Genomic DNA, 71,096 nt, shown 5'->3' with positions numbered 1-71,096 from the left:
TCTAGGCTCCTCCCCAGCCCAGGGACCATGGGGCCCTCCGGGAGACTGGCAGGCCTACCCGCCTCCCTTAGGATGGTGGCCCAGGAGGAACGAGGAGGAAGCCGCGGGATCAGCCAAGTTCAGGCTGACAGGAAGCACGTCCCCCCATCCCCGGGGGCCAATTGACCCATCGGGCCCCGCCCCGCCCCGCCCCGCCCCGGCCCCGCCCCGCCGCCACCTGCAACGCGAAGCTGGTCCATGAACTAGCAGCAGCTGCACGTGGGCTCGGGCTCCGCGGGCGGCCGCTGGTAGTGCCGACCAATCGCGAGGCCGCTTGCCCACGTGGGCCACGGTCACCGTCGGTGATTGGTCGGCTCTCCCCAGCCTCTGGCCGGGCTGTCAATCAGCGCGCGGGGCGCCGCCGCTTAACCCTTGCGGTCCCGCTGCGGGGAAGGGCAGCGTGCAGAGTCGCAGGCAGGTTGGGATCCAGGCAGGGATGAGGATATTTAGAAGGGCAAGGGGCTTGGAGTCAGCGGGTGCAACTTGAGGAGGGACTGGGCGGTGTGTATTTGCCTTGTTTGGTGAGAAGCCCTGTCAATTTTTCGTCTTGCCCAGGAGTGGCTCGGGGCTGGGGGTGGGGATGGGGAGAGTCTTCTGCACTCTCACTCCAATCCTTAGATCTGGACTAAGAACCTTTTCCTCAATATTAAATAACGTGCAATGCAAACGAAGCTTCAGTCCCCTTTCTTGGGGAAAACTCAATGGCTCCCTTTTATCCAGGCTTCCTAGGAGCCAAGCCCGGGGCTGTGCATCTTATCAGCGAATTTTCCCAGCTGCCCTTTAAGCCCGGGGACCGAGACTCTGAGAAATCTGAGAATAAAAAGCTGGAACTGCAAAGGCCTTGAGGCTGGTACAATTTTTCCAGGTTCAAGGCCAAGGAGGGAAGCGTAGTGCCTACTCTAGGCTTAGGGTACCTCAGAGATAAGTGGTGGGGTGTATGTGGAGGGATTCAGGAGTCCTGTTTTCGTGTGAAATGCCTGCTTGAGATGGCAAGTGGTCAGATCAGAGTCTGGGGGTGAGAGGTCAACCCCAGAACATTGGCACTGGCTGTTCCTTCCTGGGCCAGGGAGAGCCTGTCCCCTGACTGCCACTGGCTGGATCCCTCACCTTCGGCTCTGGTACAGAGGTTAGCACCTCAGGGAGGCCTCCACCCCCCCTTTCTTATTTTTCTCCAAATCTAGCTTCTGTTGGAGCTAATCTCGTAATCTCCATGGCCCTATACCCTGCTGTGTTCAAAATTCACCGAATGCTGACGGGATTCTCCCACTTGCTCGCACCTGGTCACAGGCACTTGGGTGGGTATGCTGGCTCGGGATCCACACAACCAGAGCACTCTCTCTTTCCCCCCACCCAAGTCTGTGCTTTGCCATGGGGGGAGGATGGAAGGAAACGGGTGACTGAGGGTTCAGATCTTCGGATGCGTAGCCCCCAGAGGTTATGATGTAAACACACAAATTGGGTTTTGTGGCTTGTCTATGGAGGACAAAGTGAGGGCTGCCATGTACGAGCCACAAATAAAGGTTTTCACCCACAATCCCTCCACTGGCCTTTAATGGAAGTGTATTTTATTTATGGTCCAGACTGCTAATTGCCCCTCTCCCTTTTTGTAGACAGTCAGCTGGACATACCAGTTTATCCGAGGCTATCTTGTCTTCTACTGTATCCACTGGGTACCTGTGGTTATTTAAATTAAAATGAATTACAATTAAATAAAATTTAAACCTCAGTTCCTGGGGGCCACTGACCAAATGAATTTCAATTGCTTAGTATCCACACCTGACTGTCCGCACTGCAGATCTAGAACATTCCCATCATCTTAGAAAGTTCTGCTGGTCAGTGCAGATCTGAGAGTCTCTTTTTTTTCTTTTAATTTTTATTTTATATTGGAGTATAATTGATATACAATGTTGTATTAGTTTCATAGATCTGAGGTTCTTAAAAAAGAGAAATTCCTAGGTCCTTGTAGAAATGGGAGCCGTTTTATAGCAGCCATTTCATCCTCACTCTTGGAAAGCCCCCCGCACCTGGGGCTGGGGTGATAGCTGGCCCTTCGGCTGGTGTGGGCTCACCCCTGCTTCTTCCTTTAACTGTCCCCCGCTTGCTCCAGCCTGGCGGGCAGAGAAGCATCCTCCCTGAGCCCTCAGGAAGGGGATGGATGACACAGCAGCTAGGAGAGAAGGAAGCAAAGATTTCCTTCTTGGCTCTCAAGTCGCTGTGGTTTACTTTGGAAATCCAAGGTCTGGATGAAAGTTTGAGAGGAAAACAGTTTGCATTTCCAAAGCTTTGGAATTCCCTGGGCTCACCCCCAGAGACCTCAGACCTGGATGCCCAGAGGCCACAGGGTCACCTGGGTTGGGTGTAGACCAGCCAGAGGGCTCAAGAGAGAGCCCAGGGTGGAGAGGGGCCTGTGGAGTGACCTCAGGGAGGTGACAGCTGGGAGGTAGTGACAGGTTTCAACCCCCCAAATTCTCTCCCCCATCCCCAGAACCTCCCAGTGGGCCTCGTGGGCCACAGACCATAGCCAAGTGACAGGAATGAGGGGGAAGCTGCAGAAGCCTGTAGGTAAACAGCCCTCCTGTCCAGGCAACAGATGAATGACCAAGAAGCAGCAGGACAGGGACCCTCCAGAGACACTGGCCGGGCTGGGAGCTGCTCAAGGGCCCAGTGCCCCCAGCTGTCCCCACTCAGCCACCACGTGAATCTCCTTGAACTTAACCTGGCCCCAGGAAAAGCGAATTTATCAAATTACTCAGAATTGATTGAGGTTTGCTTTCTGCCACCTGGTGGAAAGAGGTTTGTGTTCCTTTCCTGGCACCGCTGTCACAAATAACCACAAACTGGGTGGCTTAAAACAACAGAAATTTCTTCTCTCACATTCTGGAGACGGAGACGGGAAGTCCAAAATCAAGGCTTTGGCAGGCAGGGCCCTGCTCCCTCTGAAGGCTCCAGGCGAGGATCCTTCCCGCCTCTTCCAGCTTCTGGAGTTGCTGCCCATCCTTGGCATCCTTGGTTGGCAGAAGCGTCACCCTAAGCTCTGCCTGTGTCTTCACATGGTGTCTGTGTGCGTGTGTATGCCTGTATCCCAATGTCCCTTTTCTTACAAGGACACCAGTCGCTGGGTTTGGGGCCACCCCACTCCAGTATGACCTCATCTTAACTAATTACATCTGCAAAGACCCTCTTTCCAAACAAGGTCCCGTTCCCAGCTAACGCGGGTTAGGATTTAAATGTATGTTGTTAGGGGATACAATTCTACGCTCTACAAGGTTCAAAAGAAAAATTAAGTAACTATGGCAACCCACTCTATCCTCCATGAATCCTGACATCCCCCTTTTACAGAGGAGGAAAATGAAGCTCAGAGAGGTTAACTGACCTGCCCCGGGTCGAGCCGTTACTAAGTGGCTAAGCTGGGATTTGAACCCATGACGTACATGCATAACCCTTATGCCCTAATGCCCAGATCTAAATTAAGCTCCCGCATTTTTTTTTTTTTACGAAATGAAATTAATTTTCCTTTATTTCAGGACTTGCTGAAATGGTTCATTTTCAAAAAAAATTTTATTGGAGTATAGTTGGGACTGCCCTGGAAGTCCAGTGGTTAGGGGTCCACGCTCTCACTGCTGAGGGCTTGGGTTTGATCCCTGGTTGGGGAATAAGATTCCACAAGCCACGTGGTGTAGCCAAAAACAAAAAAATTTTTTTTATTGGAGTAGAGTTGATTTACAATACTGTGTTAGTTTCAGGTGTACAGCAAAGTGATTCAGTTATACATATACATATATTCATTTTTTCAGATTCTTATATAGGTTATCACAAAATATTGAGTAGAGTTCCCTGTGCTATACAGTAGGTCCTTGTTGGTTATCTATCTCATATATAGTAGTGTGTATATGTTATTCCCAAGCTCCTGATTTATCCCTCACCCTCACCACGTTTCCCCTTTGGTAGCCATTAAGTTTTTTTCCGATATCCGTAAGACTGTTTCTGTTTTGTAAATAAGTTCATTTGTATCATTTTTTAAAATTAGATTCCAAATATGAGTGATATCATATGATATTTGTCTTTCTCTGTCTGACTTACTTCACTTAGTATGACAATCTCTTGGCCCACCCATGTTGCTGCAAATGGCACTATTTCATTCTTTTTTATGGCTGAGTAATATTCCACTGAATATATGTACCACAACTTCTTTATCCTTTCCTCTGTTGACAGACGTTTAGGTTGCTTCCATGTTTTGGCTATTGTAAATAGTGCTGCAATGAACATTGGGGCGCATGTATTTTTTCTAATTATGGTTTTCTCAGGATATATGCCCAGGAGTGGGATTGCTGGAAGCCCCACTTTTTTTTTTTTTTTTGAGGTACACGGGCCTCTCACTGTTGTGGCCTCTCCCGTTATGGAGCACAGGCTCCGGACGTGCAGGCTCAGCGGCCATGGCCCACGGGACCAGCTGCTCCACGGCATGTGGGATCTTCCCAGACCAGGGCACGAACCCGTGTCCCCTGCATCGGCAGGCAGACTCTCAACTACTGCGCCACCAGGGAAGCCCATGGAAGCCCCACATTTGAACTGTCCATGTAGCGATAGGTTGAGCCATCCCACGGACCTAAGCTTAGAGGAAGGTGTGTCCATCCCAGAAGTGGATTTTTGGTCTCTGGCACCTGGAACTTCTGAAGAAATCCAGATGTATTAGTTAGCTACTGCTGCATAACAAAGTGACCCCTAGCTGAGTGCCTTGAAATAAGAAACATCACCTCACTTGTGTTCTAGTGGTCAGGAATCTGGAGGTGGCTTCACTGGTTCAATGCTGGGTCACTGGTGAACATTTATCCATGTTTCAGCCTTTCTTGTTTCCCTTTTTACAGGGATCATCTTCTGCCATCCAGAACTCAATTTAAAATCTCTTCTCAGTAAGGCTCCATCACTTTCTCTCTCTTGCTCCCCTAATCCTACTCATCACCCCGTGATTTTTTTGGTTTTATTTAATTCTTATTTTGCAATTTATTTTATTTTTGGCTGTGTCGGGTCTTAGTTGTGGCACTTGGGATCTTTTGTTGCCGTTCGCAGGCTCTTTGTCGTGGCACACAGGCTTCTCTTTAGCTGTGGTGCGTAGGCTCAGTAGTCGCAGCGTGCGGGCTTAGTTGCCTCACGGCATGTGGGATCTTAGTTCCCTGACCAGGGATCGAACCCGCGTCCCCTGCATTGGAAGGAGGATTCTTAACCACTGGACCACCAGGGAAGTCCCTATTTAATTCTTTCTTGTCCGTGCTGTCCATGCGTGGCTGAAAGGGTGGCTGGGTGGATGACTCTTGTGTTCCTCCAAGTGCATTTTTGGGGGGCTTATTTCTCCCAGATGGCTGGGTCGCAGGTGGGGGTCCAAGATGGCCCCCCACAGGAAGCTCTGCGTCCTCTGACTTTTCCCCACCAGGGCTGGGCAGGGTGGTGGTACTGAGGTTGTCTTTTTTGTCTTTCTTTCTTTTTTATTTGGCTGCACTGGGTCTTATTTGCGGCATGAGGGATCTAGTTCCCTGATCAGGGATCGAACCCAGGCCCCCTGCACTGGGAGCGCAGAGTCTTAACCACTGGACCACCAGGGAAGTCCCCTGAGGTGGTCTTTTGATGGCCAAGCCCTGGCCTCCTTGTTACATCCCATATTGTCAATTCATCCCAATTCATACTTTGCCCTGTAAAGACCCCTCCGCTGTGACTTGGTGAAGGGATGTGACCCAGGTGATGTCCCAAATCACCCCTCCGTGTCACGTGCTTAACTGACTTGTCCATCCAGCCCCCTGGTGTACATTTAAGGCTCAGCGGGACTAAGGTTGGTTAAACCAGGCATTTTAGGCTGCTGAGGGCTTACGGGCAAACTCCCAGTTGGCCAGTTGTTCACTCCAATGGCATCATCTAAAGGAAGGTGGTGGCTTTAGCCCAGCGAGACCCCCACGGTGTGGAGAGGCTGCAGAACACCTTCCTGGGGGTCCAGCTCACTCCCTTTATGAGGTGGAAAGAGAGGAAGGTGGCCGTAGATCTCATACCCAAGGCATGTTCTGAGTTGAATTTGTGGTCTCTGGCGCCCTCTTCTGGGGAAACTTTTTATTACAGCTTCATTGACGTGTACAAAATGTGAGTTGACCTGTGTTTAAGCACAGGGTTCCTTGATTTTTAGTAAATTTGTCCAATTGTACAACCATCACCACAATCCAATTTGAGCAACTTTCCATCACCTCAGAAATGTCCCTTTTGTCCGTTTTGAGTGGTTCCCTCCTTCCCAGCAGTGCCTGAGGGCCCAGTTGCTTCACACCCTCCCAGTGGGAAACCTTTCACATTAGGGGATTCACGGTGGTAGGAACTTCTTCCTTCTCAGAAGGGATCTCCTGGTAGCCAGATGCCAGCTTTCCCTCATCAGCCTCTAGGCTGTCCACCTCCAGTCCTGATTTAGAGGCTCATTTCTGCCCATCCTCTGAGATGGGACGCCAGAATCACAGAGTCAGATGGATCTGGGTCGTTGTGGTGGGTGGAGCCCTGACCCTTCAGTTCCTCTGTTTATCCATCTTTCTATTATCTAGCATCTAGGATACTTTAAAATAATGTTCCACCAAAGAAGTACACTGACACGTTGCTTCTAAACATGAAATAAATCCATTCTTTGGTAATAACTTTTTTTTTTTTTTTTTTTTTTTTTTTTTTTTTGCGGCACACGGGCCTCTCACTGCTGTGGCCTCTCCCGCTGCGGAGCACAGGCTCCGGACGCGCAGGCTCAGCGGCCATGGCCCACGGGACCAGCCGCTCCGCGGCATGTGGGATCCGCCCGGACCGGGGCACGAACCCGCGTCCCCTGCATCGGCAGGCGGACTCCCAACCACTGCGCCACCAGGGAAGCCCCGGTAATAACTTTTAAGAGTGTAATCTGTAATAATACTGAATCACAATGCTGTACACCTGACGCTAATATATTGTAAAGCAACTAGATTTCAATTTAAAAAATATAAACACAAAATAAAGTGAAGCAAATGGAACCCAAAGATCTCAAATGACAAATGAGCATCCCCTGCCGTGTCCTCGGTGGGGTTCCTTGGAGTCTGCTGTTTGTTACTTTTCTTAGGTTATTTACCTTCATATTTTTGAGTCAATGGTTCTTAAACTTGTGTGTGAATAAGAACCCCTACTGGTGGGCGGGGGGAGCTTGAGAATTTGCATTTCTAGCCAGGCCGGGGGTGGGGGGAGTGGGTAGCTGATGCCGTTGGTCTGGCCATCCCAGTGTGAGAACCTGTGCTCTCCCTGGATTTGCAGTGCTGGACATGATGATTCCACGTGATGATGGAGAATTTCTCCTGTTACTGTCCCAATCTGTGTGTCTAGTTTATTATTTAAGGAAATACATGTGAGAATAAAATTCGGCATGAAAAACCAAAAAGAAAAAGCTTCCACGTGACTGAGGGAAGTAGCTTCATTTGGGACCCACTGTTTTCAACCACAAATAAGCTATTATAAAATTCCTTAAAGGGATGATCTTACCAGTTATATTCTTGGAAAACACAGCAATAAAACCAGGAAAAAGAATGAAAGCAAATGGTCGCGGACAATTAAAATAGATTACTCATGTTCTTTTATCACTGGTTGGCTATCTATATGCTTTCTAGTACAAACTAGGACATTACTTGGGGATAACGTTTTATTTTGATATAATTTCAAGCTTACAGAAAAGTTGCAAGATCAGACCAAGAACTCCTGAACATACCATTCATCCCCTTTCCCCAATGTTAATATCTTGTCCCTTTTTCTTTTTCATCTTCTCTCTGTGTATATATACATACGTATATGTAAATTATTCATATTTCCCCCCTTAACTCTGTAAATTGCATTCTGTGCCCCTGTAACCAAGCAGGACCCTATGGGGCCTTTGCAGGACAAACCCACCCACCATGTCCTCCACCTTCCTCTTGTCTGTAAAAAAACCTTTAGCCTCCTAGGCCTTCCTCGAGTTCCGAAGAATAAATTCAATCAGAGAAGGGAGAAAATGCAGAAAGAAAGTAAAACAGCCAAGCAAGACGAAATAGCAATGATTTAGCCATTAAAGTCAAGGACCTTCCGTATCTCCTCAAGGGCTATAGATCATATTCTGAGCCGTGTCCTTTGAGCTGTTTTGGAGATACTGAAAAAACCACTAGGTGGATGAAGTAAACTGCATGATGTCCACAAGCACGTAGACCCCAGACCAATTGGAACCAGGTTTATGATGTTGACGCCTGATTACCTCACCACCAACCAATCAGAAGAACGTCCACCAGCTGATCACGCACACACACCACCCCCTCCCTCACCCCGTCTTCAAAACCCTTTCCCTGAAAACTATTGGGGAGTGAGTCTGGGGCTTTTGAGCACTAGCTTCCTGGACTTCTGGCTTGGCGCCTGCGATAAACACTGCCCTTTCCTTCACCACAACCCGGGTCAGTAAACTGGCTTTACTGCCCGCAGGTGAGCAGACCCAGTTTGGTTCAGTAACATCTCCTTTATCCTGAAATACTTCAGTGGCTGTTTAGAAGCAGCCAACTAGGAGGTTTTGCTAGTGAAAAGGCGCCCTCTTGTGGTCACTTTTTCTCCACCGAACGTTTTCTTTGTATATTGTGGTTACAATTACTTTGTCTGTGTCTATTTCACAAATATCTTCTCCTTGTTGTGGCTTGCCTGCTTGCTTTCTTCATAGTGACTTTCAATGAGCAAATGTTTAAAAGTTTAATGACCAACTTGATCTTTTCATTGTGTGTATTTGCCACATTTTGTATCCTAGCTGAGAATTCTTTGCCTAACCCAAGGTCACAAAGATTTTTTTTTTAATATTTATTTATTTATTTGGTTGCGCTGGGTCTTTGTTGCGGATGGGCTCCTTAGTTGCTGCAGGTGGGCTCCTTAGTTGTGGCATGTGAACTCTTAGTTGTGGCATGCATGTGGGATCTAGTTCCCTGGCTAGGGATGGAACCTGGGCCCTGCATTGGGAGCGTGGAGTCCCAACCACTGCGCCACCACGGAAGTCCCAAGATTTTTCTCCTGTGTTTCTTCCGGATGTTTTAGTGTTTTATCTCTTACATTCAGTTCCATAATTCACTCTGAACTGACTTGTGTACACTATATTATGATGAAGTTATCGTTTCTGAATCGACAGACATGCCCTTAAAAAAGGATACCTATACGAATTTTCAATTCTCCCCAAATTGAGCCTGTTAATTTAATGCAAATAAACCAGCTGCAGCCCATCCTGGACACCATCCACTGCACATCTGAACTTCTCCAAACGCCTGAGATGACAGTTCACAGCCAGGAACTGCTCGCAGAGTCCCCAGGCCTGTCCCAGCCTCACCTCAGTCACCCTGGCAGCCCTCCCTGTACGAGAAGCATCCTGCCTAGAACCTGGAAAAAGGCTGGGGATGGGTCCCTAAAAGGGGAGAGGGGGCGGTTAGGGCAGAGTAGAGGCTTCTCTGTGTGCGATTGGAACAAACATCTGTGCAGGGCCCTGGGGAGGCAGCAGAAGCAGCAGGTGCTCAGAGCCACTCTCCTGTCCACATTGGGATACATTATATTATATATGCTCTTTATATGGTTAATTTTTGTCCCTCCCCACTGGAATCTAAGAAGGAGGAGGGCAACGATTTTTGTGTTCGTTTACTGCTGTCTTCCCCCGTGCAGACAATAGAGTCTGGAATACAGAGATGCTTAAAAAGCATTTTTTTTTAGGAGTCCCCATGCATTTTTCTATCACCCAATACAAATACATATATAGGTACAAAAGTGAAAACACGAGCTAGGTCGCCATCCAGTGGCCACTATAGGATATCACAAGGCATATATTAGTAACAAAAGCAACACGTAGAGAAATGAATAAAATATGACCCCATTTCCCCAAGAAATAAAAGACTTTCAGGGGAGAACCATTCCAACAATGGGAATGTCTTTTTATACGGGTGTGTTAGCATGAGGAACATGTTCGGAGAAATAAGCATTTATTGCTTATGCGAGCGACCATTGCTTATCAGAGTAACCTGGGCGCTCAGAGATTAGTGGGAGGCCACGCCCCCAGCAGTATCCCCGGGCCTCGTTAGGCGATAACCACGCCCACTAGGCGGATCCCTCCTTAACCGCGCCCACAACTTAATTTTGGTTTCAGGAATGACCTAGCGGGGAGAGGCCGGACATTGGGCCCAACCGCGTCCCGCGGGGGGGCGGGGGAAATCGCCTTTCTCTGCTCGGCGATTGGAGGATGCCGTTGGCCCTCCCATCCTCGGGGCTCCACCAGTCCCAAGCCGAAGACTTGCCCCCTTTTCCGCTCCCAGCAGCCCTGGAGCCGGAAGCGGGAGCGGCGGTCGGAGAGTGGGCGCCGGGCGCTGCGGTTGCCTTCACGGCCCAGCTTGCTTCTCCAGAGGGAGGTTTTTCCTGTGTCCACCGCAGGTCCTGGCCCCGCGTCTGCTCGTCGGCCGAGGCTGGAGGAGTGGCGGGCGGCGGTGGGAATGAGTCAGAGGGCGGGGCGCAGTTCCAAGAGTAGGGGGCGGGGTCATTAAAAGCGCGAATTCCCGGGTCCCGCCCGGGTGGAGGTCGGTGGGACTGGACTGAGTCCCGGAGGTTTTGGTTAGCGTGGGACCTTCTGACCCCCTGGGCCTTAGGACCCGGGTCGGACTCACTGTAGGATTTTGGGGAAGGGTGGGTGTAGGTGAGATGTAAATGCATCCTGGTTTCCATTGGCTCAGAGCAAAACTGAGCTCCGTGCAGAGGGGTCAGCGTTGGGTCTGGACGGCGAGTGGACCCAGGCCCTGTGTCCTTGGGAACCAAGAAGATAAGATGCCTGTGGATTGTATGTCCGGAAACCTCTTATCTGAGCCCTGCACCTGGGTGGAGATGGAGACGGATTCTTGGTATCTAAGAGAATCAGGCCTGACAGGCAGGAGAGGGACGTTGTCTTCCTTCTGATAGGACTTCGGTCAGAAGCTGTGCTTTTAATGGACAGAGTATTCAGCGAGGTAGACGGGAATGGCTCAAAAGGGAGTTGTTTTGTCACTTTACAGCTGTAGCGTGTTCTTGGAGGATACGTTTCCCGATAATTTTGCATCTGGCTTTATCCGTCCTCCCAGCATGATGAATGACAGGGCAGGTACTTTCTCAGCTGATTTTTACTATCTCGTGTCCCGTCAGACCTTCTGCTCAGCTGGGCGCCAGTCGTGGCCCCAAGCCTTAATCAACTCTCCGGTGGTAGTAGACAAGTTGCTAAGCCTCAGAGCCTATTTCCAGCCTGTAAATCGAACGTACATAACGGTACGTGCATTTAGCAAGTAATGTGTGGGATGTAAAGTGTGGACTATTATTTGAATTCCCTGGCGGTCCAGTGGTTAGGACTCTGAGCTTTCACCGACGAGGACCCGAGTTCAGTACCTGGTCGGGGAACTAAGATCCCGCATGCTAAGCGGTTTGGCCTTAAAAAAAAAAAAAAAAAGGTGTTGATTATTTTTAGTGTCAGCTCTTCATTTTGGTCGTCCTCCTCATATTAAAGTCTTAGACCCCTGAAATGCAGGCGGCAGAATGACAGCACTTAACGACCTTGGACTTGGGAGAAAAGACTCTAGTATCAAATGAACGGTCTAGAGCAGTGATTTTTCAACCCTGGGATAATTTTACCCCCAGGGACACTTGACAATATCTGGAGACATTTTTGTACCACCTGGCGGGTGGAGGTGGGGTACTACTGGCATCTAGTGGGTGGAAGCCAGGGATACTTCTCAACACCCTGCCCTGAATGGGGCTGCACTTACAACTAAGAATTATCCCCCAATGCTTAATAATGCAGATACGGAGATACCCTGTCTAGAGTGAGTGATGCATGATGTGGAGTAGACATTCATTAACTACCATGATATCGTTATTATTCTATTATTGGTGAGTTTTCACAGAGAAATGATTTTCTTCCAGATCCAAAGTAATTCCTTAATCTCAACGAAACACCAGTTCCATATTTGCTTTTTAATGAAATAATTCAAAGAAATGTACAGAAGTAATATACCAATTTTAACATTTAGCCATATTTGCTGCACACACTGGTAAAACAGTACAGATATTTGTCCCCCTCCCTCCCCAGAGGTAGCCATCTGTAATTTGACATATCACTTTCTAGTCTGTGTATGTAGGCTTTTTGTTTGTTTGTTTTTTAGAAGATGTTGGGGGTAGCAGTTTATTTATTTTTCCTGTGTTGGTTCTTCGTTTCTGTGCGAGGGCTTTCTTTAGTTGTGGCAAGCGGGGGCCACTCTTCATCGCGGTGCGCGGGCCTCTCACTATCGCGGCCTCTCTTGTTGCGGAGCACAGGCTCCAGACGCACAAGCTCAGTAGTTTTGTGGCTCACGGGCTTAGTTGCTCCGCGGCATGTGGTATCCTCCCAGACCAGGGCTCGAACCCGTGTCCCCTGCATTAGCAGGCAGATTCTCAACCACTGCGCCACCAGGAAAGCCCTGTTTGTTTGTTTGATTGGTTGGGTGTGTGTGTGTGTGTGTGTGTGTGTGTGTGTGTGTGTGTGTGTGTGTGTGTGTGTGTGTGTGTGTGTAGGGGTGTGTGTGTGTGTGTAGGTGTGTGTGTGTGTAGGTGTGTGTGTGTGTGTGTAGGGGTGTGTGTGTGTGTGTGTGTGTGTGTGTGTGTGTGTGTTTAAAAACTGCCCTAACGGAATACTACTGTGTGTAGTCATCGCCTGCGTTTTTTTTTTTTTTTTGCCCCCCTCCAACATTATTTTTGGGATTTAGTTTTTATACCCCAGGGTTTCTCAGACTTAGCACTGTTGACATTCAGTACCAGATAGTTCTTTTTTGGGGGGCCGTTCTGTGCACTGTAGGGTGTTGAGCAGCATCCCTGGCCTCCACTCACCAGATGCCAGTGACAGCCCCTCCCCAATCAGTCGTGACGTTCAAAACTGTCTCCAGACACTGCCAAGGTCCCACCAGGGGGCAAAATTGCCCCTGGTAGAGAACCAGTATATATGTTAAGATGTAATTAGTTCCAGACATCTCCTTTGTATGTGGTATTTTTTTTCTCAGTGTTTTACTTTTGTTACCCACTTGGCTCCTTGGACTCTTTAATCCATAGAAATTGATAGGAAACCAGATGAGGAATTCAGGCAGGGCTTTACTGGGACTCGTGCTGTGAAGGAGAGAAAACAAGGATCGGGGGCCCTTGCTCGCTCCCTGAGGTGGGGGAGCTGGTCCTTGAAATGGGATGGGGGGGCAGGTCCATGGGTCCCCCCAGAGGGGTGGCGTAGGTGGCCTCACGCCCTTGGTGGTGCTGTGTGCAGGTATCATGCACAGTACACTGCTTTTCCCCCAGCACCTCAGAAGTAGCAACTGGGTTTTTGGTCATTTTATATCTTGTTCAGAATTCGCCACAACTATGCTTGGATGCAGTTATTTTTAGTCCCTTATAGTTTCTCTGTATTCTGTTGCGGAGATTCTGGTGCTCCAGGAGATGTTTGTCCAGGTGCAAGCACTGCAGCAAAGGGTCCCAGGTCCCAGCCTACCTCAATTTGTGTAGTTAAGTGAACAAATTCTCCTTGTTAAAAACTGGGCAACGTATGGCACCAAATGGTATACTGTGAAAAAGAAGTCTCCCATGCCAGTCCTCATGTCATTTGGTTGAGCTCCTTGAAAGCCATCAAAATTTCCAGTTGCTTTTGTGAGTTTTTAGATCTCTGCATGTACCAACGCGTGTTCTTTAAGCCCAAGAAGACAACTGATGGATACATTTTCGATTGTAATAGAAAATGCCACATTGTCCTCAGAGTGGCTCCCCGGGGTGTGAAACGAGCTTCCCGCCCGAATTCTGGCCAGTACTTGAAAGCACACAGCTCTCAAGTTCATGGTGAGGTGGAAGGGTTGAGTCAGCTCTCACTTGTGTGGCTGGGTTCACCTTACTCACCTAAGCTAGCTTTGCATCTTTTTGAAGTTTCCTTCTATGGCAAGATTCCCTGGCCAGGTTTTGCAGAGCTCACTTTTCCTAAGAAGATTTGATTCTTCTGTCAATTTTAGTCCACAGTTTTTTTTTTTTCTACCATGTCTGATTTCTCAGAGTGAATACTTGCAGTTTTCAGTGTCCTGCAAGCTCTGATTTTTCTGGTGTTTTTCTTTCACGGAGGCATGTGCTGACCAGTATGATAGCCAGTAGCCACAAATCTTGTTTTTATTTAAACAGCTTAGTGTGTATTTTTTTTTCAAAAAGCTTCATTGAAATATAACTCACGTACCATACCATTCACCATTTGAAGTGTACCCTTTAATGGCTTTTCCTATTCACAGAGTTGTACAACCATCATCACAGTCATTTTTTAAAATAAATTTATGTATTTATATTTATTTTTAGCTGCATTGGGTCTTCGTTGCTGGGTGTGGGCCTTCTCTAGTTGTGGCGAGCTCGGGCTTCTCATTATGGTGGCTTCTCGTTGCAGAACACGAGCTCTAGGTGCGCGGGCTCAGTAGTTGTGGCATGTGGACTCAGTAGTTGTGGCTCGCAGGCTCAGTAGTTGTGGCGCACTGGCTTAGTTGCTCCGTGGCATGTGGGATCTTCCCGGACCAGGGATCGAACCCGTGTCCCCTGCATTGGTAGGCGGATTCTTAACCACTGCACCACCAGGGAACTCCTGTCGCAGTCATGTTAAGAATATCTTCACTACCTCAAAAAGAAACCCTGTACCCTTTACCTGTCGCCCCCTATCTCCCCAACCCCTACCCCAGCCCTAAGCAACCACCAATCTACTTCTGTCTTATGAGATTTCCCTCTTTGGGATGTTTCATATAAATAGAATCATACAATATGTGGTCTTTTGTGATTGGCTTCATTTATAATGTTTTCATGGTTCATCCATGTTGTAGCATATGTCAGAATTTCCTTTTTAAGGCTGAATAATATTCCTGTGTAAGGATGGACCCCATGTTTATCCATTCATCTGCTGATGGACACTTGGGTGGCTAACACCTTTTGGCTGTTGTGAACATTTGTGTACAAGTATGTGTTTGAAGCTGTTCTCAACTCTTTTGCTAGATCCCTGGGAGTGGAATTGCTGGGTCATGTGGTAACTGTATGTTTACTCATTTGAGGAACTGCCAGACCTTTTTCCACAGCAGCTACACCATTTTACATTCCCACTAGCAGTGAATGAGGATTCTGATTTCTCCACGTGTCACCAAGACTCGTTGTTATTTGACTTTTTGATTCCAACTGCCCTAGTGGGTGTGATACCTCGTCGTGGTTTGGGTTTGCACTTCCTGGTGGCTCATGGTGTTGAGCATCTTTTCATGTGTTTATTGGCTCCCTGCGTACCTTTCTTGGAGAAATGTCTCTTTAGCTCCTTTGCCCACTTTTATTGGATAACATCTTTTTATTCTTGAGTTGTAGGAGTGTTTAAAAATCCATTCTAGATACAATTCCCTTATCACATATATGATTTCCAATTATTTCCTCCTATCCTGTGGATTGGCTTTTCACTTTCTAGATCACGTAAACACATCCCCAGTCTTGCCCCAACCCCTGTTCAGTCACCCTGGGTGAGCCCTCCAGCACCAGAAGCATTCCTTCTAGAACCTGGAAAAGGTTGGGGCTGGCTCTCTGGGGAGGTGGGGTGTGGGTGAGGTGGGGGTCGGCAGAGCAGAGGCTTCCCTGTGTGTGATGGGAATCAAACAGCTGTGCTGGGCCTGGGAGAGGCAGCAGAGGACAGGTGCTCACAGACACTCCCCTATTCCTTACCTGTGTACTATGCCCTTAACATGTGCCCCCATACTGGGATATATTATATTTATTATATATGCTCTTAATATGGTTAATTCTTTCTTTTTTTTTTTTTTTTTTTTTTGCGGTACGCGGGCCTCTCGCTGTTGTGGCCTCTCCCGTTGTGGAGCACAGGCTCCGAACGCGCAGGCTCAGCAGCCATGGCTCACGGGCCTAGCAGCTCTGCGGCATGTGGGATCTTCCCGGACCGGGGCACGAACCTGTGTCCCCTGCATCGGCAGGTGGACTCTCAACAACTGCGCCACCAGGGAAGCACGGTTATTTCTTTATTTTAAATTGAAGTATAGTTGATTTACAATATTGTGCCAGTCTCTGCTGTATAGCAGAGTGACTCAGTTATACAAATATGTACACATATATGTACATTATTTTTTTATAATTCTTTTCCATTATGGTTTATCAGGATATTGAATATAGTTCCCTGTGCTATACATTAGGACCTTGTTGCTTATCCATTCTAAATGTAATAGTTTGCATCTATCAACCCCAAAATCCCAGTCCATCTCTCCCCCCAGCCCCCTCCCCCTTGGTAACCACAAGTCTGATCTCTGTGTCTGTGAGTCTGTTTCTGTTTTGTAGATGGGTTCACTTATGCCATATTTTAGATTCCACATATAAGTGATATTATTTGGTATTTGTCTTTCTCTTTCTAACTTACTTCACTTAGTATGATAATCTCTAGTTGCATCCATTGTTTATTTTTTTGGCCTTGCCCAGAGGCTTGTGCGATCTTAGTTCCCCCACCAAAGATTGAACCCGCTCCCCTGGCAGTGGAAGCATGGAGTCCTAACCACTGGACAGCCAGGGAATTCCCAATATGGTTATTTCTTGTCCCTCCTCACTGGAATCTAAGAAGGGTAAGGGATTTTTGCGGTCATTTACCACCATATTGTCCAGTGCAGAGACCGGTCCGGGACATAGGAGTTGTTTAATGAGTATTTATTAGAGGAATCAGCCGCATTTTTGTTTGTGCACACACAGAAAGTCTTTGGGGAGAGCGCTGGGGGACAGGGTGTTGGGACTGAGAGGATCTTTTGATTGATAATGGATTGCCACAAAAAATCCTTATCCTTCAAAGAGACCCTATGCTTTGGTTTGGGCAGATTATCATTGTATTATTTAGTTGTTTTTTTTTTAAACTAGTTGCATAGAAATGTGTATGAAACGATCCCATTTTTCTAAAAAAATTAAGAGAAAATCCTGAATATGGGCATATTGTCCTCGAGCATGGGGTGGGTGTGGGGGACGGGGTGGGTGAGGGGGACAAAAACTACGACGCAGAGGTGGAGACAAATAGAAACCACACCCCCGAGGAAGCGGCATCTGTTAGGTACGCCCCCAGAAGGGCGGGGACAGATACAGCTACGCCCATGGGGCGGTCTCAGCCTCAAAACACGCCCTAGATGCACGGATTCTGTCTTAGAACCCAATCGCGTTGCAGTGGGCGGGAACTCCAGTGCTTCCGCCCATGATCAGCGGATGCTGCTCGCCCCTCCCACCTCAGAGGTTCCGCGAATTCCGGAACGTCCCATCTCTTCCGGCCTCGGAGTGGTGGTGGTAGCTTCCGCCACCGCAGGCTGCGGCCCCAGTTCTCCGAGGCCAGCGGGGCTCAGCGAGGGGTGGGGTGGTCACAGGCCAGGGCGGAGCTCTACGGGCAGCGGGTAGGGTCGTTTTGACACGTCTCCTGCCCCATGGAGGTAGCTCCGAAGGCCGGTGGACCTCGGGGACCTAGGTAGGGGCTCCCGACGTTTTCACCCCGGGAGTCCGGGACCCCCGACGGCCCCGCCGCCAGACTCCTCTGCCGGCGCCGGTCTGGGGTCCCACTGCCATGGTAGGCGAGTTGCGCCCCCTCCCACTGCCTCAGATTCTCCATTTATTTATTTGAGTTTTGGCTGCGTTGGGTTTTCATTGTTGCACGCGGGCTTTCTCTAGTTGCGGTGAGCGTGGGCTACTCTTCATTGTGGCGCGCGGGCTGCTCATTGCCGTGGCTTCTCTTTGTTGCTGGACACGGGCTCTAGGCGCGTGGGCTTCAGTAATTGTGGCATGCAGGCTCAGTAGTTGTGGCTCGCGGGCTCTAGAACGCAGGCTCAGTAGTTGTGGCGCACGGGCTTAGTTGCTCCATGGTATGTGGGATCTTCTCGGACCAGGGCTCGAACTCGTGTGCCCTGCATTGGCAGGCGGATTCTTAACTACCGTGCCACCAGGGAAGCCCAAGCCTGGCTCTCTTTAAGCCTTCCTCAATATCACCAAACCTAGTTTCCTTCTTTCTTTTTTTTTTTTTTTTGTCCCCACCTCCGCTTGCGGGATCTTAGTTCCCCAACCAGGGATGGAACCTGTGCCCCCAGCAGTGAAAGCACCAAGTCCTAACCACTGGCCGCCAGGGAATTCCCTCAGTATCATCGCACCTAAGCCAAATCACTGTAAGTCTTTTCTAGCACCCTCTTAGAGCAACCCCATGATTCCTTATGCTATGTGTTCTTCCTGGCTGCAGGGAGTGATAAACCCACTCTGTTCAACCACAGGCATGTGCCTGGTGGTCTTTGCCTGGGGAGGCCCTGATGGGCTAACACAGAAGCATTTCCAGCAGTGTCGGCACCTGGCAAGTATTGTATTAGTGCAGCTGAGATTTTTATCATCATCCATCGCACGTGCAAAAGGGTGCAGACCAATTTCTGACAAACGGGACATCCTCATTACTATTCAATTTCATCGCAAATTACTTTCAAAAGCCAATTCTTGAATCTTGTGTTCAGGCATTTAAACCATTTCCTTCCATCTGCATTTTATTTCTTGTTGAGTGTGAAATAGTTCAAACAAAGGAAAGTTCAGAGACCAATAAAACAAATCCCTCGCATATTTGCCACCCAGGTTTAATAAAATTGAACAGTGTGGCATTTTGGCTGCATAAAAATATAAAACATGTATTTGAAGCTCCCTTTGAAGCCCCTTCCACTCTCCCCAGAGGTAAGCAGGGTTTAGCGTCTGTGAGTCTTTGTGTTTATGTTGTTACACTTTTACTACCTGAGTGAGCATCCTTGAGCAGTGTGTGGAATTCTTCTCTGGCTTTGGAAAGTTTACATAAATGTAAATGGTATTTATTGTATTTCACATAGCTATCTTTTTTTTTTTTTTTTTGCGGTACGCGGGCCTCTCACTGTTGTGGCCTCTCCCGTTGCGGAGCAACAGGCTCCGGACGCACAGGCTCAGCGTCCATGGCTCATGGGCCTAGCCTCTTCGCAGCATGTGGGATCTTTCCAGACCGGGACACGAACCTGTGTCCCCTGCATCGGCAGGCGGACTCTCAACCACTGCGCCACCAGGGAAGCCCCACATAGCTATCTTTGAAAGACTATGAAGCAGTCATTAAAATTGTATTTAAATTATCTGATGACAGAGGAAAGTGTTCAATATATATTATTAAATGAAAATGTTACAAAGCAGTATGTATAATATAATTTTTTAAAATTTTTGTTGAAATATAGTTGATTTACAATGTGTAGTTTGAGGTATACGGCAAAGTGACTCAGTTATACGTATACATATATATCTATTCTTTTAAAGATTATTTTCCATTATAGATTATTACAAGATATTGAGTATAGTTCCCTGTGCTCTACAGTAGGACCTTATTGGTTATCTATTTTATATACAGTAGTATATATATTTTAATCACAAACTCCTAATTTATCCCTCCCCACTTTCCCCTTTGGTAACCATAAGTTTGTTTTCTATGTCTGTGAGTCTGTTTCTGTTTTGTAAGTAAGTTCATTTGTATCTCTTTTTTTTTTTTTAGATTCCACATATAAGCAATATCATATATTTGTCTTTCTCTGTCTGACTTCCTTCAGTTAGCATGATAATCTCTAGGTCCATCCATGTTGCTGCAAATGCCAATATTTCATTCATTTTTATGGCTGAGTAGTATTCCATTGCATATATGTACTGCATCTTCTTTATCCATTCATGTGTAGAGGGACACTTAGGTTGCTTCCATGTCTTGGCTATTGTAAATAGTGCTGCTATGAACATTGGGGTATGTGTATCTTTTCAAATTATGGTTTTGTCTGGATATATACCCAGGAGCAGGATTACTGGATCATATGGTAACTCTATTTTTACTTTTTAAAGGACGCTCCATACTGTTTTACATAGTGGCTGCACCAATTTATATTCCTACCAACAACATAGGAGGGTTCCCTTTTCTCCACACCCTCTCTAGCACTTATTATTGGTAGACTTTTTGATGATGGCCATTCTGACTGGTGTGAAGTGATATCTCATTGTAGTTTTGATTTGCATTTCTCTAACAATTAGTGATGTTGAGCATATTTTCATGCGCTTTTTGGCCATCTGTACATCTTCTTTGGAGAAATGTCTATTTAGATCTTCTGCCCATTGTTTTATTTTTATTTTTTTTATATATAGAGCTGTATGAGCCATTTGGATATTTTGGAAATTAATCCCTTCTGGGTCACATCATTTGCAAATATTTTCTCCTATTCTGTAGGTTGTCTTTTCATTTTGTTCATGATTTCCTTTGCTGAGCAAAAGCTTTTGAGTTTAATTAGGTCCCATTTGTTTATTTTTATTTCTATCACTCTAGGACAGAGATCCAAAAAAATATTGTTGCGATTTATGTCAAAGAGTGTTCTGCCTGTTGTCCTCTAGGAGTTTTATAGTATCTGGTCTTACATTTAGGTCTTTAATCCATTTTGAGTTTATTTTGTACATGGTGTTAGAGAATGTTCTAATTCGATTCTTTTATGTGTAGATGTCCAGTTTTCCCAGCACTACTTGTTGAAGGGACTGTCTTTTCTCCATTATATATTCTTGCCTCCTTTGTCGTAGATTAATTGACCATAAGTGCATGGGTTTATTTCTGGGCTTTCTATCCTGTTCCATTGATTTAATGTTTCTGTCTTTGTGCCCTTACCATACTGTTTTTTTGTTTGTTTTTTGTTTGTTTGTTTTTTGCAGTACGCAGGCCTCTCACTGTTGTGGCCTCTCCTGTTGCGGAGCACAGGCTCTGGACGCACAGGCTCAGCAGCCATGGCTCACGGGCCCAGCCACGCCGCAGCATGTGGGATCTACCCAGACCGGGCACAAACCCGTGTCCCCTGCATCAGCAGGCGGACTCTCAACCACGGTGCCACCAGGGAAGCCCTACCATACTGTTTTGATGACTGTAGCTTTGTAGTATGGTCTGAGGTCAGGGAACCTGATTCCTCCAGCTCTGTTTTTCTTTCTCAAGATTGCTTTGGCTTTTTGGGATCTTTTGTGTTTCCATACAAATTTTTAAATTTTTATTCTAGTTCTGTGAAAAATGCCATTGGTAATTTGATAGGGATTGCATTGAATCTATAGATTGCCTTGGGTAGTATGGTCATTTTAACAATATTGATTCTTCCAATCCAAGAACATGGTACATCTCTCCATCTGTTTCTGTCCTCTTTGATTTCTTTCATCAGTATCTTATAGTTTTCAGAGTACAAGTCTTTTGCTCCCTTAGGTAGGTTTATTCCTAGGTATTTTATTCTTTTCGATGCAGTGGTAAATGGGGTTGTTTCCTTAATTTCTCTTTCTGCTATTTCATTGTTAGTGTATAGAAATGCAATTTCTGGATATCAATTTTGTATCCCACAACTTTACCTAATTCATTAATGAGTTCTAGTAATTCTCTGGCATCTTTCGGATTTTGTACATATAGTATCATGTCGTCTGCAAAACAGTGACAGTTTTACTTCTACTTCTTCTTTTCTAATTTGCACTACTTTTATTACTTTGTCTTCTCTGATTGCTGTGGCTAGGAATTCCAAAACTATGTCGAATAAAAGTGGTGAGAGTGGGCATCCTTGTCTTGTTCCTGATTTAGAGGAAATGCTTTCAGCTTTTCACCGTTGAGTATGATGTTAGCTATGGCTTTGTCATATATGGCCTTGATTATATTGAGATATAGTCCCTCTATGCCCACTTTTTTGAGAGTTTTTATCATAAATGGATGTTGAATTTTATGAAGAGCTTTTTCTACACCTCTTGAGGTGATCATATGGTTTTTATTCTTCAGTTTGTTAATGTGGTATATCACATTGATTGATTTGTGGATATTGAAGAATCTTTGCATCCCTGGGATAAATCCTACTTGATCATGGTGTATGATCCTTTTGATGTATTGTTGGAGTTGGTTTGCTAGTATTTTGTTGAGGATTCTTACATCTATTTTTCATCAATGATACTGGCCTGTAGTTTTCTTTTTTTGTGATATATATATATATATAATCTTAATTGTTTAAATTTTTTTAAATTAATAAACCTTATCTTTTAGAGCAGTTTTAGGTTTGTAGAAAATTTGAGCAGAGGGTACAGAAAGTTCCCACCTACCCTTTGCCCACCACACACACACACACACACACACACACACACACACACACACACACAGAGTTTCCCTGCCTTGCATTCATGTAGTACATTTGTTACAATTGATGAGCTGATATTGATTCATTATTATTTTTAACATTTTTTTATTGAAGTATAGTTGATTTACAATGTTGTGCCAGTCTCTGCTGTACAGTAAAGTGGCTCAGTTATACACGTATAGACATTCTTTCTTTTAATATTCTTTTCCATTATGTTTTATCACAGGATATTGACTATAGTTGCCTGTGCTATACAGTAGGACCTTGTTTATCCAGATACATTATTATTAACTAAAGTTCTTAGCTGACATTAGGCTTCACCCTTGGCTTTGTACAGTTCAGTGGTTTTCGACACATGTATAATGGCATGTGTCCATCATTATTGTATTATACAGAATAGGGTCACTGCCCTAAAAATCCCCTGTGCTCCACCTCTTCATCCCTCCCTCCCCCAACCCCTGGCAACCACTGATTTTCTTTTTTAAGTTGTTTTTTTTTTAATTTTTGGCTGCATTGGGTCTTCGATGCTGCGCATGGGCTTTCTCTAGTTGTGGCGAGCGGGGGCTACTCTTCATTGCAGTGTGCAGGCTTCTCATTGAGGTGGCTTCTCTTGTTGCTGAGCACGGGCTCTAGTCATGCGGGCTTCAGTAGTTGTGGCACGTGGGCTCAGTAGTTGTGGCTCACAGGTTCTAGAGCAAGGCTCCGTAGTTGTGGCACATGGGCTTAGTTGCTCTGCGGCATGTGGAATCTTCCTGGACCAGGGCTTGAACCCATGTCCCCTGCACTGGCAGGTGGATTCTTAACCACTGTGCCACCAGGGAAGTCCAGCCACTTATCTTTTTATTGTCTCCATAGTTTTGCCTTTTTCGGAATGTCCTAGAGTTGGAATCATAGTGTGTAGCCTTTTGAGATTGGCTTCTTTAACTTAGTAACATGCACTTGAGGTTTCTCTGTGTCTTTTTGTGGCTTGTTGGCTCATTTCTCTTTATCACTGAATAACATTCCACTGTCTGAATGTACCATACTTTATCCATTTACCTACTGAAGGATATCTTGGTTGCTCCCAGTTTTGGTCAGTTACAAATAAGGCTGCTGTAAACATCCATGTGCAAATTTTTGTGTGGATATAAGTTTTCAACTCCTTTGGATAAATACCAGGGAGTGCTATTGCTGGATCACATGGTGAGAGTATGTTTAGTTTTGTAAGAAATCACCAACCTGTGAAATCGCCAACCTTCCAGAGTGGCTGGACCACTTTGCATTCCCACCAGCAATGGATGAGAGTTCCTGTAGCTCCACATCCTTGACAGCACTTGGTGGTGTCAGTGTTCTGGATTTTGGCCATGCTTATAGATGTGTAGTGGTTTCTCATTTTAATTTGCATTTCCCTGATGACACAGGATGTAGAGCATCTTTTCATATGCTCATTGGTATCTTCTTTGCTGAGATGTCTGTTTAGGTCTTCTGCCCATTTTTAGATTGGGTCATTTGTTCCCGTATTGTTGAATTTGAAGCATGCTTTGTATATTTTCAACACAAGTCCTGTATCAGATGTGTGTTTTTTTTTTTTTTTTTTTTTTTGCGGTACGCGGGCCTCTCACTGCTGTGGCCTTACCCCTTGCAGAGCACAGGCTCCGGACGCTCAGGCTCAGCAGCCATGGCTCACAGGCCCAGCCGCTCCACGGCATGTGGGATCTTCCCGGGCCGGGGCACGAACCCATGTCCCCCGCACTGGCAGGCGGACTCCCAACCACTGTGCCACCAGGGAAGCCCCAGATGTGTGTTTTGCAGATTTTTTTTCTGCCAGTCTGTGGCTTGTCTTCTCATTCTCTTTGCAGCGCCTGTCACAGGGCAGGAAGTCCAGCTTGTCAAACTTTTTTTAAAAAAATGTTTATGTATTTATTTTGTTGCACTGGGTCTTAGTTGTGGCACGTGGGCTCCTTAGTTGCGGCTTGCCAGCTCCTTAGTTGTGGCATGTGAGCTCTTAGTTGCGACATGCATGTGGGATCTAGTTCCCTGACCAGGGATTGAACCCCTGCATTGGGAGCGTGGAGTCTTAACCACCACGCCACAAGAGAAGTCCCTATCAATCCTTTCTTTCATGGATCGTGGGGGTGTTGAGGTTGCAGGTGGAAGTGCTGTGTCTCAGTTGCACGGGTGGGTACAGATCACATCTGGGAGAGCTTGGCTGGCGCCAGGGCCTTTCAGGTGGCCTGTGGGTGCTGGAAGAGAGACATAGCAGGAGGGAAGAGGGAGTCAGCTGAAAGTTTTGGTTTGAGATCAAAATGATCTGAGCGTGGGTGAGCGCTGAGGGGAAGGGCCCCTGGGCTGGGGCTGCCATAACAAAGGACCACCAACTCAGATGGCATCAAACGGGGAGCTTATTAAGGTGTTGGCAGGTGTCTGAAGGCTCTGAAAGAGGATGCTTCCTGTCTCCTCCAGCTTCTGGTGGCTGGCAATCCCTTGGTGCTCCTTGGCTTGTAGACCATCACGCCAGTCTCTGCCAGCATCTTCATGTGGCCTTTTTTTTTTAATATTTATTTTTTTATTTAGGCTGCACCAGGTCTTAGTTGTGGCATGTGGGATCTAGTTCCTGAACAGGGATCAAAGCCGGGCCCCCTGCATTGGGAGCGCAGAGTCTTATCCATTGGACCACCTGGGAAGTCCCTTCATATGGCCGTTTCCTTGTGTGTCTGTGTCGGGTTTCCCTCTTATAAGGTCACCAGTCATTAGATAAAGGCCCACCCTCCTCCAGTATGACTTCATCTCAACTAATGAAATCTGCCATGACTTGTTTCCAAATAAAGCCCACTTCTCAGGTGCCAGAGGTTGGGCTTTGAACATATCTTTTTGGAGGACACAACTTGACCTGCAGCAGAGGGGGGACCCTGGCGGGTGATGACAAGGCAGGAGCAGAGGCCATGGGAGTTGGGGGGCGGGTTAGGCGGTGAGGAGTCCAGGATGTGGAGGACAGAGCACTGGGAGTGTCCTTGTTGGGGACTTTGGGACCCTGAATGATGCAGCTCCGAGGGTGCTACGTAGCACCAGAGGGAGAAGGGGAGTGAACAGGGGAGGGGGATGTGACAGAGACCGGAGAGGAAGTTGGTGATGGCAATGGGGAGAGGATGACTTGGGGGAGTGTGGGTAGCAGAAATAGGCGGAAGAGCCTTTGGGAATGGACAAACTGTCCTGCTCACCAGCAATACCAGTCATTGTCCTGATTGCAAAGAGAGACTTAGGACCTAAGACAGAAGAGGCTGTGCAGTGGCAGCCAGGAGGGGGGCCCAAGGGAGCACTCTGTCCAGAGTTCTTTCAGTTCTGGGAACGTTCACCCCCTCTCTTCCCTTTGTTCTCCCACATGGCCAAATTTCCATGTCCATATGGAGTCTCACCTGTTTGCACCACTGCATAGTTCCCTTGCATGGTCCTGATAAAGTTCATTATACTCTCTGACACTTCAGTGCGGTATTTGGTCACTTTGAACTCTGTTGCTTTTATCATCCTTTTATATCCACGCTTAGTATCTGCTGTAGACTGAATGTGTCCCCCCAAGTTCATGCTGACTCCTACTCCCTCCCTTCCGTGGGATGGTGTTGGGAGATGGGGCCTTTGGGAGGTCATTAGTCATGAGGGTGGGGCCCCATGATGGGATTAGTGCCCAGTCTGTGGATTCTGTTATGGCAGCCTGAGCAGGCACTGAATTATGAAATTTACTGAACTCACCTGTGCCGAGTTCCCAGCCCATCTGGTGTGTCATCATTGCTCAGGGGTGGCGTCTTTTATTATTAATAAGACTGTTCCCTATCTTAAACTTGGGGTGGTTTTCATGTTAAGCCTCTTCCTCTGGGATGGGGACCTGTTCGGGGCTGGCATTAGTGACTGATGGCTCAGACAGGACCCAGAAACCATTCCCTGAGAGGCCACAGGGCCATGAAGGGGAACATTCTGGCATTGCTGCTGCTGAGCCCAGCAACAGTGGTACGGATGTTCTCACCAGACGGCAGCTGCTGCCTGGCACCCCGAGTGAGGTGAATCCCTGGTCTTGGTGTGGGCACCTTCCCTCAGTGGGGATGCTGCATGGTCCTGCCAGAGGCTGGCCAGATGGAGGCCCAGGCGCCCAGCTGGCTGATGTCTGAGTTGGGCAGGGCATTTTCTGAGGGTGCAACTCCAGAACCCCACTCAAAAGTTCATTTGCCCCCTTAAACAGCCAATCTCTCTGAGCTGGTCTCCTCCCGTGCACACCGGGGATATTGTCACCCCTTCCGTGGGCTGTGCGGGTGGGCCCTGGGTGTGATACGGCCACAGGTCTCTGGGGGTAGGAGTGTGGTGGCCTGGAGGACTTGGGGATGCGTGGGGTCACCTGGCCTCTGTCTCCCCAACTCCCTCCAGCCCTGCCTGCTCAGGATCTTGTCCTCTCCATGAGGGGGACTCAGTAGAAGATGGGACGTTTGCTGGGCTTCTGATGATTTGGTTGTAAGTGAATGAATGGAAAATCCCTCCTCCTTCAGAAGGACTTTCCCTTTTCTTTTTTTTTTTAAGATTCTTTTCACGTGGACCACTTTTAAAGTCTTTATTGAACTTGTTACACTATTGCTTCTGTTTTTATGTTTTGGTCTTTTGGCTGCGAGGCATGTGGGATCTTAGCTCCCCAACCAGGTATCGAACCCACACCCCCTGCACTGGAAGGCGCAGTCTTAACCACTGGACCTCCAGGGAAGTCCCAGGACTTTCCATTTTCTCAAGGGTGGACACCTCTCCTTCCCAGCCTGGAGTCAGCAGCCAGCCAAGGCCGGGCTCCGGTTTCCCTCAAGTCCCTGGGCCTCTTAGGGACTGGGCCTGGGCCTCTCAGGGGCTGCCCTGACACACGGGTCTCTCTCACACCTCTTTTTAGCCGACTAGTTGCTGCATGTCCTGAGGTCCTGTGGGGACACAGAAGGAGCTGTGAGGCCCCAACGTCCCAAGAACTCGTGGTCCCCGTGGGGAGATGTTGACTTGTTCACTGGATGTTCCCTCCGTGCCCTCAGTGGGCCTGGGCCTCTGTGGACCCGGGACAGGTCTGGGTGAGGTAGGACGAGCCCGTCTGACAGCAGAGAGCCACATTCAGCCTCCAGACCTGCATCAGATTCTGCAACCTCTAGCTGGTAGGTGATCACCGCCAGGCGCCCACAGTGCCGGCCAGGTTGGAGGGCGGGCTCAGAACAGCGCTGCGTGTGCTGGTTCCCCTCCTCAGCCAGCCCCGTAGGCGTGTGGGGTGGCGTAGGACTCCGGAGTGTTTGAGGATGTGGCCGTGGACTTCACCCCGAGGGGTGGGTGTTGCCGAATCCTTCCCAAAGGAATGTCCACAGAGAAATGATGCTGGAGACCTGGCCTTGCTTGGGAACACTGTCCACTCCTCCACGTTCCCTGGGCCAGGGCTCCCCGGCACTGCTGACATGGGGGCCGTCCTGGGCGCTGTGGGGTTTGGAGTGGCATCCCTGGCCCCGCCCCCTCGATGCCGGGAGCCCCCCAGTCGTAACAATCCCAGAGGTCGCCAGACATGTGCGCGTGTCCAGGGGCAAGCTCACCTGGGTGAGAACAGGCAGATTCACACCTTAAGGCAAGGTGTGTTTATTTGGCTTATGCTCTTGCTGGAGTGTTCCCCGGATTCGGGAGCCGTGGCAACAGCACCGGGACCCGCCCTCAGTGAAGAGCCCTCCCCAGGCGGCCACGTTTCCCCAGCAGTGACTCGACCTCCTGTTTCCTGATCCCCTTTGGCGTGCAGGGTGAGGGCGGCTGGGGGATTTGGTCCCGTGAAAACCATCACCTGCGTCCACAGAAGTCTGGGTCCCCGTTGGCAGGTCTAGGGTCAGATTTGCCAATCCTTGGAGCCCTGGAGACGGCAGTATCGGCTCCAGTCTGAGGGAAGGATTTGTAGTTCGGGGCTGCGTCCTCCTACACCACCCATCCCGCATCTTCCTGTGCGATCAGGAAGCCCCACAGACCTCCCAGGATCTCCCAGTGGGACCAAGAAGAGTCAGGCTTCTGGCATGTGGGATCTTCCCGGACCAGGGCACGAACCCGTGTCCCCTGCATCGGCAGGCAGACTCTCAACCACTGCGCCACCAGGGAAGCCCCTTTGTCCATTTTTAATTGTTTTTTTTTCTTTCTATTGTTCAGTGTCACTCTCTTTTTCTAAGACGTTAGTAATTTTTTTGTCCATTTTATTGTAGACTGGAGGACTCAGCTTACAACCAAGGAGTCAACTTCTAAACAGGATATTTTTGGAGAAAACACATTTGAGGGCATAAAAATGGTAAGATTCAGAAGGGATAGATCCTGGTCCTTTGCTCTCAGTAAAGTCAGTTGGGGTCAGGAGAGAAATGTGAGGCAAATGACTTTTATTCAAGACAAATTGTATCTCTGGGGAAAGTCTTTGAAAAGTATGAATCAGGAGAAAACTAATGCAAACTTTTTCTGCCTAAAGCCAGTTGGCAAATGTTTTTGGTTTTGAGGTCCGTGGGTTTTCTGTGACAGCACCTCAGGCAATAAAGGAAGGAACGTGTCCGTGTTCCAATACCCCCCTTTTTCCCTCCCAGTAACCCTTTATTTACATGGGGTTGGATTTGGCCAGCAGGCCAGAGTTTGCCGGCCCCACCCTAAACCTAACTCCCAGAAGTAAACATTTCCCAGAAGTAACATTCCCAGAAGTAAACATTTCCACAGACGTTCCTCAGTTGGAGTGAGTGTTTGAAGGAGAATTCAGAATTAAACAGGGATCCAAAACTGACTTCCTGTAATCTGCCTCAGGAGAGCCACAAATGTGATGGAGTCTCTGGCAATGCATTCACCCTCCTCGCTTCACACACACTTACTCAGGACCCAGGCACCTCTCACACTTGCTCACACTCGCCCAGAACCAGAGACTCTGCGTCTGTGATCACAGCCGGGCTCGTGCTGGGGAAGGCCCTATGGGGCGGAAGAGCCTCCAGGAGGAGCCCAGATGTGGCACAAGCACCGGCAGGAAACTTGGGAAGTCCGTCATCCTTCTGGAAGCGTGTGAGAACTCACCAGGGGGAGGCCCTGCAAGGATGCCCAGTGCTCAGAGCCTTCAGCCCACACAAAACATATTAATAATTCTACAGTGAAATGTAGAAAGAGTCATCCTAAGTGGGATAAATAATACTACAAAGTGCTGTACAAAAGTTGAGGTCAGATTTTCCCAAAAATTAATGCAGAAATGATCTTACATTACTGCAAAATGAGTTGCCAAAATTACACATTCAAAGACTTGTGGATTTTGGAATTGCAGATAAGGGTCTGGGGAGCTCTATAAAATTTCTAAACCTGTATGCACCTAATAACTTGGCCTCAAAATACTGTAAGGAAAAAAAGAATTAAAGGAATTAAATTAAATTAAATTAAAGGAGAAACTGCAAAATTCACAGTCAAAATGGGAGATTTAGGGCTTCCCTCGTGGCACAGTGGTTGAGAGTCTGCCTGCCAATGCAGGGGACATGGGTTCGTGCCCTGGTCCGGGAAGATCCCACATGCCGTGGAGCGGCTGGGCCCGTGAGCCATGGCCGCTGAGCATGTGCATCTGGAGCCTGTGCTCTGCAACGGGAGAGCCCACAACAGTGAGAAGCCTGCGTACCGCAAAAAAAAAAAAAAGGAGATTTAGGCACAACTCTCTGAGTAAGAGGACGTTCCAGCAGTTAAAAATTAGTTTACACAGTTGTTTTTCAGGTTTTCTCATAGCTTGATCTAATGAACTTACATAAAACTATTAAACCAACAATTAGAAAATACACAATCATAACGAACCCACATGGAGAGTTAACGTTAAAGTAACAACATATTGGACGCATCAGGGATTGCAAGCATCCTTAAAACAATGGCTTCAAGAGGGATCTATAGGGCTTCCCTGATGGCACAGTGGTTGAGAATCTGCCTGTTAATGCAGGGGACACGGGTTTGAGCCCTGGTCTGGGAGGATACCACATGCCGCGGAGCAACTAGGCCCGTGAGCCACAACTACTGAGCCTGTGCGTCTGGAGCCTGTGCTCCGCAACAAGAGAGGCCGCAACAGTGAGAGGCCCGCTCACCGCGATGAAGAGTGGCCCCCGCTTGCCACAACTAGAGAAAGCCCTCGCACAGAAACGAAGACGCAAGACAGCAAAAATAAATAAATTAATTAATAAACTCCTACCCCCAACATCTCCAAAAAAAAAAACAACGTATCTATAGGGACTTCCCTGGTGGTCCAGTGGGTAAGACATCAGGCTCCCAATGCAGGGGGCCCGGGTTTGATCCCTGGTCGGAGAACTAGATCCCGCATGCATGCTGCAACTAAGAGTTCACATGCCACGGTGAAGAAGTCCGCATGCCACAACTAAGAGTACACATGCTGCAACGAAGATCCCACGTGCCTCAATGAAGACCTGGCTCAGCCGAAATAGATAAATAAATAATTTTTTTTTTTTTAAAAGAGGGATCTATGTAGTGACAAACAGCAGTGTGGGGACTCCCCTGGTTGCACAGTGGTTAAGAATCCACCTGCTGGGGCTTCCCTGGTGGCGCAGTGGTTGAGAGTCCGCCTGCCGATGGAGGGGACACGGGTTCGTGCCCTGGTCCGGGAAGATCCCACGTGCCATGGAGTGGCTGGGCCCATGAGCCATGGCTGCTGAGCCTGTGCATCTGGAGCCTGTGCTCCACAACGGGAAAGGCCACAGCGGTGAGAGGCCCGCGTACCGCAAAAAAAAAAAAAAAGAATCCACCTGCCAATGCAGGGGACATGGGTTCGAGCCCTGGTCTGGGAAGATCCCACATGCCATGGAGCAACTAAGCCCATGCACCACAACTACTGAGCCTGCGCTCTAGAGCCCACGAGCCACAACTACTGAAGCCCGCACGCCTAAAGCCCAAGCTCCGCAAGAAGAGAAGCCAATGCAATGAAAAGCCCACGAACCACAACAAAGAGGAGACCCCACTCACCGCAACTAGAGAAAGCCTACACGCAGCAACGAAGACCCAATGCAACCAAATAAATAAAAATTAAAAACAAACAAAAAACAGCAGTGTGACCTGATTTTGTTGGCAGGTGCAAGAACCTACTCACATGGTAAAATGGCACAGGACTCCACACACATGTAAATACACACACACACACACACACACAAATGTGTGCATGAGAAAATGGCGAAATCTGAATAAGGCCTTTGTATTGTACCAAAGCCAGTCTCCTGGTTTTGACACCACACTGCAGTTACATAAGATGTTACCACTGGGGGAAGCTGGGGAAAAAGCACACGAGAGGTCTCTGTACTATTACTGCATCTTCCATTGACAGATGAGCAGATAAAGATGTGGTACACATATACAATAGAATACTACTTGACCATAAAAAAGAATGAAATAATGCCATTTGCAGCAACATGGATGGACCTAGAGATTCTCATACTAAGTGAAGTAAGTCTGAAAGAGAAAGACAAATACCCAATGATGTCACTCATATGTTGAATCTAAAACAGGACACAGATGTACTTACCTACAAACCAGAAACAGACTCGCAGACATAGAGAACAGACCTGTGGTTGCCAAGGGGGAGAGGGGATGGGGAAGGGCTGGACTGGGAGTTTGGGATTAGCAGATGCAGACTATAATACATAGAATGGATAAACAACAGGTCTTACTATACAGCACAGGGAACTATATTCAATGTACAGCAGTAACAATGTCCTGTGATAAACCATAATAGAAAAGAGTAGGAAAAAGAATGTATATATACACTCCTTAACATGGGAAAGGAAATAGTCACCCAAGTCCAGGAAGCACAGAGTCCCATACAGGATAAACCCTAGGAAAAACACACCAAGGCACATATTAATCAAACTAACAAAAATTAAATTCAAAGGAAAAGTATTAAAAGCAGCGAGGGAAAAACAAAAAATAACATACAATGGAATCCCCATAACGTTATCAGCTGATTTTTCAGCAGAAACTCTGCAGGCCAGAAGGGAGTGGCAGGATATACTTAAAGTGATGAAAGAGAAAAACCTACAACCAAGATTACTCTACCCAGCAAGGAACTCATTCAGATTCGATGGGGAAATCAAAAGCTTTTCAGACAAGCAAAAGCTAAGAGAATTCAGCACCACGAAACCAGCTTTACAACAAATGCTAAAGAAACTTCTCTAAGCAGGAAACACGAGAAGAAGAAGACCCACAAAAACACACCCAAATGGACTTCCTTGGGGGCACAGTGGTTAAGAATCTGCCTGCCAATGTAGGGGACACAGGTTTGAGCCCTGGTCCAGGAAGATCCCACATGCCATGGAGCAACTAAGCCTGTGTGCCATAACTACTGAGCCTGTGCACAACAACAACTGAAGTCCGCATGCCTAGAGCCCGTGCTCTGCAACAAGAGAAGCCACCACAATGAGAAGCCCGTGTACCATGATGAAGTTGCTGCAACTAGAGAAAGCCCGCACACAACAAAGAAGACCCAGTGCAGCCAAAGATACATAAATAAATTAATTAAACAAACAAACCCAAAAGAATTAAGAAACTGGTAATAGAAACATACATATTGATAATAACCTTGAATGTAAATGGATTAAATGCCCCGAACAAAAAATACAGACTGGCTGAATGGATACAAAACAAGACCTATATATATATATATATATATATATATATATATATATATATATATATATATATATATATATATATATATATATATATATGCTGTCTACAAGAGACCCACTTCAGACCTAGGGACACATACAGACTGAAAGTGAAGGGATGGAAAAAGATATTCCATGCAAATGGAAATCAAAAGAAAGCTAGAGTAGCAATACTCGTATCAGATAAAGTAGACTTTAAAATAAAGACTGTTACAAGAGATAAGGAGGGACACTACATAATTATCAAAGGATCAATCCAAGAAGAAGATATAAGAACTATAAATGTTTATGCACCCAATATAGGAGCCCCTCAATACATAAGGCAAATGCTAACAACCATGAAAGGAGAAATCGACAGTAACACATTAATAGTAGGGGACTTTAACACCCCACTTACACAAATGGACAGATCATCCAAACGGAAAATAAACAAGGAATCACAAGCTTTAAATGACACAATAGACCAGATAGGTCTAATTGATATTTATAGAACATTCCACCCAAAAGTGGCAGAATACACTTTCTTCTCAAGGGCACACAGAACATTCTCCAGGATAGATCACATCTTGGGTCACAAATCAAGCCTCGGAAAATTTAAGAAAATTGAAATCATGTCAAGATCTTTTCTGACCACAACACTATGAGATTGGAAATCAATTACAGGAATGCAGCAAAAGCAGTTCTAAGATGGAAGTTTATAGCAATTCAATCTCACCTCAAGAAACAAGAAAAATCTCAAATAAACAATCTAACCCTACACTTAAGACAACTAGAGAAAGAAGAACAAAGAAAACCCAAAGTCAGTAGAAGGAAAGCAATCATAAAGATCAGAGCAGAAATAAATGAAATAGAAACGAAGAAAACAATAGCAAAGATCAATAAAACTAAAAGCTGGTTCTTTGAGAAAAACAAAATTGATAAACCTTAGCTAGACTCATCAAGAAAAAAAGGGAGAGGACGCAAATCAATAAAATCAGAAATGAAAAAGGAGAAATCACAACTGACACTGCAGAAATACAAAGGATTATAAGACTATTACAAACAACTATATACCACTAAAATGGACAACCATGAAGAAATGGACAAATTCTTGGAAATGTACAATTTTCCAAGACTGAACCAGGAAGAATTAGAAAATATAAACAGACCTATCACAAGTAATGAAATTGAAACCATAATTACAAATATTCCAACAAACAAAAGTCCAGGGCCAGATGGCTTCACAGGCAAATTCTATCAAACATTTAGAGAGGAGCTAAGGCCAATCCTTCTCAAACTCTTCCAAAAATGTGGAGAGGGAGAAACACTCTCAAATTCATTCTACGAAGCCACCATCACCCTGATACCAAAACCAAAAAAAGATATCACAAAAAAAGAAAATTATAGACCAGTATCACTGATGAACATAGATGCAAAAATGCTGAACAAAATACTAGCAAACAATCCAACAGCACATCAAAGGGATCATACACCATGATCAACTGGGATTTATCCCAGGGATGCAAGGATTCTTCAATATATGGAAATCAATCAATGTGATACATCACATTAACAAATTAAGGAATAAAAACCATATGATCATTTCAATAGATGCAGAAAAACCTTTTGACAAAATTCAACACCATTTATGATAAAAACTCTCCAGAAAATGGGCATAGAGGGAACCTACCTCAACATAATAGAGGCCATATATGATAAACCCACAGCAAGCATCATACTCAATGATGAGAAACTGAAAGCATTTCCACTAAGATCAGGAACAAGACAAGGATATCCACTCTTGCCACTCTTATTCAACATAGTTTTGGAAGTCCTAGCCACAGCAATCAGAGAAGAAAAAGAAATAAAAGGAATACAAATTGGAAAAGAAGTAAAACTGTCACTGTTTGCTGATGACATGATAGTGTACATAGAAAATCATAAAGATGCCACCAGAAAACTACTAGAACTAATCAATGAATTTGGTAAGGTTGCAGGATACAAAATTAATGCACAGAAATCTCTGGCATTCCTATACACCAACAATGAAAAATCAGGAAGAGAAATTAAGGAAACACTCTCATTTACCATCGCAAGAGAAAGAATAAAATACCTAGGAATAAACCTGCCTAAGGAGGTGAAAGACTCATACTCAGAAAACTATAATACACTGATGAAGGAAATCAAAGATGACATAAACAAATGGGGAAATATACCATGTTCTTGGATTGGAAGAATCAATATTGTGAAAATGACTATAGTACCCAAAGCAATCTACAGATTCAATGCCATCCCTATCAAACTACCAATGGCATTCTTCACAGAATTAGAACAAAAATCTTACAATTCGTATGGAAACACAAAAGACCCTGAATAGCCAAAGCAATCTTGAGAAAGAAAAATGGAGTTGGAGGAATCAGGCTCCCTGACTTCAAACTATACCACAAGGCTACAGTAATTAAGACAGTATGGTACTGGCAAAAAAACAGAAATATAGATCAATGGTACAGGATAGAATGCCAGAGATAAACCCACGCACATATGGGCACCTAATTTATGACAAAGGAGTCAGGAATATACAATGGAGAAAAGACAGCCTCTTCAATAAGTGGTGCTGGGGAAACTGGACAGCTACATGTAAAAGAATGAAATTAGAACACTACCTAACACCATACACAAAAATAAACTCCAAATGGATTGAAGACTTAAATGTAAGACCAGACACTATAAAACTCTTAGAGGAAAATATTGGAAAAACACTCTTTGACATAAACCACAGCAAGATCTTTTTTGACCCACCTCCTAAAGTAATGGAAATAAAAACAAAAATAAACAAATGGGACTTAAAACCTTTTGCACAGCAAAGGAAACCATAAACAAGACAAAAAGACAACCCTCAGAATGGGAGAAAATATTTGCAAATGAAACAACAGACAAAGGATTAATTTCCAAAATATACAAACAGCTCATGGAGCTCAATATCAAAAAAACAAATAATCCAGTTAAAAAATGGGTGGGGGCTTCCCTGGTGGCGCAGTAGTTGAGAGTCCGCCTGCCGATGCGGGGGACACGAGTTCATTCCCCGGCCCAGGAGGATCCCACATGTCGCAGAACGGCTGGTCCCGTGAGCCATGGCCGCTAAGCCTGTGCGTCCGGAGGCTGTGCTCTGCAACGGGAGAGGCCACAACAGTGAGAGGCCCACGTACCGCAAAAAAAAAAAAAAGAAAGGCGGAAGACCTAAATAGACATTTCACCAAGGAAGACGTACAAATGGCCAAGAGGCACATGAAAAGGTGCTCAACATCACTTATTACTAGAGAAATGCAAATCAAAACTACGAGGAGTTATCACCTCACACTGGTCAGAATGACCATTATCCAAAAATCTCGAAATAGTAAATGCTGGAAAGGATGTGGTGAGAAGGGAACCCTCTTGCACTGTTGGTGGGAATGTAAATAGGTACAGCCACTATGGAGAACAGTATGGAGGTTCCTTAAAAAACTAAAAATAGAACTACCATGTGACCCAGCAATCCCACTACTGGGCATATACCCTGAGAAAACCATAATTCAGAAAGAGACATGTACCACAATGTTCACTGCAGCACTATTTACAATGGCCAGGACACGGAACCAACCTAAATGTCCATCAACAGATGCATGGATAAAGAAGATGTGGCACATATATACAATGGAATATTACTTAGCCATAAAAAGAAAAGAAATTTAGTCATTTGTAGTGAGGTGGATGGACCTAGAGTCTGTCATACAGAGTGAAGTAAGTCAGAAAGAGAAAAACAAATACCATATGCTAACGCATATATATGGAATCTAGGGGAAAAAAATTGGTACTGATGTACCTAGTGGCACGGCAGGAATAAAGAGGTAGACATAGAGAATGGACTTGAGGACATGGGGTGGGAGGGCAAAGCTGGGGCGAAGTGAGAGTAGCATCGACATATGTACACTACTGAATGTAAAATAGATAGCTAGTGGGAAGCAGCAGCATAGCACAGGGAGATCGGCTCTGTGCTTTGCGATGATCTAGAGGGGTGGGATAGGGAGGATGGCAGGGAGGCTCAAGAGGGAGGGGATATGGGGACATGTGTATGCATATGGCTGATTTGCTTTGTTGTGCAACAGAAACTAACACAGTATTGTGAAGCAATTATACTCCAGTAAAGATGTATTAAAAATATACATGTACCCCTATGTTCATAGCAGCACTATTTACAGTATAGCAGCACTATTTACAGTAGCCAAGACATGGAAGCAACCTACGTGTCCATCAACAGATGAATGGATAAAGAAGATGTGGTACACACACACACACTGGAATACTACTCAGCCATAAAAAAAATGAAATAATGCCATTTGCAGCAACATGGATGGACCTAGAGATGATCATACTAAGTAAGCCAGAAATGAACTTATTTACAAAACAGAAACAGACTCACAGACATAGAAAACAAACATGGTTATCAGAGGGGAAGGTGGGGAGAGATTAATTAGGAGTTTGGGATTAACAGATACTACTATACATAAAATAAATAAAAAACAAAGTCCTACTGTATAGCACAGGGAACTATATTTAATATCTTGTAATACTCTATAATGGAAAAGAATCTGAAAAAGAATATATACATGTATAGATAGATAGACAGATACATGTATAACTGAATCACTTTGCTGTGCACCAGAAACTATCACAACATTGTAAACCAACTATACTTCAATAAATAAAAAGCTTTGTACTTTAGCACTTACATTTTGATCTATAATTCATCTCAAAATAATTTTTGTTTATAGTGTGAAATTGGGATTAGAATTTATTTATATATGGATTTCCAGGTGTTGCAGAACAATTTCTACCTTGTATTGCCTTTTGGCAAAATTAATTGAACATATATGTAGGGTCTACCACTGGATTTTTAAATTCCATTTCATCCATCAATTCAACTATCTTTTAAAAAAAAATTTTAAATAAACTTATTTATTTTTGGCTGCATTGGGTCTTCGTTGCTGTGCTTGGACTTTCTCTAGTTGCGGCGAGCGGGGGCTACTCCTTGTTGCGGTGTGTGGTCTTCCCATTTCGGTGGCTTCTCTTGTTGCAGAGCACGGGCTCTAGATGCGCGGGCTTCAGTAGTTGTGGGACGCGGGCTCAGTAGTTGTGGCTTGCAGGCTCTAGAGCACAGACTCAGTAGTTGTGGCGCGTGGGCTTAGTTGTTCCACGCATGTGGGATCTTCCTGGATCAGGGCTCGAACCCATGTCCTCTGCATTGGCAGGCGGCTTCCCAACCACTGCGCCACCAGGGAAGCCCAATTCAACTATCTTTATGGCAATAGAACACTGTCTTGATTACTAGATGTATTAGTTTGTTGGGGAAAACTAATTGGAAGTATTTAGGGATGTGAACATTGCCTTCAATTTTGACTTAGATATAAATAGTAAATATGCACTGTCAATTGAGAAGGAATGCACAACCTAAAAGTTGAGAATTACGCCTTTCAGATAGGTCTAAGGGACTGCTCCAAAGAGATAACGGAGGGGCCAGAATATATATGAGTTTTGTTTTTTTTTAAATTTTATGTAGTTTATTTATCTGGTTGCGCTGGGTCTTAGTTGCACCAGACGGGCTCCTTAGTTGTGGCAGGCACTCTTAATTGTGGCATGCATGTGGGATCTAGTTCCCCAACCAGGGATGGAACCCTGGCCCCCTGCATTGGGAGGGCGGAGTCTTAACCACTGGACCACCAGGGAAGTCCCATATGAGTTTTTGCAAAACAAAAAAATTCCCAGGTAGTCAGAACAGCTAATTAAAGGAAACCAGACATCTTTTAAGTTAGTGAATTTAGCACTTTTCTAGGTAAGGGAAGATGCGGAGTCTGGACTTATTTTTATTTTTTGAACTTTATTAATTTAAGTATAGCTGATTTACAGTGTTGTGTTAGTTTCAGGTGTACAGCAAAGTGATACAGTTATGCATATATATCTATATCTATATTCTTTTTCAGATTCTTTTCCATTATAGGTTATTACAAGATATTTAGCATAGTTCCTGTGCTATAGAGTAGGTCCCTGTTATTTTATTCTTTTTTCTTTTAAGACGCTATGCTAGTTTTGCAATACTGTACTTGTTTTGTGTGTGTGTGTGTGTGTGTGCGTGTGCGTGTGTGTGTGTGTGTGTGCGTGTTTTAGTTTTGGCTGTGCTGGGTCTTCACTGCGGCATGCGAACTCTTAGTTGTGGCACGCGGGATCTAGTTCCCCGACCAGGGATCGAACCGGGGCCCCCTGCCTTGGGAGTGGGGAGTCTTACCCACTGGACCACCAGGCAAGCCCCTCTATTCTGTTTTAGTCTGGGCTGATTGAAATAATTCCTTTCCTATGCACCTTAACCATCTAGGGCCAGTATCCTGCTTTTCTCCATCCTCAGGGTGCACCTGCTTTTCTCCATCCTCAGGGTGCACCGCTGAGGGCGGCTGCAGGGGCTGCTGGTTGGCCAGGCTCAACGTCCTTTGTTTATTGATGGGGCAGGCAACACTCTTAGTCCAGGACAGGCACCGTCAGGGCTGCCTGAACACCTGCGTTTTGAGCACAGATGGGTTACAAGATGACTTCCATATAAGGGAGTGAATTGAGCATAACGTGAACTTCACACTTGTTTGGGTGCAGTTTTCTCCGAGGGAAACACTAAGTGAGCTGAAGAAACTGTACACAGGGGCTTCCCTGGTGGCGTGGTGGTTGAGACTCTGCCTGCCCATGCAGGGGACACGGGTTCGAGCCCTGGTCCGGGAAGATCCCACATGCCGCGGAGCGGCTAAGCCTGGGCACCACAACTACTGAAGCCCGCGTGCCACAACTACTGAGCCTGTGCGCCACAACTACTGAAGCCCGTGCGTCTACAACCCGTGCTCCGCAACAAGAGAAGCCACCGCAATGAGAAGTCTGTGCACCACAAGGAAGAGTAGCTTCCGCTTGCCGCAACTAGAGAAAGCCCGGGCGCAGCTACGAAGACCCAATGCAGCCAAAAATAAAATTAATTAATTAATTAATTAATTTTTTAAAAAAGAAAAGAAACTGCACACACTCGGTTGAACAGAGCCTGATAAGAACACATAGACACATACACACCACAGGAAAGGCTTTTCAGGATAATTCCAGGAATAGTTTCTGAAATTTCAAAGGCGGCAGAATTACACCCAACCCTACTTAGTAATAAATAATAGATGATACAAGTTATGAAGAATTACCACAAAATTCAGGGTGGTGGTGACCGCTGGGGTCTGGGGGAGTAGCAGTCAGGGTGGGGCACCCTCAAAAGACCAGGAGTTGCCTCAGTCTGTTCATAAGTGTGGGTGCCCAGTCTATGGTGCCCATTTATTATTTATTCCTCAAGCTTAGCAAGTGAAAAAAAAAAGCACAACCTAAATGTTGAGAATTATGTTTTATTTGGCAGATGTTCTGAGGACTCAAGCCCAGAAGACAGCTTCTCAGATCACTCTGAGGGACCGCTCCAAAGAGGTAAGGGAGGAACCAGGGTACAGAGAAGTTTTGCAACAAAACCCAAGTAGTTGGAACAGCAAAAAGATTACTGTTAATTAAAGAAAACCAGGGAGTTCCCTGGTGGCCTAGTGGTTAGGATTTGGACTTTTCACTGCAAAGGCCTGGGTTCGATCCCTGGTCCGGGAAGCATCCCGCATGCCACTCGGTGTGGGCAAAATACAAAAAAACAAATTAAAAGGAAAAAAAAAAAAAAAGAAATCCAGACATCTCAAGTTAATGAATTTAGCACTTTTCTGGGTATGTGAAGATGCAGGAGTCTGGGCTCATTGAAATCATTCCTTTGCTGTGCACCTTGACTGTCTAGGACCAGTATCTTGTTCTTTCTAATCCTGAGTCCCCACCCCCCGCCCCCAGTGTGCACCGTTTCGGGGGGTGGCTGCAGTGGCCGAGGACTTGGCGGGCAGCAGCCCCTTTGTCTCCATCCTGAGTTCCCTCCTGGCTCACTGTTGGGGCTTGGGGGCGGCGGGGTAGGGCTGGTAGTGGCTGATGGCTTTATGGCCACAGCACCCTTTGTCTGCTGATATGGCAGGCAACATTTTTCATTCACAATCTGAACACGATTTTTTTAACTTAAAATGATTAAACGTAGCGTACAACATTTAGTGCATTCTTTTCTGAGTGCCACGTATTGTACTTCTCCATAATATTTCAAAGGCGATTTTAAGCATGAAACAATATCCAGTTTTCCAATATTTTCTTCACCATATTAGGTCACCCCCTCCCAGTTTTTTTTTTTTTTTTTTTTTTGCGGTACGCGGGCCTCTCACTGTTGTGGCCTCTCCCGTTGCGGAGCACAGGCTCCGTCCCTCCCAGTTTTGATTCCAATCTTGGTTTGGAAGAGCTTCTAAAATCTTTCATTCCGGTCCCTTGAAACTTAACCATTGTTTTGTTTTTGTTTTTTACAGATGTAAGGGCAAATCAAATTGAGAACAAGAGCCCTAACTCTCCCTGTTGAAAATAAGGAAAGAGATTTATCCCTTCTCCTTTTGGTAGACCATTTTCTTTAGAGAACGTGTGGTGGGGTAAATTCTTTCTCTGTCCTTTGAAATGTAAATAAACCTTTTTAAAAGCTAAATAAGGCTCTTGCGAGCTTTACTACCCGGGAGTCTTTCGGGAGGACCTGAGAGCCTCCTCCCTGAAATGCAGTTGTCAGGGGAGCTCGTGCCCCTCTGTGCAAAACTCCCTCCTGTCCTAAAGGTAAAAGTGGGTTTTGCCTTTGAATAAAGTCAGTTAACTAACACAGATGGTCACCCAATTACCAGGAGGAGTGAATTTGAACTAAGCGTGACCGATGCTCTCGGGGTCTCTCACCTGAGGACTGGTTATGGCTTATCTTGAGAACAGGTATTCATGAGTTGCATCCATTTAGCTCCAAAAGGGGACGAAATGTTTTTCTGTTTTTGCAACCTCTTAGCGGATTGCCTGCCATGTGCCTCACATTTTGGCTTAGTGCTGTCAATAATAAAAGTTTTTTTAAAAAATTTTTATTGGAGTATAGTTGATTCACAATCCTGTGTTAGTTTCTGCTGTACAGCAAAGTGAATAAGTTATACATATATCTACTCTTTTTTAGATTCTTTTTCCATATAGATCATTACAGAATATTGAGCAGAGTTCCCTGTGCTATACAGTAGGTCCTTATTAGTTATCTGTTTTATATATAATAGTGTGTGTATGTCAATCCCAATCTCCCAATTTATCCCTCCCCCCTTTTCCCCGCTGGTAACCATAAGTTTGTTTTCTACACCTATGACTCTATATCTGTTTTCTTTCTTTTCTACATTTGTGAGAGGTTTTCTGGGTTGGCAGGAGGTCTTGTTTTGAACTCTTTGTGAATTAAAAATGCTACTTGCCGGGAATTCCCTGGTGGTCCAGTGGTTAGGACTCGGTGCTTTCACTGCTGGGGGGCCCGGGTTCAGTCCCTTTTCGGGGAACTAAGATCCCAAAGCCCTGCGGGGCAGCCAAAAACTAAATAAAAATAAAAAAAATTAAAATGCTGCCTTCCCTATCAGTAAACAAAGGACGTTGCAGCCATCACAGGACAGCCACCCCTGAAGGGGAGCCCCGAGGGAACTCAAGGTGGAGACAGGATGTCCCCCAGCAAGCTGTCAGCCTCTGCAGCCACCCCCCACCCTCCAATGATGCACCCTGAGGACACTCAGGATGAGAAAGCCCAGGATACTGGCCCCAGATAGCTGAGGTGTATCTTGGAATTTAAAAAGCCACTAGCCTTAACTGTCTCTTCCTCTTTTATCTGAATTGCCTGATCCCAAGGCTCGCTCGCTCTCTCTCTCTCTCTCTCTCTCTCTCTCTCTCTCTCTCTCCCCCCCATCAACCTCGCCTCCTGCTGCTTCCCCTTTCCCAGCAAAGGAAGACAGAAAATCAGAAGCAATCACAGCTCCCTTTATGGAGAAACCTGTTACAGGGAGAGATGAACTGTCCTTGGTGCTTAGGTGCACACCCTTGGACCAGAGCAGAACTTAGAGCTTTAGCTAAGGAATTTCCCAAACCTAGTCAAGATCCACCGGGATTTGCTAAGGAGTTTGAGTTAACCATCCGAATCTATGAGCCCAGCTTTGCAGATCTATATCAATTAATATAGCTGTTAGTTTCCGAAAGTAAAGCACAGGAGTGGATAGAGAAAGCAAGCTGAAAGACACCCTCAGAGAATTTCCATCTACGTAGCCCGCAGACTGGAGCTGAATGCAGGCAGTTGGCTGGTAAACTACTCAGACTTATCCCAGGGCTTTTCCCCAAAGCCTTAGGCTGGGCAAAGATTCAGCAATGTAGACAAAGACCAGAGGAATCAATCGCGGATTACTATGAGGGCTTCGAGAAAACTTCGAAACAATATTCAGGCGTGACACCTGACTCATTCTCTAACCATCAAAATGATCCTCTACTTAACTCTGCCTTTTTAGAAGGCATAGATGGTGAATTGGCTACTCTATTTTATTATTATTATTATTTTTATTGAAGTAGAGTTGTTAATTTCTGCTGTACAGCAAAGTGTACACTCTTCTTCATATTCTCTCCCATTATGGTTTATCACAGGATATTGAATATAGTTCCCTGTGCTAGACAGTAGGACCTTGTTTATGCATCCTATATATAATAGTTTGCATCTGCTAACCCCAAACTCCCACACCTTCCCACCTCCACCCCCTTCCCTTGGCAACCACAAGTCTGTTCTCTATGTCTGTGAGTCTGTTTCTGTTTTGTAGATAAGTTCATTTGTGTTGTATTTTACTTTATTTTTTAATTTTTGGCTGCACCACGAGGCTTGTGGGATCTTAGTTCCCTGACCAGGGATTGAACCCGGGCCCTCAGCAGTGAGAGCATGGAATCCTAACCACTGGAGCTCCAGGGAATTCCCTGTGTCATATTTTAGATTCCACATATAAGTGATATCGTATGGTATTTGTCTTTCTCTTTCTGGCTTACTTCACTTAGTATGATAATCTCTGGGGCCATCCATGTTGCTGCAAATGGCATTATTTCATTCTTTTTTATGGCTGAGTAATATTCCATTGTATATATATACCATATCTTCTTTATCTAGTCATCTGTCGATAGACATTTAGGTTCTTTCCATGCCTTGGCTATTGTAAATAGTGCTGCTATGAACATAGGGGTGCATGTATCTTTCTGAATTACAGTTTTGTCTAGATATATGCCCACGAGTGGGATTGCTGGCTTACCTGGCAACTCTATTTTTATTAACTGACAATCCTTTATCTCCTAGGATTGACCTTCGAGAAAGCCCAATGGATAATGCTGATTTTATATTACTCACTGATGGTTCACGTCTACAAGGACCTCAGGAAGGTACCAGGCTGGCTATGCCATTGTTTCTCCAGTGTCTATCTTTGAAAATGGTCCCTTGCCTTATATCTCTTCCACCCAACAGGCTGAATTAATAGCACTAATAAGAGCCTGTTTGTTGGCAAAAGGAAAATTTGTTAATATTTACACAACTAGTATGCTTTTGGAGTGGCATATGATTTTGGTATGCTTTGGAAACAAAGAGGACTTTTTTTTTTTTTTTTGGGCCTCGCTGCATGTGGAATCTTAGTGCCCCAACCAGGGATCGAACCCATATCCCCTGTATTGGAAGTAGAGTCTTAACCACTGGACAGCCAGGGAAGTTCCAAAGAGGACTTTTTAACATCCTCAGGACCGTGTATCAAAAATGGGAAACAGACACAAATGAACCTATCTACAAAACAGACAAACTCACAGACATAGAGAATAGACTTGTGGGGACTTCCCTGGTGGTGCAGTGGTTAAGAATCCGCCTGCCAATGCAGGGGACACGGGTTCGAGCCCTGGTCTGGGAAGATCCCACATGCCGCGGAGCAACTAAGCCCACGCGCCACAACTACTGAGCCTGAGCTCTAGAGCCCTCGAGCCACAACTACTGAGCCGGCATGCCACAACTACTGAAGCCTGAGCGCCTAGAGCCTGTGCTCCGCAGCAAGAGAAGCCACAGCAATGAGAAGCTGTACACTGCAACGAAGAGTGGCCCCCGCTCGCCACAACTAGAGAAAGCCGGAGTGCAGCAACAAAGACCCAACACAGCCAAAAATAAATAATAAATAAATAAATAAATTTATTTAAAAAAAAAGAGAGAGAGAATAGACTTGTAGATGCCAAGGCAGAGGGGGTGGTGGAGGAGGGATGGGTTGGGAGTTTGGGGTTAGCAGATGCAAACTACTATATATAGAATGGATAGACAACAAGGTCCTACTATATAGCACAGGGAACCATATTCAATATCCTGTGATAAACCATATTGGAAAAGAATATATGTATAAAAAAGAATGTATATATATATATATATGCATAACTGAATCACTTTGCTGGACAGTAGAAAGTAATACAACATTGAAAATCAGCTATACTTAAATTTAAAAAAATAGGAAATAAGTAGTGGAGTTACTAGATGCAATTCTTTTTTTTTTTAAATTTATTTAAATTTGAGTCTTTGTTGCAGCCCTCGGGCTTTCTCTAGTTGCGGCGAGCAGAGGCTACTCTTCGTCGCGGTGGGTAGGCTTCTCATTACGGTGGCTTCTCTTGTTGCGGAGCACGGGCTCTAGGTGCGTGGGCTTCAGTAGTTGTGGCACGTGGGCTCAGTAGTTGTGGCTTGTGGGCTCTAGAGCGCAGGCTCAGTAGTGGCGCACGGGCTTAGTTGCTCCACGGCATGTGGGATCTTCCCGGACCAGGGCTCGAACCTGTGTCCCCTGCATTGGCAGGCGGATTCTTAACCACTGCACCACCAGGGAAGTCCCTAGATGCAATTCTGCTACCAAGGGCACTTGCCATTGTTAAGGCATCAGAGCATTCTAAGGGTGACACTGCAGAAGCAAAAGGAAATTCTCTAGTGGACAACACTCCCAAGCAGAAGCTTTACAAGCCAACAAGGACCAACTAACCGCTGCCTTTCCCTTTCAGCCTCCCAGTAACCTTACTGACATTTTGTTCAAGTTTCAGAGAATGGTACCAGACAAAGAAAAAGACACCTGGACACAGAATGCAGGAAGATTCAACTCCAATACAGAGCTGTGGATAGGCCCAAAAGGGAAGCCTATCCTTCTGTTTGGAGCTCAATATCCTATTTTACAATATACTCATGAGTTAACCCGTTGGAACCCAGATAAGATGGTGTTATGGGGTAAACAATATTTTTGGAAGCCTTCTTTTACTATACCTCCAAAGATCTATTCAGGATACAGTCCTTGTCCCAAATATAACCCATGGAAGCCAATCCATTGTTCTCAAGGACATTTTCCATTACCTGTGGGTCCTTTTGAAGTATACCAGGTTGGTTTTATACAAATGCCTCCTTCCCATGGTTATCAATATGTTCTTGTTATGATTTGTACGTTTTCACACTGGGTTGAGGCATTCCCATGTAGATGTGCCACAGCACAATCAGTAGGGAAATTGATTTTAATATTTATTTATTTGTTATTTTTATTTATTTATTTTTGTTGCGCCGGCTCTTAGTTGCAGCATTCAGGATCTTCAGTTGTGGCAAGCGGGATCTTTAGTTGAGGCACGTGGGATCTTTAGTTGCGGTATGCGGACTCTTGGTTGTGGCATGCATGCAGGATCTAGTTCCCTGAACAGGGATCAAACACGGGCCCCCTGCATTGGGAGAGTGGGGTTCGATCCCTGGTTGGGGAACTAAGATCCCACAAGCCGTTTGCTGTGGCCAAAAAAAAAAAAAGATAGTGATTGGTATGGAGCATTTTGGGTCAGGTGACCAGGAATATAATGGGTCGCACCTAATGGGACTCGATGGCTTTGTGGGTTCAACCTATGGCCCTGACTTCTGCCATGATGGATAGGAAGATGTACTTTGGGATTCCCTTAGACGCAACCCCAGCAAATTTACCATCAATATGAGCCCGATGAACCAAAAGATCTGTGTCTCACTGGTAGGATCACTTAACAGCTATTTTGTACCTTCAGTAGGACTGGAAGATGTAATTTCCCACAGTGAAGTCTTAACAGAATTCACCATAAGGCCTTAAATGATAGTAACCAGGCTATTAGCCTACTGAATTCTGAGGTCTCTGTAAGGTCCGTTGGTTCGGGTGAAAGGAGGCCCGGGGGGTAAGAGAAAACATCGACCAGTATGAGGTAGGAGAGGCATTGAGACATAACGACTTCACCTGTTCTGGGAATCAACAAGAGACTCTAACTTCCTGCCCAGAAAACAATGGGGCTGACGGGAAGGGAAAATGGGCTTACGCCCCACAACAGACCAACCAACACCTGGCCCTGCTGTATCCTCACCAAATAAGGAATTACCCTGTATAGCAAACCACCCCCTCCCCTTGCAAGCCGCCTTCTGCTTTTACCCCAATAAAAATCCCCCTTATCCAGTACTGGACGCGACTTCTCTGGCCCCTTTCTTTCAGACCAGTGAACCTCGCCCGGGAGCGCTCCCTAATAAAGCTCACATGAAGCTTTCCTTTGTTTCGCGGTGCCGTTTGTTAAGATCCGACCTTACAGTCTCTATGATGAGGAAAGCTGTGTTACAAAATCATATGGTCCTTGATATCCTTACAACATCTCAGGGAGGCACCTGTGCCATAATTCAAACTGAATCCTGTGTTTTCATACCAGATGAATACTCCAATATAGTACATTTAATAAGCTACCTGAAAAATCAGATTGCTGCCTTAGAGGACCTACTTCCTAGCCTTGGTGAACTTTTGGGAAGCTGGTTTTGCTCTGGAAGCTCGTAGCTTAAATCCCTACTTGTGACTTCATTAATGTTACTAGGTATATTACTTATATCCTGTCTATTTTATAAGATTGTTGTCTCTTACATTACCCAGTATGTAACCAGGCCTCCAACAAAATTGATGATGGCTAAACATCTTGAGGAAATAGATCTCATTTATAACTCTAGACAGAACAATTGTAATAGTGTAATTCTAGGTATGGGAAAAAGCAACAGGGGAAAACATTTCCTGGATCATAGTAAACTAGTAAGACAGGTGATCCAGAGAATTTTAAATTATCAACAGGGCCCCATCTGGGACTTCCTTGGTGGCGCAGTGGTTAAGAATCCGCCTGCCAATGCAGGAGACACGGGTTCGAGCCCTGGCCCAGGAAGATACCACATGCCGTGGAGCAACTAAGCCCTTGTACCACAATTACTGAGCCTGAGCTCTAGAGCATGTGAGCCACAACTACTGAGCCCACGTGCCACAACTACTGAAGCCCGCATGCCTAGAGCCCGTGCTCTACAACAAGAGAAGCCACCGCAATGAGAAGCCCGCGCACCACAACGAAGAGTAGCCCCCGCTCACCGCAACTAGAGAAAGCCTGTGCAGCAACAAAGACCCAACACAGACAAAAAAAAAAAAGTCATTACATTTCTAATCACTATGGAAAAGAGGTTGAGGATTTAATTTAAAAGATAATGTGTCGGGCTTCATTGGGTGCAGTGGTTGAGAGTACGCCTGCCGATGCAGGGGACACGGGTTCGTGCCCCGGTCCGGGAAGATCCCACATGCCACGGAGCAGCTGGGCCCGTGAGCCATGGCCGCTGAGCCTGCGCGTCCGGAGCCTGTGCTCCGCAACGGGAGAGGCCACAACAGTGAGAGGCCCGCGTACCGCCAAAAAAAAAAAAAAAAAAAAAAGATAATGTGTCCAAAAGTAGAAATGACAGTCATGTCAAAATAAGTCTAATGAAAGATTGAACCTAATGTAAAAAATGTAGGAGTATGTTGAATGACATCCAACCAAATAAATGGAAAGGTAAAGCATGTTCTAAGAAAGGAGAGAGCAGTGTCACCGTGATGTCAATTCTTCACAAATACCTATAGTGTCTTCATAAAATCCCTTTTTGCTACAATCAGTGTTTCTTAGAACTTCACAAATCTCACTTCTAAGCTTTACAAATAAGAACAAATGTTTAGTAGTAGCAGTGTTTTTCTAAACAACGTTGGGGGGTGGTTAGCTTAAAATGATCAAGGATTAAAAACTTACATTGGTAGCTTAATTATGAAAATATGAAAGTAAAGTATGTTCCCATAGGAATGGATGATTACCATTTAAAAGAGTGAAAATGGGCAGAAGACCTAAATAGACATTTCTCCAAAGAAAGATATACAGACTGCCAACAAACACATGAAAGAATGCTCAACATTATTAATCATTAGATAAATGTAAATCAAAACTACAATGAGATATCATCTCACACTGGTCAGAATGGCCATCATCAAAAAATCTAGAAACAATAAGTGCTGGAGAGGGTGTGGAGAAAAGGGAACCCTCTTGCCCTGCTGGTGGGAATGTGAATTGATACAGCCACTATGGAGAACAGTATGGAGGTTCCTTAAAAAACTACAAATAGAACTACCATATGACCCAGCAATCCCACTATTGGGCATATACCCTGAGAAAACTACAATTCAAAAAGTCATGTACCAAAATGTTCATTGCAGCTGTATTTACAATAGCTAGGCGATGGAAACAACCTAAGTGTCCATCATCGGATGAATGGATGAATGGATAAAGAAGATGTGGCACATATATACAATGGAATATTACTCAGCCATAAAAAGAAACGAAATTGAGTTATTTCTAGTGAGGTGGATGGACCTAGAGTCCGTCATACAGAGTGAAGTAAGTCAGAAAGACAAATACCGTATGCTAACACATATATATGGAATCTAAGAAAAAAAATGTCATGAAGAACCTAGGGGTAAGACAGGAATAAAGACACTGACCTACCAGAGAATAGACTTGAGGATATGGGGAGGGAGAAGGGTAAGCTGTGACAAATTGAGAGAGTGGCATGGACATATATACACTACCAAACGTAAAATAGATAGCTAGTGGGAAGCAGCCGCATAACACAGGGAGAACAGCTCGGTGCTTTGTGACCACCTAGAGGGGTGGGATAGGGAGGGTGGGAGGGAGGGAGACGCAAGAGGGAAGAGATATGGGAACATATGTATATGTATAACTGATTCACTTTGTTATAAAGCAGAAACTAACACACCATTGTAAAGCAATTATACACCAATAAAGATGTAAAAAAAAAAAGAGATATACCTTAAACTTCACTGGCTTTCACATTAAAAATTTACCTAGGGACACCTGCTTTACCAGGAGCTTCTTTCCAGTTCCAGGAGTTGAAAGTGTCTGCTGAGAATCCCATCCCCACCCCACGGGCTATCCTGAGTAACCCAGTGAATGAAGGAAACACAGGGATAAATCTATGAACTTGGATTTCATAATGATTTCTTAATATGACACCAAAGGCACAAGCAACACAAGAAAAAATAAAGTGGACATCATCAAAATTAAAATCTCTTGTGCATCAAAGGATACTGGAAAGACATCCCTACAGAATAGAAGAACATATTTGCAAATCATAAATGTGATAAGGTTTTATTGTCCAGAGAACATTAAAAAGCCTAACATGTCAATCACAGAAATGCAAACAACTCAATTAAAAAACGGGCCAAGGGCTTCCCTGGTGGCGCAGTGGTGGAGAGTCCGCCTGCCGATGCAGGGGACACGGGTTCGTGCCCCGGTCCAGGAGGTTCCCACATGCCGCAGAGCGGCTAGGCCCGTGAGCCATGGCCTCTGAGCCTGCGCGTCCGGAGCCTGTGCTCTGCAACGGGAGAGGCCACAAGAGTGAGAGGCCCGCGTACCACACACAAAAAAAACAAAAACACAAAAAACGGGCCAAGGAGGTAAACAGACATTTATCCAAGGATAACATACTAGTAGCCAATAAAGACATGAAAATATTCATCACTAATCATCAGGGAAATGCAAGTCAAAACCACAATGAGATAACCACTTTGCAACCACCAGGACGGGTAGAATTAAAAAGTCAGAAAAGAAATGTCAAGGATATGGAGAAATTAGAACCCTGTACACTGCTGGGGGGAATGTAAAATGGTGCAGCCACTACAGGTAAGATGTTGGTAGTTCCTCAGAAAGTTAAACATAGAATTAGCCTATGACCCAACTATTCCACTCCTGTCTTTACTGAAAGAGATGCTCAAATACGTGTACATGAATACTGGTTGCAGTACTATTTAAAACAGCTAAAAGGTGAAACCTTCCAAATGTCCATCAGTGGATGAATGGATAAAGTGTAACCTGTACATAAGATGAGAATAATAGTCACAAAAAGGAAGGAAGCTCTGACACATGCTGCAACGTGGATGAACCTTGAAAACATGCTGAGGAAAAAAACAGGCAGAAAAGGCCAATATTGTATGATTTTATATACATATAAGATCCAGAATAGGCAAATCTAGAGTCAGAAAACATTTTAGTGGTGACTAAATGGAGGCAGGAGGTAGAGTTATCATGGCTATTACTGCTTTTAATTCTTTTTCAATGGCGATATAACTCACATACCATAACGTTCACTTTTTTTTTTTTTTTTGCGGTACGCGGGCCTCTCACTGTTGTGGCCTCTCCCGTTGCGGAGCACAGGCTCCGGACGCGCAGGCTCAGCGGCCATGGCTCACGGGGCCAGCCGCTCTGCACCATGTAGGATCCTCCCAGACCAGGGCACGAACCCGAGTCCCCTGCATTGGCAGGCGTACTCTCAACGACTGCGCCACCAGGGAAGCCCCGTTCACTCTTTTAAGTGTAAAACTCACTGTTTTTTGTATGTCGCTCACCTGTGCAACCATCACTCTATAATCTGAAAAAGGAAATAATAGCTTTTAACGTTTCAAATTTCACATGGACTGACTAAAGCCTGATCTGACATAAATTTCCTTGTAGTGTAAAATGCACACCTGAGGTCTGTGGCCTCTCACACCTGTGGCTGTGCTAAGACCAGTCCTGCACGTAGTCTGGGGACTGGGGTTCCGAATTCCCACGGGGCAAAGGTCCCTGGCTGAGGGCTGCTGACCTCTAGCCCAAGAGATGGGGAAGGGGATGGAAGGCGGGCCCTCCCCGTGTCAAAGGTCACCTGTGGGACGTAACCTGACCCTTCGTTGCACGCGGTGACGTCACTGAGTCTTTGTTCTTAAAGGGCACAGGCCTAGGATGACCTCGCATCGGGCCGACCCCTGACCCCGAAGGTCACCACAACAGGACCCCCTGCCCTGTCCCATTCTCGTCCTTCCAGTCCCCGCTCCGGACAAGGGGCGGACGGCGAGTCCGCCTTGCAGGGAGGGGCTTCCGCTCGGAGACCCGTCCCGGGAAGGAGGCCACGTAGGTACCGTCTGAGGCAGACAACACGTGACCTCAGCCGGCCTTTTGCTCGGGTTCCCAGAGAGTCCGTGATGCTGTTCAATTAGGAACGGCGGGGGCGGGGCCTGGAGGACTAACCTCTCACCTGTAAGTAGGGGCTGGAGAACTGCCCAATCAAGTGTCAGGGAAGAATTTGGAAACCCGCCAATCAGGGCTGGAGTCCCGAACTCCGTCCAATCAGGGCGCGGGGCCCAGGGCACCGTCCAATTAGGGTCTGGGGCGGGCGCAATTTCGGCCCGTGTTGTCGTGGCTCTTGTACTTAAGCAGCGCTGGTGGGCACGCTGAGCTCGTGAGCACGCCGAGCTCTTGCGCGCTCGGCCCACGGTATCCTAGGTGTACGTTCCCCATCGCTCTCACCTACCCAAGTCTCGGGGCCGCTGGCGTGACGCCGGGGAGAGCTCAGAGCGAGGAGGAGGTGGTGAGTGCCCGAGCTGGGGCCGGAGACCAGGAGGGGCTGGTTCCAACCGGCAAAGAACCCGCTGGAAGCTGACGGGGCCCCGCGTCTCCCTCCCCGCTCCCCCTGCTAGTCTCCACCCCAATAAGTCCTCCGCCCCGGGGTGGGGTCTTGGCGTCCTGTCCCGTCCCCACACGGGGGTCCCTCCCCGAGTCCTTGGCTGGGTGGGGTCGGAGGGAGGACAGGACTTGGGGAGGGCGGTTGGGGTGTCTGCAGGGGACCCACCCTGGACCTGACGGTTCTGCTTTCACTCTGGCCTCAGTTTTCAGTAAAGGTAAAATAACGGCTCCTTTCCCCCTCTCTTTCCACTTAGAGTAGTAAGTTCCTCAGGTCTGTTCTTGGTCTCCTGGCGCGGAGCGTGTTGTTTCGACTCGTGTTCTGGGAAGGGTCTCAGGAATGTCCTGTCTTCCACTGCAGTTGTGGGGAAAATGCAGAAAGTTCTGCGGAATTAATTGAAGAAAGCTCAGCTAAAGTTGGAGTGGAAATGGGTCTATAGGGAGAGCTCTCTGCGTCCCCCTCCCTCTCCCCAAGCTTCATCAATTACTCCAAACAGGTAGAGACCACCCTCTACATCTCCAACGGGAAGGCGCATCTTACTACCCAGCAGAAAGAAGAAAACCTCTCTGGGCCAGGACAGCCCAGGTACTGAGAAGCCTCCATATTTTGGACGCCCAGCTCCTCCAATGGACTCCTCGGTTATTACAGCCCCTCCAAACTACTCCTTTTCCCTATAATAGTAAGCGCCCCTTCATTATTCTCTGGGTTTGCCGGTGGTCCGTCATAGATTGCGGTTACTCCCTCTATTGCTGAACTCACTTTTGCTGGTAAGATAAGTGGCTATTACACTGATAAACTTGACAGTACACTGAAATAAGGTCAACAAAGAGGTGGATTCATGTCTTTATAAAAATAATAGCGGCTCTTCCATACAAGTTACAGAGCTCCTGACGCTGTGGTCCTGTCCCATTTCCTGTTAACACGTGGCATTCAGATTAATGAAAATTCTGTAAAATGTGACCTGTAAAAGCAACTAGTGTTCAATTCTGATTAATTTACAAACACTGTGTTACCATGAGGGTATTAGCTGATAACTGTTACCTGGGTTCTTGGAGCCCTTAATCAGTAGAAATTGATCAGACCAGGTGAAGAGTTCAGGCAAGGCTTTATTGAGGTTCCTGCTACAGCACGAGGGAGCGAGAACAAGTAACTGGTGCCTTTGCTGGATGCAGGAGGAGGGGCGGGCTGGTCCCTTAAAGGGGGTGAGGGTGGGGGTAGGTGGGTGCGTGGGGCCGGAGGGGCGGCTTAGATGGTCTAGGCCATCCCCTTGGTGGTGCAGTGTGCGGGGATCATGCACAGGACTCTGCTTTTGCTCCCGTACCTCGGAAGTGGCAATTGGGTTTTGGCCTTTTTGTAGCTTGTTCTTAATTTGCCCCCACTGCGCATGCGTGCAGTTATTTTTAGTCCCTTAGCGTTTCTTTGCATCTGTTGCTGGAGGAGATGGCTGTCCAGGTGCAAGCACTGCAGCAAAGGGTCCCAGGTCCCAGCCTGCCTCAATACCTGTCTTCTGAAAGGAATAAGCAGGATCCAGTTATTAAAACCGTAAAAGTGCCCTAGAATTTCCCTCTACGTTATCCGTGAGCACAGGTGGAAGCAGGGATCCTGCAGGCTCCCATTCACACTCTGGGAGGAGGGGCTTTGTCTCCTGTAAATGACCCACGGAGCTTGAAGCAGGGGCATCACCTGGGGTGGGGGACAAGCTGAGCGCAAAGCTGAGCCTGCGAGGGAGGTGAAGGGAGGTGCCCTGGGGTCTTGCTGCCCCCTCACCCCATGCAGGTGGCCTCCAGACCATGGAACTACCACAGGAGGAGCTGTTGATGCCATGATCATGAGGGGAGGGGACCCACTTCCAGTAGTGCTGGGGGTAGTGTGTCCTCTCTGAGGTGTGCTGTGCTTGCCGTGGGGCTGCTCTTAAATCGTGTGACTTTTGCATTAAGTTAATGATGCCAAAATGATCTTGGCTCTCTGTGCACCGATGCGGAACAGAAATATGGAGAGTTTTGAGGAAAAGAAAGAATAGCTGGATTCTTTGCCAGGCAAAGGGGGGAACACAGTAGGCTAGCGCCTCAAGAGCTGTGCCCCCTCGAGAGGGTAGAGAGAAGTTTTTTATACTCAGGACTCTCGGTCTGGGGTGGGTGAAAAGGATCAAAGTTGTGAAGGTCTTGCATTTTTTTCTTGCATTATTTCAAAGTGGTCACAGCTGGCGTTAGGCAGCCTGGCAGCCGGGTCTGGTATCCCTGAAGTTATAGGCCTGTGAAATAAAGAGCGCTACAAGGGAGTGTAGGGGAGAAGAGTGCCAGGTGCAGAGTGTTAATTCATGTGGATTCCTAGAGTAATCAGCTTTGGGAAGGACAAGTCTAGCTACAGGTGTTTGTTAGTAGTAACAGCTACAGAATAACCAAGGTTGCTTATCTCTTTCAGGCCCGTTTGGCTGGTCTGTGCCTAAGCCCGTTTGCTTCTTTCTGTTTTGCTGCAACATTAATAATAACAATATAAACACCTGTGGACTCAGCCCCCAGGTGTACAGGTAGGCCCTGGTACCTGTTGGCATCTCCGCATCTCCTGTGCTTCTCCCACATTTTCTCTCCCTCCTGTTGCCAAGGTGACCTCTGTCCTGATTCTTTGTTATTATTCATACCTTTACCATCTCTTATCACCAAGCAGTGTGTCGTCTGATTTTGCCCCTTCAGTTTCCAGTAAGTGAACGTTAGTTCGTAAATCACCAGTAATGTCACACAGAAGTTTCTCTGGGGTTTCTCAGCCCCAGTCTGTTTCACACGTGCTGGTGTCTGAGGCTCAGCTCTCCCCATTGACTCATGTGTTCCAGTGCCTTTGCTGCCTGGGTTCTTCCAAGTGTTTTTTTTCTTTTTTTGACTGCACCATGGCTTGTGGGATCTTAGTTCCTGGGCCCCCTGCAGTAGAAGCGCAGAGCCCTAACCTCTGGATGTCCAGGGAATTCCCCAAGTGCATTTTTTAATTAGTTAGCAATGCTGCGACAGTGATTCTTCTTTTTATCTCCAAGTGCGAGATGCGACTTGAGTTTCTGCACTTCAGAGAAAAAAGCGTGGCTTCGTAGCTTATGGATAAGTTTAAATTTACTCAGAAAATGCTGGTCGTGTCTGGAGTGTATTCTTGCCCCGCTGTTTATTTCTTCCTTGTGGTCCCCATCGCTGAGTGACCTCAATAAATGTCCACCTCGAGTGGGAGCCGGGGTCTCTTTGTGGTTACGTAGGGTTCTTACCGGATGAGGGTGTGGTGGTTCATCTTCTGTGTGATGTGTTTATTTGTATGTTTATTGATTTCTTCAGTTTTCTTTAGATGCTCTGGGCATGAATCCTCTTTCGTTTGCAGGCACTGCCAATATTTTCTCCCCATGTGTGGTTTATCTTTTCATCCCCTTTATTCTGTGGTGAGTGAACTCAAGGTTAACAGGTCAATCTCCTCCTTTGTAGCTTCTTTTTTATTTTCTTTATATAAGAAAAATCTGTATACAGAAGTCGTGGGACACTTGCCTTTAACTTCTGAAAGTACTTCCCTGGCGGTCCAGTGGTAAAGACTCTGTGCTTCCACTGCAGGGGGTGCGGGTTCGATCCCTGGTCAGGAAACTAGGATCCCTAATGCCTCGGGCCTCGGCCAAAGAAAACCCCCCAAAATCTGCATTAAATGGATTATTATACATGACATTGACAGTGTTACCCACCCTCCTACCCCACCTCCCGTAGACAGCCGATTGTCCTGCGCTGGAGGAGATTCCTGCCCCATGTCCATTGTTTCCCCAGGTCTGTGAGTCCCTCCTCCTGCTAATGCTGTGTGGCCCCAACTACTGTCCAGACTTAAATGCTTTGATGTGTTTTAGGGAAAGTTCTTCCACCGTGTTCTGTAGGAAACGTGGCTATTCTTAGACATTTGGCTCTCATTTCAGTTTTTAGAAGTCGTTTTTCATAAACAAAGCAAAAAACCATACCTAGTTTTGGATGTAATGGAATTTTGTTAACACTCTGCATCTGTTTGGGAGAGTTGCTATCGTGATGGCATTGTGTCTCTTTTCCGAGAACACGTACTCTCTCTTTCTTTCTACATTGATGTCGTTCGGTAACACTTTATAATTTTCCCTTTATGATCGTTTCAGGGACTTCCCTGGCGGTCCAGCGGTTAAGACTCCGAGCTTCCATTGCAGGGGGCCCGGGTTTGATCTCTCGTCGGGGAACTAAGATCCCGCAAGCCAAGTGGTGCGGATGAAAAGAAAAAAAACATCATTTTATGTCCTTCATTAGAGATTGCCTTGGAAGAAACTACAGCTGTCCGCACTGTGTTGGTCTGTTTTACTTCCACACAGAACATTTCACTTCTGATACTTCTGGTCACCAGAGCTATAGGGGTTTCCCAGACCCAGCAATTCTGTGACACCAACCAGGTGTCCTACAACCCAACTCAGTTCTGACACCGTCCACCTGGAGACAGTGTCAGAACCCCACAGGTTAAGGGCTCAGTCCCTAAGGACCGTCCCCCCACCTTAGATGCTAATCGAAGGTAGTTGGTCCCTACGTTGCCCACAACTTCTGTCTGACTTGGCTACAGATCAGTTTCCCATCACCCCCTTCTCAGGTTCAGTTAATTTGCTAGAGTGGCTCTCAGAACTCAGGGGAACATTTGCTTATGTTTACCAGTTTAGTGAAGGATATGATAAAAGATACACACGGACGTCCAGATGAAGAGATACACAGGGCGAGGTCTGGGAGCGTCCCGAGTGCAGGAGCTTCTGTGCCCCTGGACCTGGGGTGTGTCACCCTCCTGGTGTGGATGTGTTCACCTTGAAGCTCTCAGAACCCCTGCTACTGGGATTTTAAGGCGGCTTCTTCACACAGGTGTGATCACTTATTCACTGTTTCCAGGCCCTCTCCCCTCTCTGGAGGTTGGCGGGGAGGGGTTAAAAATCCCAAGCTTCCAATCATGGCGCAGCCTTTTTGCTGACCAGCCCCATCCTGGAGCCCACCCAGTTGCCTCCACAGAACGAAAGATGCTCCTGGTGCACTTATCGCTTAGGAATTTACAAGGGTTTTAAGAGCTCTGTGCCAGGAACTGGGGTAGGGATCACTATATAAATTTGGTATTATTTCCCAGACATAGTTTAGGAGTTAAAATTTCTAACAAATTGAAAAGGTGCCATTAAAGTTAGTTTTAATGGTCTAGGTTATCCTCTCAAAATGTCTTTTAGCTGCTGTTACTAGTGATTCACAATGCACCAAGATCTGTTTTTGTATCGCATTTCTGGAAACGTACCGAAACCCCTGTGCTCTGATTATAAGCTTATTCTCTGGTTCAACTTCTTTGTGGATCTTCCATATGTAATACTTAGAGTTATTTCATGTTGGACTGTATTTGATTTACAGTGTGATAGTTTCAGATGTACAGCAAAGTGATTCAGTTACACATATACATATATCTATTCTTTTTTAGTTTCTTTTCCCATTTATTATGGAATATATATTTTTAAATTTTATTATTTTTGGCTGCGTTGGGTCTTCGTTGCTCCACGGCATGTGGGATCTTCCCGGAGCAGGGCTCGAACCCGTGTCCCCTGCATTGGCAAGCGGATTCTTAACCACTGCGCCACCAGGGAAGCCCTATTATGGAATATTGAGTAGAGTTCCCGGTGGTCTTGTTGGTTATCTATTTTATATATAGTAGTGTGTGTATTTTTAAAAATTAATTTTTATTGGACTATAGTTGCTTTACATTGTTGTGTTAGAGTACTGTGTGTATGTTAATCCCAAGCTCCTAATTTATCCCACCCCCCAGGTTTACCCTTTGTAACCATAAGTTCGCTTTTGAAATCTGTGAGTCTGTTTCTGTTTTGTAAATAAGTTCATTTGTATCATTTTTTTCAAATAAGATCCAACATATGAGTGTTATCATATATTTGTCTTTCTCTGTTTGACTTACTTCACTTAGTATGACAATCTCTAGGTCCATCCATGTTGCTGCAAATGGCATTATTTCATTCTTGTTAATGGCTGAAAAATTACATTGTATATGGGTACCACATCTTTGTCCATTCATCTGTTGATGGATATTTAGGTTGCTTGCATGTCTTGGCCATTGTAAACAGTACTTCAGTGAACACTGTGGTGACGTATTCTTTCGAAGCATGGTTTTCTACAGATATATGCCCAAGAGTAGGATTGCTGGATCATATGCTAGCTCTATTTTAAGTTTTTTAAGGAACCTCCATGCTGTTCTCTATAGTGGCTGTACAGGTTTACATTAGCACCAACAGGGTAGGAGGCTTCCCTTTTTTCCACACCCTCTCCAGCATTTATTATTTGTAGACTTTTTTTTTTTTTTTTTTTTTTTTGGCAGTACACGGGCCTCTCACTGTTGTGGCCTCTCCTTTTGCGGAGCACAGGCTCCGGTCGCGCAGGCTCAGCGGCCATGGCTCACGGGCCTAGCAGCTCTGCGGCATGTGGGATCTTCCCGGAGCAGGGCTCGAACCCGTGTCCCCTGCATTGGCAAGCGGATTCTTAACCACTGCGCCACCAGGGAAGCCCTATTATGGAATATTGAGTAGAGTTCCCGGTGGTCTTGTTGGTTATCTATTTTATATATAGTAGTGTGTGTATTTTTAAAAATTAATTTTTATTGGACTATAGTTGCTTTACATTGTTGTGTTAGAGTACTGTGTGTATGTTAATCCCAAGCTCCTGATTTATCCCAGCCCCCAGGTTTACCCTTTGTAACCATAAGTTCGCTTTTGAAATCTGTGAGTCTGTTTCTGTTTTGTAAATAAGTTCATTTGTATCATTTTTTTCAAATAAGATCCAACATATGAGTGTTATCATATATTTGTCTTTCTCTGTTTGACTTACTTCACTTAGTATGACAATCTCTAGGTCCATCCATGTTGCTGCAAATGGCATTATTTCATTCTTGTTAATGGCTGAAAAATTACATTGTATATGGGTACCACATCTTTGTCCATTCATCTGTTGATGGACATTTAGGTTGCTTGCATGTCTTGGCTATTGTAAACAGTACTTCAGTGAACACTGTGGTGACGTATTCTTTCAAAGCATGGTTTTCTCCAGATATATGCCCAAGAGTAGGATTGCTGGATCATATGCTAGCTCTATTTTAAGTTTTTTAAGGAACCTCCATGCTGTTCTCCATAGTGGCTATACAGATTTACATTAATACCAACAGGGTAGGAGGGTTCCCTTTTTTCCACACCCTCTCCAGCATTTATTATTTGTAGACTTTTTTTTTTTTTTTTTTTGGGCAGTACACGGGCCTCTCACTGTTGTGGCCTCTCCTTTTGCGGAGCACAGGCTCCGGTCGCGCAGGCTCAGCAGCCATGGCTCACGGGCCTAGCAGCTCTGCGGCATGTGGGATCTTCCCGGACCGGGGCACGAACCTGTGTCCCCTGCATCGGCAGGCGGACTCTCAACCACTGCGCCACCAGGGAAGCCCTATTTGTAGACTTTGATGATGGCTATTCTGACTGGTGTGAGTGGTATCTCGTAGTTTTGATTTATATTTCTCTAATAATTAGCAATGTTGAGCATCTTTTCATGTGCCTCTTGGCCATCTGTATGCCTTCTTTGGAGAAATGTCTATTTAGGTCTGCCAGTTTTTTTAAAGATTTTTTTTTTCGATGTGAACCATTTGTAAAGTCTTTATTGAATTTGTTACAATATTGCTTCTGTTCTTTGCCTTGGTTTTTTTGGCCACGAGGCATGTGGGATCTTAGCTTCCTGACCAGGGATCGAATCCACCCCATACATTGGAAGGCGAGGTCTTAACCAGTGGACTGCCAGGGAAGTCCCTTTCTGCCTATGTTTTGATTGGGTGTTTGTTTTTTTTGATATTGAGCTGCATGAGCCGTTTGTAAATATTGGCGATTAATCCCTTGTTGGTTGCATCGTTTCTAAATATATTCTCCCATTCTGTGGGTTGTCTTTTTGTTTATGGTTTCCTTTGCTGTGGAAAAGCTTTTGAGTTTAATGAGGTCCCATATGTTTTTTTTGTCTTTATTTTCATTACTGTAGGAGATGGATCAAAAAAGATGCGGCTGCGATTTATGTCGAAGAGTGTTCTGCCTATGCTTTCCTCTAAGAATTTTATAGTGTCTGGTCTTACATTTAGGTCTTTAATCCATTTTGAGTTTATTTTTGTGTATGTTGTTAGAGATTGTTCTAATTTCATTCTTTACATGCAGGTGTCCAGTTTTCCCAGCACCACTTACTGAAGAGACTGTTTTCTCCATTGTATATTCTTGCCTCCTTTATTGTACGTTAATTGACCATAGGTGCGTGGGTTTATCTCTGGGCTTTCTATCCTGTTCCATTGATCTATATTTCTGTTTTTGCGTCAGTAACACACTGTCTTGATCACAGTAGCTCCGTAGTATAGTCTGAAGTTAGGGAGCCTGATTCCTCCAGCTCTGTTCTTTGTTGACCCAAAGATTGCTTTGGCTCTTTGGGGGTCTTCTGTGTTTCCATACAAATTAAAAAATTTTTTGTTCTAGTTCTGTGAAAAATGCCATTGGTAATTTGATAGGGCTTGCATTGAATCTGTAGATAGTCTTGGGTAGTATAGTCGTTTTGACAATATTGATTCTGTCAATCCAAGAAAATGGTATGTTTTTCCATCTGTGTCATGTTCAGTTTCTTTCATCAGCATATCATAGTTTTCAGAATACAGGTCTTTGCTTCCTTAGGTAGGTTTATTCCTAGGTATTTTATTCTTTTTGATGTGATGGTAAATGGAACTGTTTCCTTAATTTCTCTTTCTGATCTTTTGTTGTTAGTGTATAGGCATGCAACAGGTTTCTGTGTATTAATTTTGTATCCTGCAACTTTACTGAATTCCTTGATGAGCTCTAGTAGTTTTCTGCAGCATCTTTATGGTTTTCTATGTATAGAATCATGTAATCTGCAAAGAGTGACAGTTTTACTTTTTCTTTTATTTCATTTTCTTCTCTGATTGTCATGGCCAGAACTTACAAAACTATGCTGAGTAAAAGTGGCGAGAGTGGACATCCTTGTCTTGTTCCTGATCTTAGAGGAAATGCTTTCAGCTTTTCACCATTGAGTGTGATGTTAGTTGTGGATTTGTCATATATGGACTTCATTATGTTGAGGTATGTTCCCTCTATGCCCACTCTCTGGAGAGTTTTTATCATAAATCGGTTTTGAATTTTGTTAAAAACCTTTTCTCTATCGAGATGATCAGATGGTTAAAGTGGTGTATCACAGTGATCGATCTGCAGATATTGAAGAATCCTTATATCCCTGGGGTAAATCCCACTTGATCATGGTGTATGATCCTTTTAATGTATTGTTGGATTTGGTTTGCTAGTATTTTTTTTTTTTTGGCCATGCTGCATGGCTTATGGGGTTTTAGTTCCCTGACCAGAGATCGAACCCTGACCCTCAGTAGTGAGAGCATGGAGTCCTAACCCCTGGACTGCCAGGGAATTCCCACGGTTTGCTAGTATTTTGTTGAGGATTTTTGCGTGTGTGTTCACCAGTGATATTGGACTACAATTTTCTTTTTGTTGTGGTATCTTTGTCTGGTTTTGGTATCAGAGTGATGGTGGCCTCATAAAATGAGTTTGGGAGTGTTCCTTCCTTTGCAGTGTTTTGGAATAGTTTCAGAAGCATAGGCATTAACTCTTCTCTAAGTGTTTGATAGAATTCACCTGTGAAACAGTCTTGTCCTGGACTTCCGTTTGTTGGGAGTTTTTAAATCACAGTTTCAATTTCAGTACTTGTGATTTTTCTCTTCATATTTTCTATTTCTTCCTAGTTCAGTCTTGGGAGATTGTACTTTCCTAAGAATTTGTCCATTTCTTCTAGGTTATTCATTTTATTGGCATATAGTTGCTTGTAGTAGTCTCTTATGATCCTTTGTATTTCTGTGGTGTCTGTTTTAACTTCTCCATTTGCATTTCTAATTTTTTTGATTTGAGCCCTCTCCATTTTTTTCTGGATGAGTCTGGCTAAAGGTTTATCAGTTTTGTTGTTTATCTTTTGAAAGAACCGGCTTTTAGTCTCATTGATCTTTTCTATTACTTTGTCTCTAATTTCATTCATTTCTGCTCTGATCTTGATGATTTCTTTCCTTCTACTAAGTTTGGGTTTTGTTTGTTTTTCTTTCTCTAGTTGCTTTAGGTGTAAGGTTAGGTTGTTTATTTGATATTTTTCTTGTTTCCTGAGGTACAACTGTATTGCTATAAACTTCCTTCTTAGAACTCTTTTTGCTGCGTCCTGGAGGTTTTGAATCGTGTTTTCGTTTTCATTTGTCTCTAGGTATTTTCGATTTCTGCTTTGACTTCTTCAGTGATCCATTGGTTGTTCAGTAGCATATTTAGCCTGTATGTGTTTGTGTCTTTTACAGATTTTTCTTGTTGAATTATAATCTCATAGCATTGTGATCAGAAAAGATGCTTGATATGATTTCAGTTTCATAAATTTACCGAGACTTGCTTTGTGGCTCAGCATGTATTCTATTTTGGAGAATGTTCCATGTACACTTGAGAAGAATCTGTATTCTGCTGCTTCTGGTTGGAATGCTCTATAAATATCAATTAAGTCCATCAGATCTAGGGACTTCCATGGTGGCGCAGTGGTTAAGAATCCGCCTGCCAATTCAGGGGACATGGGTTTGAGCCCTGGTCTGGGAAGATCCCACATGCTGCAGAGCAACTAAGCCCATGCGCCACAACTACTGAGCCTGTGCTCTAGAGCCTGTGAGCCACAACTACTGAGCCTGCGTGCCACAACTACTGAAGCCCCCACGCCTAGAGCCTGTGCTCCACAACAAGAGAAGCTACTGCAATGAGAAGCCTGTGCACCACAATCAAGAGTAACCCCCGCTCGCTGCAACTAAAGAAAGTCCACATGCAGCAATGAAGTACCATTGCAGCCAAAAATAAATAAATAAGCATTAAAAAGACTCAATGTATAAATAAATAAAAAATAAATAAGTCCATCTGGTGTAACATGTCATTTAAGACCTATGTTTCCTTATTGGTTTTCTGTCTGGATGATCTGTCCATTGATGAAAGTGGGGTGTTAAGTTTCCCCAGTATTATTGAGTTACTGTGAATTTCTCCTTCGATGGCTGTTAGCATTTGCCTTATATATTGAGGTGCTCCTCTGTTGTATGCGTATATATTTACGATTGTTATATCTTCTTCTTGGATTGATCCCTTGATCATTATGTAGTGTCTTTCTTTGTCTCTTGTAACAGCTTTTATTTTCATGTCTGTTCCGTCCGATATGTGTATTGCTACTGAGCTTTTATTTGATTTCCATTTGTGTGGAATACCTTTTTCTATCCCTTCACTTTCAGTCTGTATGTGTCCCTAGATATGAAGTGGGTCTTTTTTAGACAGCATATGTACAAGTCTTGTTTTTGTATCCATTCAGCCAGTCTATGTCTTTTGGTTAGAGTATTTAATCCATTTATGTTTAAGGTAATTATTGATTTGTATGTTCTTATTGCCATTTTGTTAATTGTTTTGGATTTGGTTTTGTAGGATTTTTTCCTCCTGTGATCTGATGACTGACTTTAGTGTTGTATTTGGATTCTTTTGTGTGTGTGTATCTATTGTAGATTTTCGGTTTGAGGTTATCATGGAATTTTGATATAGCAGTCTATATACATACAAGATTGTTTTCAGTTGCCGGTCTTTTAATTTCGAATGCATTTCTAGTATCCTGTATTTGTACTTTCCTCTTCTCACGATTGCTGGTTTTGATATTATATTTGTATGTGGATGATTTCCTACCTCTGCTGTATGTTTGCCTTTAGTGGTGAGCTTTCCCATTTGTAATTTTCTTGTTTGTAGTTTTGGCCTTTTCTTTTCCACCTAGAGAAGTTTCTTTAGCATTTGTTGTCAAGCTAGTTTGGTGGTGCTGAATTCTCTTAGCTTTTGTTTCTTTGCAAAGCTTCTATTTCTTCATTGAATCTGAATGAGAGCCTTGCTGAGTAGGGTATTGTTGGTTGTAGGTTTTTCCCTTTCATAACTTTAAATATATTGTGCCACTTTCTTTGGGCCTGTAGCGTTTCTGTTGGAAAATCACCCTATCACCTTATGGGGATTCCCTTTTATGTTATTTGTTGCTTTTCCCTTGTTACTTTTAGTATTTTCTTTCTGTCTTTAATTTTTGTAAGTTAATAAAATCTTTATTTATTTATGTATTTGGCTGTGCTGGGTCTTATTTGTGGCACGCAGGATCTTCAGTCTTTGTTGTGGCATGTGGAATTTTGAGTTGCAGCATGCAGCATCTTTTATTGTGGCATGCAAACTCTTAGTTGTGGCATGCAAACCCTTAGTGCGGCATGTGAACTCTCAGTTGTGGCATGTAGGATCTAGTTCCCTGACGAGGGATGGAACCTGGGCCCCCTGCATTGGGAGCGTGCAGTCTTCTCCACTGGACCACCAGGGAAGTCCCAGTTTTTGTAAATTTGATTAATATCTGCCTTGGCTTGTTCCTCCTTGGGTTTATCCTGCCTGGACTCTCTGTGCTTCCTTTCTTGTGATAAGGAAGTTTTCAGCTATTATTTCTTCGAATATTTCCTCAGGTCCTTTCTTATCCTTCTGGGACCCCTATAATGTGAACAAATTTTGGTGTGTTTAATGTTGTTCTAGAGGGCCTCTTAGACTGTCATTATTTCTTTTCATTCTTTTTTCTTTATTCCGTTCCAGGGTAGTGATGTCCATTATTCTGTCTTCCAGCTCACTTATCTGTTTTTCTGCCTCACTTATTCTGCTATTGTTTCCTTCTAGTGTATTTTTCATTTCAGTTATTGTATTGTTCATTTCTGTTTGTTGTTTAGATCCTCTAGGTCTTTGTTAACCATTTCTTGTATTTTCTTGGTCTGTGCCTCCATTCTTTTTCCGAGATCTTGGATCATCTTTACTGTCATTACTCTGATTCTTTTTTGGGTAAATTGCTTATCTCCACTTTACTTAGTTGTTCTTCTGGGCTTTTATCTTGTTCCTTCGTCTGGGACATATTCCTCTGCTGTCTAATTTTGTCTAACTTTCTGTGATTGTGGTTTCCATTCCACAGGCTGCAGGATTGTAGTTCTATTTTAAATTAATTAATTAATTTTATTTTTGGCTGCATTGAGTCTTCATTGCTGCACATGGGCTTTCTCTAGTTGTGGCGAGGAGGGGCTCCTCTTCCTTGTGCGCGGGCTTCTCATTGCGGTGGCTCCTCTTGTTGCGGAGCATGGGCTCTAGGTGCGTGAGCTTCAGTAGTTGTGGCACTCGGTCTCAGTAGGTGCGCAGGCTCTAGAGCGCAGGCTCAGTAGTTGTGGCACATGGGCTTAGTTCCTCTGCGGCATGTGGGATCTTCCTGGATCAGGGCTCGAACCTGTGTCCCCTGCATTGGCAGGCAGATTCTCAACCACTGCGCCACCAGGGAAGCCCGGGATTGTAGTTCTTGATTCAGGTGTCTGCCCCCTGGTGGGTGAGACTGGCGAAGGGCTTGTGCTGGCTTCCTGGTAGGAGGGACTGGTTTCTGCGCACTGGTGGGTATAGCTGGGTCTTGTCCCTCTGGTTGGCAGGGCGTGTCAAGGGGTGTGTTTAGTAGGAAGCTGTAGGATCAGGAAGACATTAGGCAGCCTGTCTTCCGATGGGCAGGGCTGTGTTCCCGCCCTGTTGGTTTTTTGGCCTGAGGCATCCCAGCCCTGGAGCCTACAGGCTGTTGGGTGGGGCCGGGTCTTAGTGAGAAAAGCTTGGCCTCCAGGCGGTCTCACGCCAATGAGCACTTCCCAGAACTTACACTGCCAGTGTCTCTGTCCCCACAGTGAGCCGCAGCTGCCCCCTGCCTCTACGGGACATCCTCCAACATCAGCAGGTAGGTCTGGCCCAGGCCCTTATGAGGTCACTGCTTTTCCTCCCGGGTCCTGGTGTGCTTGAGACCTTGTGTGCCTCCTGCAAGAGTAGAGCTTCTGTTTCCCCCAGTCTTGTGGAATTTGCTGATCAAACCCCAGTGGCCTTCAAGCCCAGCTGGTTTGGGCACTCACCCTCCCGATGCCAGACTCCCTGGCTGGGGAGACGGATGTGGGGCTCAGAACTTTAACTCCTGTGTGCGAACCTTTCCAGTGTAAATATTTTCTAGTTTGTGGGTTGCCCAGCCGGTGGGGATGGAATTTGATTTCATCGTGATTGTGCCCCTCCTACTGTCTCTTTGTGGCTTCTTCTTTGTCTTTAGATGTAGGGTAACTTTTTTGGTAGCTTCCGGTGATTTTTGGTCAGTGGTTGTTGAGCAGTTAGTTGTGATTTTGGTATTTTCATGAGGGGGACGAGCTCACGTCCTTCTCTGCCATCTTGTCTCCAAGCTCCCACTTCATAGAATTTAACTGTAAAATATAATGTCTGTAGAAAATGCATAAGCCATTGCAGGACCCACGTAAACTTACTAAGGTGGACATCGATGGAGGGACGGCCAGGCCAAGGCCTGGATGAATCCCTCACACCAGCCCCTGCTCAACATGACTCCCAGACAGGCCTCCTCTGTCGGTGAGTGACAAGTGTGTGCCTCCCTGGGTCACTGTGTTTTAATTCTGTGTGCTTTCTTTGGAGTGCAAATGGCATTCTGTCAGTTTTCCATTACTCAGTGCTGTTAGCTGCCCCTGGGATGGCAGTCTGGTCACTCTTGCTAGTCTGTAGGGCCCTGTGATGGGGCTGCACCCTGTTCATTTCTTGATTCTACTGCTAGTAGCCACTTGGGTGGCCTCGAGGGTTTTCTGCTCTGACATGTGCTTCTGAAAACTTTGGAAATCGTATACACTTGGATGTCTCGGCCTCATCTTCTCCAAATTGCCCGTACTAGACCCCTGTTTCTCAGCCCCCAATCGTCTTCTCTTCTGTTCTATGGTTGCCCTTTAGGAGGGGGATCAACCCTGCCCCCCACCCAAGATGGGCTTGGTTGTCAAGATGATGCCATTTGCACCAAGAGGATCAGAAGATAGTTGGTAATGTGGGGAGATGGACGCAGGTGTACGCTCTTGCAGGAGGCCAGAGGAAGAGCTGGTGGGGCCTCCGTCGTGGCTGGGCGTTTATGAGGTTTGATCTTCCCACGCACAGGACACATGGCACTCGTGGGCCTCCTTATCCATTCGCATAGACTGGGCCAGGCAGGGAAGAGGGTGGGGCTCTGGAAGTTCTTCCTAGTCAGACCACAGATCCCATCACGAATGGATCCAGCCTCTTTACTGTAATTCACCTCCGATGTTTGGTTGAAGACTGACACATCTCATCTCATCTAATCGAATATGAACTTGTCTGAGTGTGAAGCTTAGAAGCCTAGTGCCCAAGCAGTGTAAGGTAGTTAAGACAAGCAGACGTCGGAAGAGCGTTGGAATCCGCTTAATCCCAGGGCATTGGAGAGGGGCGGGAGACACCCTGGGGGCTTCCGGGCTCTGTCCAGCTATTCCTGCCATGCTTTTGTGCAGCCTCGCCAGGGCTGTCTACCCACATGCAGTGAAAGGCCCCTTCAGGGAAACTGCCCCTGCCCTGGCTGGGCAATGAATAGTCCTCAGCCAGGCGGTCAGCAGCTCCACGGAAAGCATCTAAACACAAGGCCTCTGTTGCACGTGGCTCGAGTATTGGGGTATTTCCTGAGTGCCACCTGGGCTGTGGGCCCACAAGACCATCGTCACGTGGGAGGTGCCGGGGCACTGGCTCACCTCTGTCCTGCCAGCACCAGTTCAGGAAGGAGGCCTCCGCAGGGGTGAGCCTGTGTGGTGCTGCAGGCACAGCCCAAGGCATCAGGGCAGCTGGGCGCCAGCAGCCCGGTCTCAGGGCCGGGAGGGCCTCGGCTCCAGCAGGGCCCAGGGAGTGGCCTTCGTGGTGCGCCACTGCTCTGTAGCGCTAGGAGGGCTACCAGATGCCTGAGCAGCTAACAGCACATAAATTGCCTACGGTAAATTGGGCCTGTCGGCCTACAGACCCCTGAACGTATGAGACGGTGTGTTTGTTCCAGTGGATGAACCTACACTGACATGTCGTCATCACCCACAATCCACAGCTGACTTTGCATGTATGTTCTGTGGGTCTAGATGAAGATGCGTCCACCTTTATAGTGTCCTGCGAAACACATTCGCTGCCCTAAAAAATGCCCTGTGCGCCTCCTAGTCGCCCCTCCCCCAACCCCAATCCCCAGCAACCACTGATCCTTTTACTACCATCTCCATAGTCTTGCCTTTTCAAATAGATTTAGAAAAATCTTTTGATATGCTGTGATTTTTCTATAGACTGTTGAAGTGACTTTTTAAAATTATTTTATTTATTTTTATTATTTTTGGCTGTGTTGGGTCTTAGTTGCCGTACGTGGGATCTTTGTTGTGGCATGTGGGATCTTTCGTTGCAGCGCATGGGCTTCTCTCTAGTTGTGGCCCATGGGCTTTCTAGTTGTGGTGCACGGGCTCCAGAGCGCATGGGCTCTGTAGTTTGCAGCATGCTGGCTCCCTAGTTGAGGCGCGCAGGCTCAGTATTTGTGGCGCGTGGGCTTAGTTGCCCTGTGGCATGTGGGATCTTAGTTCCCTCACCAGGGATCAAACCCACGTCCCCTGCATTGGAAGGTGAATTCTTAACCACTGGACCACCAAGGAAGTCCCCTGAAGTGAATTTTGAATGTTGAGCCAGCCTTGTATACCTGGGATAAATACCACTTGGTTATGGTGTCTAATTCTTCTATATTATTTGATTCAGGTTGTTAATATTTTTAAAAAATATTTATTTTGACTGCACTGGGTCTTAGTTGTGGCTTGCGGGATCTTCCTTGAGGCATGCGATCTTCTTAGTTGCGGCATGTGGGATCTAGTTCCCTGACGAGGGATCAAACCTGGGCCCCCCGTGGAGTCTTACCCACTGGACTACCAGGGAAGTCCCCAGTTTGTTAATACTTTGTTTGTGACTTTTACATCACTGTTTATGAGAGAGACTGATCTGTAGTTTCCTAGTCATGTCCCTGTCTGGTTTTGTTATTAGGGAAATGCTTACCTCATAGAATGAGTTAGTGCACATTCCCTCTGCTTCTGTCCTCTGAAACTAATTGTAGAGAATTAATTTCGTCCTTAAATGTTAGGTAGAATTCACCAGTGAACCCATCTGGATCTGGTGTTTTCTGCTTTGGAAGGTTAGTAATTATATTATTTTTTACTTTACTTTTTTACTGAAGTATAGTTGATTTACAATAGTGTGTTAGTTTCAGGTGTACAGCACAGCGATTCAGTTTTATACACACACACGCACACATATCTTTTTCAGATTCTTTACTCTTACAGATTGTTACAAAATATTGAGTATAGTTCCCTGTGCTATACAGTAGGTCCTTGTTGGTTATCTATTTTATATATAATAGTGTGTATATGTTAATCCCAACTTCCTAATATATCCCTCTGTCCATGCCCCTTTCTCCTTTGGTAACCATAAGTTTGTTTCCTATGTCTGTGAGTCTCTTTCTATTTTGGAAATAAGTTCATTTGTATATTTTATTTTATTTATTTACTGTTTTAGATTCTACATATAAGCGGTATATGATATTTGTCTTTCTCTGGTTTACTTCACTTAGTATGACTATCTCTAGGTCCATCCATGTTGCTGCAAATGGCATTATTTCATTCTTTTTTATGGCTGAGTAATATTCCATTGTATGTGTACCACATCTTCTTTATCCAGTCATCTGCTGATAGAAATTTAGGTTGCTTCCATGTCTTGGCTATTGTAAATAGTGCTGCTGTGAACATTGGGATGTATGTATCTTTTTGAATTACAGTTTTGTCCAGATATATGCCCAGTAGTGGGATTGCTGGATCATATGGTAATTCTGTTTTCAGTTTTTTAAGGACCCTCCATACTATTTTCCATAGTGGCTGCACCAATTTACATTGCCACCAACAGTGTAGCAAGGTTCCTGGAAGGTTACTGATTGTTCATTCAGTTTCTTTCATAGATGTAGGGCTATTCAGATTATCTGTTTCTTCTTGTGTGAGTTCTTGCAGGCTGTGTCTTTCAAGAAATAGGGCCATTCCATCGAGGTTATTAAATTTGTGGGTATAGTTATTAATAGTATTCCATTATTACCCTTTCAACATCCATAAGACATGTAATGATATCACCTAGTTCTTTGCTGATAGTAATAATTTCTGTCTTCTCTATTTTTTTCCTAGTTAGTGTATGATTTTATTGATCTTTTCAGAGAGCCAGCTTTTGGTTTACTTGATATTCTCTACCAATTTCTTGTTTTAAATTTTATTGATTTCTGCTCCAAATTTTAGTATTTTTTTCTTCTGATTACTTTAGATTTAATTTGCCCTTTTTCTAGTTTCTTAAGGTAGAGGTTTAGATTATTG

General features: G+C 45.4%; 1 long non-coding RNA gene across 1 annotated transcript; it reads left to right on the top strand.

Moving 5' to 3' along the window:
- Positions 1-10,369: 10,369 nt before the first annotated feature.
- Positions 10,370-40,412, top strand: LOC309820620. The gene is made up of 3 exons (XR_014296532.1): positions 10,370-10,479; positions 28,457-28,539; positions 40,347-40,412. It is a non-coding gene; the product is annotated as an uncharacterized lncRNA (long non-coding RNA).
- The last annotated feature ends 30,684 nt before the right edge of the window (positions 40,413-71,096 follow it).

Source organism: Grampus griseus (genome assembly GCF_964374135.1).
Source record: "Grampus griseus genome assembly, chromosome: 3".
NCBI classification, from domain to species: domain Eukaryota; kingdom Metazoa; phylum Chordata; class Mammalia; order Artiodactyla; family Delphinidae; genus Grampus; species Grampus griseus.
The sequence above is the reverse complement of the archived record's forward strand: the minus strand, read 5'-3'. Positions and strand labels throughout refer to the sequence as shown.